The 72,089-nt window shown below is 40.0% G+C and overlaps 4 protein-coding genes and 2 non-coding genes across 6 annotated transcripts in view; 3 read left to right on the forward strand and 3 right to left on the reverse strand.

The window, feature by feature from the left end:
• The window catches only part of LOC110881709 (disease resistance protein RPV1-like), a 2,394-nt gene extending 638 nt beyond the window's left edge, over positions 1-1,756 (reverse strand). Inside the window, exons 1-5 of the mRNA XM_022129887.2 lie at positions 1,655-1,756; positions 1,196-1,558; positions 608-1,076; positions 319-530; positions 1-200 (exon numbers count right to left, since the gene is read on the reverse strand). The exon at positions 1-200 is cut by the window's left edge and continues 386 nt beyond it. Coding sequence (XP_021985579.2) covers positions 1-200; positions 319-530; positions 608-1,076; positions 1,196-1,558; positions 1,655-1,756 — 1,346 coding nt within the window. The remainder of the gene's footprint in view (positions 201-318; positions 531-607; positions 1,077-1,195; positions 1,559-1,654) is intronic.
• Positions 1,757-25,532: 23,776 nt separating this feature from the next.
• On the reverse strand, positions 25,533-25,639 carry LOC118483421. The gene has a single exon (XR_004870709.1). It is a non-coding gene; the product is annotated as a small nucleolar RNA R71 (small nucleolar RNA).
• Positions 25,640-37,935: 12,296 nt separating this feature from the next.
• Positions 37,936-38,999, reverse strand: LOC110881597. The gene is made up of 2 exons (XM_022129811.1): positions 38,066-38,999; positions 37,936-38,024 (listed from the first exon to the last, which is right to left on the reverse strand). The coding sequence occupies exons 1-2, from the start codon at positions 38,997-38,999 to the stop codon at positions 37,936-37,938; spliced, it is 1,023 nt and encodes a 340-aa protein (XP_021985503.1).
• Positions 39,000-40,081: 1,082 nt separating this feature from the next.
• Positions 40,082-40,188, forward strand: LOC118483423. Its single transcript, XR_004870711.1, has one exon. It is a non-coding gene; the product is annotated as a small nucleolar RNA R71 (small nucleolar RNA).
• A 12,103-nt stretch (positions 40,189-52,291) lies between these two features.
• On the forward strand, positions 52,292-53,350 carry LOC110881598. Its single transcript, XM_022129812.1, has 2 exons — positions 52,292-52,643; positions 53,181-53,350. The coding sequence occupies exons 1-2, from the start codon at positions 52,292-52,294 to the stop codon at positions 53,348-53,350; spliced, it is 522 nt and encodes a 173-aa protein (XP_021985504.1).
• Positions 53,351-64,423: 11,073 nt separating this feature from the next.
• Positions 64,424-66,731, forward strand: LOC110881599. Its single transcript, XM_022129813.1, has 10 exons — positions 64,424-64,439; positions 64,665-64,764; positions 64,852-64,973; positions 65,098-65,182; positions 65,342-65,408; positions 65,506-65,714; positions 65,816-65,969; positions 66,072-66,263; positions 66,371-66,439; positions 66,510-66,731. Exons 1-10 carry the CDS (start codon positions 64,424-64,426, stop codon positions 66,729-66,731), a joined length of 1,236 nt encoding a protein of 411 aa, XP_021985505.1.
• Positions 66,732-72,089: the final 5,358 nt, after the last annotated feature.

Genomic DNA, 72,089 nt, shown 5'->3' on the forward strand with positions numbered 1-72,089 from the left:
TTATTGACTTCCACGTCCCAAATTAATGATTCTCGAGAATATGCAGTCGACAAGAAACAGACGTTCAGACCACTTATTCTTGAACCTTTAGGATATGAAGGAACTCTAAATGATATAGTTGATCCAGTTTCTCTATACCTAAAACATGGAAGCGTTTTCCCTAAAACATAGGTACTGAATATACCAAACTCATATGATATCTACAGAAAAAAAACCAATAATTAATTTAGCTTTCTTAAACATTAATTAAAGGGTAGAAGAAAAATACAGAAAATAAAATTAAAGAGTAAGAAAGTGAGAAAGGGAGAGAAAGAGAACCTTGATGGAGACCTCTTTTGTATATGCATTTTGTTTATCCTCAAGTCTGAACCCCATTTCCTTTTCTAAAATTGATTCTAAACCAAGATATCTTATAATTTTCTTGTCAATATTTTTTATTGATTCAAGCTTAAAACAACCCTCCACTGCACACAGTTTTCCGCATCCATAAACGGCGAAGAAGGTTGTATTCGGTGTTGGTTGAACTTTCCCTAAGGACAAATTCATAGTGGTATTTAGATATGTTACGGTTTTTGGGACATCTAGGACTGACTGGAGATTTGAACACCTGCGACATTGAGTACTTCAAGACTAGGTAAACTTTTGACACAACCTGGTAATGAAGTAATATGATTGCTGCTTATATCTAAGAACTTCAACGAGAAAAGGTTACCCCAATCCTCTGGGAAAGAATTATTAAAGAGATTGCATCCCGAGACATCAATATTTACCAAAAGAGATGACAGTGAACATGGAGCCAAGCATTGAACTCGTCCAAGACCTCCAAGGTTGGGGCAACCTTTCATTTTTAGTGATTCGAGAGATCCTGGTAAGCATGGAATATCCCTCAAACTTCTGCAATCACTTACATCTAACAACACCAGTCTTTCAAGGTACAGAATGGATTTACATATGTGGGTCAAACTTAAGCATCCTGAAAGGAGCAAACTCTCCAAGCTAGGGAGTCCCTCAAAGTCAGGGGTTTTGATAAGCTCCAGAGAATAACTGAGATCAAGGATTTTTAGGGATCCAACCACCTGTGATGAAAAACAAGAGGTACATGTATAAATAACTTCTATATGTACCCACATATGTGACAAATATAGCATTCATAATTAGTAATTGGGAAGCTAAAACATATTGTAAAGGTATATACCTTGAACCCATCCCAAACTTCTTTTAATTTGCTATAACGCAAGTCAAGAACTACCAACTTCTGCAAAGGCACATCACGTGGTATGGATTTTAAGGAAAACCCATGCCAACGAAGCAATCGTAGTTTTTTGGGCAACTTCTTGTAGCTCCCACAAAAAGTTGCATAGTCCAATTGAAGTAGCATTAGATTTTTCATCTTTTCTATTGCTCCAACCTTGAAGTTTTCTTTATTTGCATGGGTGATGCGGCCACTAAAATCATCATAACTACGTTTTGTTCCGCTGTTCATCTTTACAATTGAAGTTGAGTTATTTCCCTTGGCCCTTCGCATGTCAAGAATTAGTCCCTCCACTTTTCTTGTACCCTAATTGAAGAGTTTTAAAAGATAAGCTATATATGGTTTAACATGCACAATAAATTAAGTGCATATATTAATTAAAATCAGATATTAAGTTCTTACTCGATTTTCTTTTAACACATTAAACGAATCCTGGTGTTGCCACAATCTACTTCGTTTCCCAGGATCTTTTGGCGATTCTTGGCGAACAACTTCTTGACCCATCTCTTTGATTAGTGGATGCATCATAACACTCCCATTTTCAATGTAGACTAGCTATCAATTAGATTCTGGATCCCAACTATAGGGTATAGATCACACTGGGCTAACAATTTCACAATGAATTCTTTAGACTACAAGGTGGTATGGTGATGGTCCATCCTTAGAGGATGATCCATCACGTAGGTGACACGTCATAGTCCTCCCAAGGATGGATCATCCTCCAAAACTAGAGGGCATGGGAGGATGGTCCTAGTCATAGTCCTCCACCACTTTTATGTTTTTTTATTTTTTTTAAACTTCAACTTTTATTTAACATTTACCAAATAAAGTAACAAAATATTTTCATTAATATTAAAAAACATTACATATACTTAAAAAAATTAAACTTAAAGAAATAAATTTAAAAAAAACATAAACTTAAAAAAAATAAAGTAAAAAAAAATAAACTTAAAAATATCCTAACATATTAAAATAAGCTACTAGTCTTCGTCTTTCATGTCGTGATCGGGTTCGTTTTGAGCGTTGTTCCAAATGTACTCTACTAAGTCCGCTTGTAGGTTATGATGTGTGTACTCGTTACGTAGAGCGAAGGTGTTCAAATCTTGTTGTTCCTCACTAACTGGAAAAGAATTTCCAGTAGACGCGTTTTCGTCGTACTCGCATATCGCTCTCCCTTCGTATTCAATGATCATGTTATGAAGGATGATACAAGCGTACATAATGTGTCGTAACCTCTTTGGTGTTTGCGAACGTGCTGGATGTGAAATGATGTGCCATTTTTTTTTGTAGAACACCAAAAGCCCGTTCAATATCTTTTCTCGCACCCTCTTGAAACTTCGCAAACTTTTTTCTTTTGTCGTCTGTCGGGTGCGGGATAGTTTTAACGATTGTCGAGTACGTTGGGTATATACCATCGGCTAGGTAGTAACCCCGCCGGTATTCCACCCCTGAAACCGTAAAGCTTGTGTCTGGACCTGTACCCGCCACTACATCCTCAAATATTTGTGACTGGTATATGATGTTAAGGTCATTGAGCGAACCAGGTAGACCAAAAAAAGCATGCCATATCCAGAGATCCTGTGACGCAACAGCCTCTAGAATAATAGTCGGATGTCCATGATCTCCCCTAGTATACTGACCTTGCCATGCAACTGGGCAGTTCTGCCACTGCCAGTGCATACAATCAATGCTCCCGAGTATTCCTGGGAAACCATGTCTCTGTTCGTGTGCTTGATATAATTTTTGAACGTCGTTTGCGTTCGGTTTCCGCAGGTATCGCTTGCTATACAATTTGACAACCCATTGGCAAAACTTGTGCAAACATCGACGTGCGGTTCTTTCAGACATCCTAATATACTCGTCTAATGCATCGGGTGCGTAACCGTACGCAAGTTGGCGAATGGCCAACGTACATTTTTGTATGCCACTGAAACCCCTTTGCCCCCTAGCGTCGTTTCGCAATGTAGAAAACGGATCAGACTGGGCCATGTCGTCTGTAATACGTAAAAACAGTGGACGACTCATGCGGAACCGACGTCGAAAAATCTCGGCTGGGTACACGGGTTCGTCGGCAAAATAATCGGCTACTAGTTTATCGTGGCCGGCTATAAATTTAAAACGAAACATAAATGAAATTAATTATAAAATACATTTTCAAATCTATATAAAACATAAGGAAAAAAAAGTAAAATACCTTCTTGGTCTCGGTTATATTTTGCTCGTCTAGGTAGCCGTTGGGACGACCCTTCATCAGACGCCATGAACACCTAAGCCGCGTTCATAATCATGTTGTGCATAATAGCATCCTCTTCCGAGATGATGAATACCACGCAGACGAAGACGATGAAGACATAGAAGAAATTGAAGAAATGGAAGAAATGGGTGAAGCCATGATAATTTTTTAGCGAGAGATGGGGTGGTAGCGGGTAAAAAAATAGATGAGTTTTTACAAAAAGGGAAGAGGGTTATAAAATGTGAGAGAGATGTGAGATTGTAGTGGGTGAAAAGTTGTGAAAAAATGAGTAAAAGAGGTGAGTATTTATAAAAATGGAAGTGAAATGGGGGAGAATTCAAAAAATAGCCGTTTGAAAATTATTAGTTTTTTTGTTTTTAACGGTCAAATTCGGATTGGGGCCCACAATTTTGGAACGTCGCAAACGGCGAGATTCAGACGGGGAAGCCGGGACGTGGGGGGGGGGGCATGGTGTTCACTCCGTCGTCGGTCCAAGACGGTGTGAGAACGGACCCCATACCGTGTAGACTTATCCTCTCCAAAAAAAAAAACAAGCAATGTGTAGGAATAAATCTTTATCGTTGGTATCTTCTAGAGTGTCATAGAAGTTTTTGAATCTCGGGATTTGGAATAGCTTCTAGTTTACGCATTGCATCTTCCCACACATTATCGTTGGTATCTTCTAGAGTGTCATAGAAGCAGGGCCGTCTCCGAGAATGTTAAAAAAATTTTTGGCCCTGTGCAAGATAAAAAAAACCGGGCCCTACCCACCAATTGCCATGTAATATAAACTCATCAATCAGTCATTCACATATATAAAAACTAAAAACGCATAATACGACATAAAAACTTTGAACCACGTATTCATGTATTGCCTCGGATTCATTACATGAGAAATCCAGTTGTTGTCGGCTCGGCTCCTTACATTATTGTTGTGATAGTGGACTCGATATAGCAACACAAAAAGGAAACAAAAACAAAAGTGAACTATTACTATCACTATTATATTTGCGATTGTTATTTATAAAATGACAATTTATTCATAATAAACAAACAAACATACTAGTGGTAAGTTAGACATTTTATTAGCCATGAATAGTTGTTTTAAGTTTGTTTAATGAAAGTTTATAAAAGAATAAGAAATTCATAATAACAAACAAACAAAATCCCACACGTATTCTATAAAATATATATCTACAATGTAAATTAAACAATATATTGAATAGAAGCTATTAAATAAAATAATAATATCATGATCTCAAGCTATGGATTTTGGCATCGCAATGTAAATCAATTTAAAAAGAACTCTTAGCAAAGAAAAAAATTAAGAAAAAGTGTATTAAAGGATCGAACCTGTGGTTATTATTATCTAATGAAACTGTGAAAAAAAGTTCCCAACCACTGTAACACCGTTGGTTTATTTATTAAAACTGAACTGTATTATATATACTTATTATAAATACATATAGATAATTTTTAAAAATTACGGGCCCTTTACGGGTTTGGGCCCTGAGCGGCGGCCCACCCCGCACACCCTCAGGGCCGGCCCTGCATAGAAGTTTTTGAATCTCGGGATTTGGAAGACCTCTACAGTGATGTGCTACAAGATGTGATTGGACAATGTAGGGTTCAATAGGGTGATCTCTGTGAAAGGCATACAAACTAAAGAGCTTATTTGAGTCATTTGGACCTAATTCTTTAATAGTATGGACTTTTGGATGTACTTTGAAAAAAGTTAACAACCATTTGTGCCTAGTTGTAATGATCACTTTACTTCCAGGATAAAACTGTTGTGGCCCTAGTAGTGCTGTTAATTGTTGGCTTCTTGTGACATCATCTAGGATAAGAAGTAATTTTCTATTGCATAATGCGTTTGTAACCTTAACGATTCCCTTATCAAGATTCCATATAGCTTCTTCCCTTTTACTCCTTAACATTGTGGAGAGAAGCTGACTTTGCAAACGCAGTAATCCATTGTGTTGGTTTGATGTTTGGTGAACATCTGCCAGAAACAGTGGGGATCCAGGATTTTTTTCACCGGGTTCCTTTTGCTAGATTTTCACTAATTCTAACTATTTTTTTTCTAAATCATATAAAATTTCCATTATTTTTTTCATTTTTTCCAAACCGAGGAGGTTCCCGGGAACCCCAAAACACCCCTGGATCCGCCACTGGCTAGAAAGCAACTGCGAACATACTCATGGTTGTTTGAGTTATAGATGCATTTGGATACGGTTGTTTTTCCAATGCCGGCCCATCCCATGAATTAAAAGGACAACTGCGCTAGGGGATGGATCTTGTAACCATGATTCAATCTCGCCAACGTTATTCTTTACTCCCACTAGGTTGTCCTCAACGTACAATAGTTTGTAGTTCAGTTTCTTTTTTACCACATTGACAATGTTACTTATGAATTTGCTCTCGTGTCTGTTTCTGGAAAGATCAACTTCTAGCAGTTAGTTGCTTATTAAATATGTCTTTGTGTATTTATATTGTTTGGGATAAAATGAACAAACAACTTTACCCAGTAAATCCCACCAATAGCGATCCTATTGGTTGCTATTGGTAGGGTGGGATGTAGGCAAACCGTACTCATATCCCTAAGAATAGAGATGTTGTTTCCAGAGAGACCCCGGCTCCATGACAAATATACCTTAAATATAAATAGACATCTATCGAATGGTAAAGAAGTAGTGAAAGATTAACAAAGAAGAACTGAGACAAATATAACAATCAAGGAACAACATATAGACATAAATGCAAAAAGACAGTCACAAACAATTACCCTCAAAAGTGTAAAAAATCTACACCTCTACTAACAAACCTAATTCCCTCAAAGTGTAAAAAAAAATCTACACCCCTACTAACAAACTTAAGACATATAATTTGGGATATATGCTTAATATTTATGATATTTATGGTTTTAGTTATATTTCTTTTTACGTTGTCCTAAGAAATAAGACCACTTTGAAATTTTGAACAAATCTAGAGACTGTTAAGTTTATACTCTTTTAATTCTTGTTAGGTCAATGATAATCAAAGAGTAAAATACACAGATAGTCCAACACCTTTAGTCCCTAACTTTTGAAAATTACACTCGTGCCCCCGTGGTTTGCTTGGTTGTTACTTGGATAGTCCCTAGAGTGGATGGAGGTTAGTTTTCTCTGTTAAGTGAAAGTAAAATGACTAAAATGCCCTTATCATTAAAATAAATAACTTAAATAGTTAAAATTTAATAAATTAAATAGGACCCACTTTTTTTAAAACATAAACACTTAACCTTTCACCGCTAAGATTATCTTCAACCTCCTGCTTCCACCCACCATTATCACCCACCTCCACCCATACCCACCAACACACAATTTTTACAAATCTGGAAAATCTAGAGAGAGGGAGAGTCGGATACGGAGAGAGAAGGTTAGTGTCACACCCCAACCGATGGCGGAATCATCGGGGCGCGGCCCTAGGCGAATCAGATTGCTTAAGAGAATCCATAACAACTAATAGCGACAATATTTATTACATTTGTTATCCCATACTAACAAACAATACAATCACATAAGTCATCACAGATTTTCTGTTCTCTCGAACAATACAAATCCGACAGCCTAGATTTTAGGTGAGTTTCTAGACTTCCTAATTTGATTTGATGTAGACTGCGATCTAAACCTGCAACATACGTTAAAACAACGTCAATACAAAAGTATTGGCGAGTATACAAGTTTTGATATTAGCGAAAATAGATAAAAAGTACTGCAAATTACCACATACATAAACGAGATACACCAAACATACATACAAGACAGATACTACCAGCTAAGTCACTCGAGCTGCGATTGCGATTGCTATTCATCCTAACTATACCCCGTCGGGTGCTATAGTACTATACTAGTTAAGGCGGGACCTCGCGAGTAAAAGTCCTAGCACATATGTAACTAGCATCACATGTAAATATGTAATTCAGTCATTCGCAAGTGATAAATGGTTTAAGCATTTGATTAGATTGATTTGATAAAACGTATGTTACACCCAAAATGTGATAAAAAGAGTTCGATTATACTCACAGTTCGTGTTCACCAAGTAAACATAATCTTGGATTGAAGGGAGCACGTCTGAGATTAGCCTGATTGCAGAGTGATTGCGTAAGTGTTGAATAGTGCGTTAAGCGGTAACGGGTGAACCAAGTGTCGGATGGTAATCCGATTGGATGGAAATCTGATCGGATGGCCACTCAATCGGATGTCAATCCGTTCGGATGGTCATCCGATCGGATGGCCGTTCGATTGGATTGACATCTTGTTTGGTAAGGATGTGTTTGTGTATGGTGGCTTTGAAGTTTTCGTTGTAGTATTTTGAAAACAGAGAAGTATCTCTACCCTTCAGGTTTATCGATCGGACAACAGTCCGATCGGATAACGATCTGATTGGCAGGACACTTAGTGAGAACAAGTTCACAGCAGGATTTGTCACTCGATCGGATTGCAATCCGATCGGGTGGCAATCCGTTAGTTACTGATGATTTTTGAAAGTTGATCGAGTACCAAAGTCCCAAACGTCACTCAATCGGATGGTCGTTCGATCGGATGGAAATCCGATCGGACGGCAATCCGTTCGACGTTCAAAACCTTGAATACTTTTTGTTTAAGTGTGGAACCAAGTGCAAGCCGATCGGATGGTTGTCCGATCGGATGACAATCCGATCGGGCGGTAATCCGTCCCAAACGGCCTGATCATCTTTGACACTTGATTGTTTTGAAAGTTTTGCGGTTATGACCGAGACATTAGGATAACGTGCTTAAACAACAGAAACCCCATCTTGACCCTAGGGATCCGATCGAACAGGAACCACCCTAGTCCGATCTGTCCATCGTTCGAGACGGTTGTTTATGTTTAAACCCGAAATCAGTTGTCTCTCGGATAGCATTCAGATCTTGAACTAACCCATCACTAAGAAAGAGTGGAAGGTCAGAGCGAGCTCCGATTCTATCGGTTTTGAGTGCATTGAGTGTAAAAGAGTTGAAAGAAAGTTGGAAAACTATCCTTTAATCCTTTTTAACCATGAATTTGTGTAGATCTATGCGAAAACATTGATTATTTGTGTGGAAATCCTTCAGATCTAAGTTGTTCTTGGTGGAATGAAGCCAAACCTTGAAGTTCATTAGAATTCCATGATGACATCACCCTAGAACACCTCAAATCCGGTGATTTCACGGTTAAAAGTTAAGATTCAAGGGTGAAAAAGATGAAGGAGTACATGTATAGATCATAGAGGTACAAGATTTGGGGTAGAAACTTACAAGAATTGCGAGAAATCGAGAGAAAATAGCCCCAAAGCGTGCTTGTCGAGTGGGAGCTGTTACATCACTGTTCAAGTGATGTGACAAGTGTTATTTATAGGTGGAGAGGAGAGGAGGTGATGGAGTGCCATGGATCGGGTGGCAATCCGATCGGATGGCAACACGGTCAGATGACAACCCGATCGGGTGGTAATCCGATCGGATGGCCACTCGATCGAATGGTCATTCGATTGGTGGTCTCCGGCGATTTGCGTTCCGATGTTTCGTTTCATTCGTTAGGCGTTGCGATAGTTTGGTCACACATCTTCATACCCACATCCATATATTCATTATAATTAGTCACATAGGGTCGTATAAATATCCATATTTCAAAGTCTGCGTTGTTATAATCGAGTTGCGTGTTTCAAATATGTGTTGCGCGGCGACACATCACGGCTATCAAGGAGGGTAAATAGGTCCTCACTCAACGTCATCATGAGTGTTAATACATGCGATGTGATGTGTTATAGCGATAAAGTATGCGTAATATGTGAAAATACTGCGAAGTAGCGATGTATTTGATATAGTTTCATTATGATCCGAATCTCTAGTGCTAGGCGTAACGAGTATAGCGAGTAGTAACAGCGCACGAACGTGCAGGTTGTTACAGTTAGAGAGAGAGAGATAGTGGTGGGAGATCGGAGATAGAGGAGCTTCAAAGACGACGTGAACAACCCCACTTCATCTGAATCAGAACGACGAAGGCTCCCTTCATCTGAATCTAAACGCGGCGGGTCCCCTGCATCTGAAATCGAACAACAACGGGTCCTCTTCATCTGAAAGCAAACGGAGACGGGTCCTTCATCCGAATCTGAACGGAGGTGGTTATGCTATTCTTTAAATGTTCAAATGCAAGAGTGCCTAGATCCTTGCTCCCCTGGATACGCAGTTCTCGTTTGAAAGATCGTCAAAAAGAAGAACGTGAGCTAATGGTTAAGAAGGAGTTTATCGATGATATTTTGAAGGAAAATAAGTTATTAAATAGTATTCTTCGGAGAAATTTTTCTTACCATGCAGTTTCGTGGGATCTTCACTCACTGTCGCCATCTGTTATTAAAGAATCCGAAGGTGTCACCAATATTGAAAACGTTCGTATTCAAAAAGTAGATTTATATTTGGATCCCGAGACACTTGCTCATATAGATGAGGATGACATGTCGAGTGATTTCCAAGTTGATTCCGGGACATTACCATGTGTGGCTTGTGGCGTTCTTGGTTACCCGTTTATGTCTGCTATACAACCATCGACAAAGGCGATTATTAATGATACAACTGTCACGAGTCATGGTGTTGAAACTGAAATGGTTAATGTTGATAAAGGATGGAATATGTCTAATGGTTGAAGGTGGAGTGGTTGAGTGGCGGTGGTGTTGTTGTGTGGTGGTGGTGGTGGTGGTGGTGGTGATGGAAGATAAAGTAGGTTGTGGGTGGGTCCCACAAATAAACTAAAAGTCTTTTCTTTTAGTTTTTAAAAGATTAAATTGTTCTTTATTGTTTTTTTAATTCGTAGGGATAATTTTGTCATTTTACTTCCACTTAACAGAGAAAACTAACCTCCATCCACTAGGGACTATCCGAGTAACAACCGAGCAAACCACATGGAGCATGAGTGTAATTTTCAAAAGTTGGGGACCAAAGGTGTTATTTTGACAAACCACGGAGACTATCTGTACATTTTACTCGAAAATGAATTAGTAAATTGTAGAAAATCTAAATGCAGGTACCACGGTCGGCCCTAGGGTGAGCGAGAAGGACCGCCGATCAGTGCACATTTTATCTCTGGGCACAGTATATTATAAAGATAAGTAATCATAGATACGCTAACCTGGTTGTACGTTTAGTAAAAAAGGGGGTGCATTTAGCAACATCCTTAAAACAAATGTTAAATTTCAATTAAATCTTTTACTTCATTAGGAATAGTGTGTACTTTTTTGTTTTCTCTTACGACTTTTAAACTACAATATTCTATACGTGAATTTTTTTTCGTAGCGTGAATACTACTTGATATATTTCATTTGCGGACACACTTAAGGCATCTGAATTCTCAGGACCGACCCTGGTAGGGACCCATAATTTTTTTTACATGATAAGGAAGCAACCATACCCGTTGGCTAATACCATTCCTGTGAAGCTTCCAGCTTTTCGAAGAGAAACCCTCCATGCCTTCAGCTTCTCCAACCATTCAATCTTCTTCTGGTGATCTGTTTCTGCCTCAATTATATTATCATACAAACCAAATGCTTCTTCAAAACTTCCTGTTTGATTCCGGACAACAGATGGATCCACCTTGTAGAACACAAGAACAACTTCATGCTTAGAGGAGAGCCTTTTTTTTGTTCTTGGATGATGGTTAAGACCTCATCAAGACACCACTTGGAAGATGCATACTTTTTTGAGAAGACATTGATCGAAATCGCTGACTCTCGGATGGCTTTTTTCAGCTCGGGCTCTATCAATTTTCATCGCTCCAACGCAGCATCGACCCTGAAAGTGCGGATTCCTACTTGCTTTAAGGCTGCATAGAGGTGATCAGTGAAAGTTTTACGGGTATCTTCACCTCGAATGCTTAAAAAACATCATAACAAAAGCAAGGATGACAACTAGTCATGGTTGAACAAGTAGAAGAAGCTTAGGTCTCTTGGCATAGCTATATATTTAGAAACTTTATTGGGGCTAAAAGGGGAAATAAAAAGTTTCTATAGAAAAACTCTACTAACAAGGGAGAATGTTGGAAGTTACGTATGTGGTATGTGTTTAAACCACAAGATATTAGGAGGCTCTACATAGACGATAGATTTGAATACTTAAGCTACAAGACAATGCATTATTGTTTGAAAACATTGGTGAAAGACAACACTTTATTATACATATGTGTGCCTACATAGGAAGCACTCAACCAATAGACGATTTACTGTCGATTACCCTCGAATGGGACACAAAAGCACTCCATACAGCCTCACAAGGACCCATGAGTGGGGCTCGCCCGTACCCGATAAATCTACCCCTTTTGTTCCTTGGTCCTCAACAGGATTAATGGTGCCTAAGTTACGCGCCTATTCGCACATGATCTGATATTTCATTACATAGCTTAACCATACCACAGTGACATGTATTTTCCACCAAGAGTTACAAAACCGAAAACGTTTAAAAGAAAAAGGGGGACATGAACTCATTGGGTTGTCCCATTGTTGGTATGCATGACAACCCAGTCCCGCTGTTGAAACTAGGACAATCCCGTCACTAGTCATGAAACTCATGCATGTTTCAAAAATATGTTTGTGTTTTGTAAAACCGGTATGTTTAGCATAAACCTTTCGTAAACCATTTGAGTTCGCTAAAATTTATTTGCAACATGGTTTAGAGATATGAATTTTCATTTATCGAAATATTGTGTACTTTTGCAAACTTGCATGTCTTTTCACCCCCGAAAACATTTGTAAAAAAGTAACACTGTAAGAAGTGGGGTCATGAACTTACCTCGATATCCTTGTGCAAAGCTAGCTTAATATGATTCCATAATGTCGTTCCAAGAACGTAACTCGCTAGCATGCAAACTATAGCATTCCTATCAAGGAATAACTTCTAAGTTTCTACTATAATGACTTAGCTAAACTACGTGTCACCCGAGCTCTACCGAATCGTTAACCATACGATCCTATGAGAGTGTTAATATCTTGATTTGAAATGCCTAATGTATGGTTGTTTGATTCCATTTATAGTCGGACTAATTACTAATTCTTCGAAACAACTTAGTTTCCGAGTGATTTAGAATATATATTTATTATTAATTTTAAACATACTTAAGAAAGCGTGTTAGTCGTCGTGAGTAGAAGTACGTAGATGGATAATGGTACGTCTCGTTGTAGCTTTCATAAGATGAAATTATATATAGGATAGAGTTCATGCGAGAACCACCTTTATTGCAAGAACCGTGAGAACCAATGTGAACACATGGCACTATTGTAAATTCATAATAAAAATTAAATCAGCTGGCTCCTCCTCCTGGACTTCAAACATCAGATTAAACCATCATTCATATTCAGTTCACATCCGGATCCAATCTCTACACAATTCGTCATCTCAGTTCACGTCACACTGCAAATCCCCCAAAATTCATCATCTCGATCTTATAATTCATCAAGTATTCGTCATCAAAATTAGTCATTAACAACATAATCACCGATTGCACATTTGTATTCCAATCTAAATTAGGGCAAAACGATCGTAATGCACAGATAGGGATAATCAGAAGAACACAAGTCGTCTAACGGACTATCGATCCTCTGTTGCACCGTTCCTTGAATTTGTAAGTCATTCACCTTGTTTTGTAGTCGTATATGATAAAAAAAACTATCAACTGCCGATTCAGACATGTTATGATGTGGTTATTACATTTAAACAGTTGTTTCATAAATGAATTATTGAAAATCGTGGTATATATATGATTTTTGAGTGAACCGAAGGGCTAATTGTCACACCCCCAAAATCCACCCGCGGAGTACCACCGCTTGGGAGCGTGACTGACCAGGATCAAGCCACCAATCATATCGAACATTTAAATAATAACAAGTAATAGTAAGTGCAAACCATTCATTCAATACAATAGGTGTTCAAAACGTAAGTATAGTCTCAAAGTGTAGCGGAAGCATAAGTATGAAAACCCAATAAGTAACATAAGTTCAAATGTTTAAATATCTTAACATGGCATCCACGATCCATGTCCCACAACGACCTGCTCCTCCCTGTGCAAGCTCCATAAGTACCTAAGGTCCTACAAGGCATGCAGCAGAGAGTCAACAACTAGTTGAGCGAGTTCACAGTTAATAGTTCAGTAATCGTAATAGTATAGTAAGCCTTGTGTTCGTTCTTTAAGTCATGTATCGTATTAGCTCGTATCGCGGCCCTCTAGGCATGTATGCGAAGATTAGGGAAATTCCCCAAGTATTCTAGACTAGGTATATTGGTATCGCGGCCACCCGGCATGTGTGCGAAGTTTAGTATATAGTTCGCGGCCTTCCTAGGCATGTGTGCGAAGATTAGTCATATTATCGCGGCCAACCCCGGCGTGTGTGCGAAGATTAGTTCTATAAGTATCACTAGTCTAGTCGTATCTTATCAATAACCCTTCCTCACCTGAGGACCATATAACTAAGTTCCATAAGCTAGGTAAGTACAAGTAAATAATCCAAACCCATTCCCACCCTGGGAACCCCATGCCTTGGCTGTGTGAACTCACCTTGGTTTGCTCGGTATGTTAGGTATGTGCTCAAAGTAAATCAATCACGTCCTAAGGTATGCACGTATACACAATCAGTTTGTATTCACGAAGTTGACACGTAAGTATAATCATAGTGGACAACGCATCAATAATCACCAAGTAGCACATTGCACGTATTCATGATCAGGCGTAGCATCTAACAGCAGTTAGTTAACTTAGTTAAGTCTTAACAGAATCAAATTACCAAACAGTTTACCCAGTCGGCGAAACACCCCTGTTTCGCCGTGAAACCCTTTGACGAAACACTTCCCTTTCGTCAATCACATTCTTGGCGAAACACACTGTTGTTTTGTCAATTACCCTTGGCGAAACACAAATTCTGTTTGGCCGCACATTCCATTTCGTGACCCAAATCAGTTACGTCAACATATCAGTTACGGAATATCACAGGTAAACCCTAGCAGCCGTCATACAGAATCATGCAATCATCAACATACATCAAGCATTCAACCAAATCATTGAGTAACATACTAGAAACCCGTACCCTCTACATAACAGTTACCGAATGGATATGAAATCCGCAACAATATTAAGCATTAACACGACTAACCCTAGTGCAGATTTATCGATTTAAGGAATCATCACAAGGCTACATTCTAGCAGTTTAATCGGGTGCGCAAACGATTGATAACACGTACGATTCATGGAGCCTTAATCATGTTTCACATAATTTCATATAACCAGTCACTCATGCTTAATAAAATCAGAGTCATCATACCATTATACTCATATTTTTAATCTAACAATCAACAAGCATACTACACAACATATATCGAATGATCAAAGCATCATGAAACGGATTTAACGAGCACACACACACACTAACCGAGAGCAAGACGGGTATGCGAGGACTTCTGAGGATGGAAGAGGTGATTGCCGTCAACAGGAGAGGGGTTCTAGGGTTTACAGATTGTTAGAGATGTGAAACTGGAACCGTTTCATGTTATATAACACGAAACAATGCATTGGGCCTTAACTGGGCTTCAGGTAATCATGGGCTCGGCGAAACGGCTTAATCTTGACGAGACAACTTGTTTCGTTGGCTGGAGCATGACGAAACGAACACCTATTTCGTCGAACTTGTTTATGCCGAATTGGTCTAATTTGTCGGGTCCTTTCTTGGGCTTAGGTCCGTAATGGGCTTAATCAGTTAAGTTCTCATGTTATACTTATACAACCAAACACATACTCATGCAAACACAATAACACATACTCATGCGAACACAATACGCTTTATCATATCACAATGTGTACATTACAAGTCAAACAAGTCAAACAACTAAACAGTCAAAGTCAACAGTCAAAGTCAACGCGCAATAAATGCGAAAGTGAAAGTCGAAAACTCGAGTTGTCACATTATCCCCAACTTGAAAAAAATTTCGTCCTGAAATTTAGCATGCGGTTACTGAGGAAGTTAGGTAAGTTGTATCGTTCACTGGTTTTCCTGGGGTGTCACATCATCCCCCCGTTGATTTGGAATTTCGTCCCGAAATTTTGCAGTAGTAGCTTCAGCCTCAGTAGTACTTGCATTGGTTTCGAATAACTGGGGATACTTGAGTTTCATTTGATCTTCACGCTCCCAGGTGAACTCTGGGCCGCGACGGGAGTTCCAACGAACTCGAACAAGAGGGATTCTCGTGTTCTTGAGGACCTTAACATCCTGGTCCGTGATTTCAACAGGTTCCTCGACGAACTGCAACCGCTCGTCGATAGTGAGCTCCTTCAAGGGAACTATGAGGGTCTCATCTGACAGGCACTTCTTCAGATTCGACACGTGAAAAACATTGTGAACTGCACTGAGTTCAGCTGGTAAGTTCAGTCTGTATGCCACTTTGCCTATTCTTTCTGCAATTTCAAACGGTCCGACATACCACGGATTGAGTTTGCCCCGTTTGCCAAAACGAACCACACCCTTCCAGGGTGAGACTTTGAGTATTACCCGGTCCCCGACCTGAAATTCCAATGGCTTCCTACGCTTATCCGCGTAGCTTTTCTGACGGTCGCGAGCTGCCGCCATGCGTTGTCGTATTTGTGCAATCTTTTCCGTTGTGTCCACTATGAGTTCTGGACCCGTGATCTGACTATCCCCCACCTCTGCCCAACAGAGAGGTGACCGGCATTTACGCCCGTACAATGCCTCAAATGGAGCGGCTTGTATACTGGTGTGATAACTGTTATTATACGAGAACTCCACCAAAGGGAGATGCTTTTCCCAGTTGTTGCCGAAGTCAATAACACATGCCCGAAGCATGTCTTCTAAGGTTTGAATCGTGCGTTCAGACTGCCCATCCGTCTGAGGGTGATAAGCCGTACTCATATCTAACCGAGAGCCAAAAGCCTTATGCATTGCTTGCCATAGTTCTGATGTGAATCGTGCATCGCGATCCGAAATGATAGATGTGGGCACCCCGTGCCTTGAGACTACTTCTTTCAAGTATATGTCTGCTAGTGTGGAAAACTTGTCTGTTTCTTTGATTGCCAAGAAGTGAGCAGACTTGGTGAGTCGATCCACGATCACCTAAATAGTATCGTTCCCACGCTGGGATCTAGGTAGGCTTGTAACAAAATCCGTGGAAATTTCCTCCCATTTCCATTGTGGTATCTTTGGTTTCTGAAGTAAGCCTGCTGGTTTCTGATACTCTGCCTTGACTCTTGCACAGGTCAAGCACTTGCTGACATAGGTAGCGATGTGGGCCTTCATGCTAGGCCACCAATACGTAGTTCTGATGTCGTGGTACATTTTATCCGACCCTGGATGTACCGAGTAACGAGACTTGTGAGCTTCATCCATTACCAGCTCGCGTAAGTCTCCAAAGAGTGGGACCCAAATACGCCCCGTTACATAGTAGGCACCGTCTTCCTCCTGTTCTAATCGTTGCCTTGAGCCGCGTAAGGCTTCAGCCCTGACGTTTTCTAGTTTCAATGCTTCTACCTGAGCATCTCGTATCTGTGCTGGAAGACTAGACTGAATGGTGAGTTGCAATGCTCGTACGCGCTTAGGTGTAGTGTCTTTCCGACTGAGGGCATCAGCCACAACATTGGCTTTGCCTGGATGGTACTTGATAGCGCATTCGTAATCGTTCAAAAGTTCGACCCATCTTCGTTGACGCATGTTCAAATCATTTTGCTTAAGGATATGCTCGAGACTCCTGTGATCGGTGTAAATTGTGCACTTGGTACCGTACAGGTAGTGTCGCCATATCTTAAGCGCGAAAACAACAGCTCCCAGCTCTAAATCGTGCGTCGTGTAGTTCCGTTCATGAACCTTGAGTTGGCGCGAAGCGTAAGCAATGACCTTGTCGCGCTGCATTAACACACATCCAAGACCCTGAATGGATGCATCACAATAAACCACGAAGTCGTCCATGCCCTCTGGCAATGAGAGAATAGGTGCGCTGCAAAGCCTATCCTTTAAGTACTGGAAAGCGATTTCCTGGGGATCTCCCCAACGGTAGGTGACACCCTTCTGTGTCAGTAGCGTAAGGGGCTGTGCGATCTTCGAGAAGTCTTTGATAAACCGTCAGTAATAACCCGCCAAACCCAAGAATTGGCGTATTTCCGTTGGAGTGCGAGGCGCAGGCCAATTTCTGATCGAATCTACTTTGGATGGATCAACATGAATCCCATCCTTGTTTACCACGTGGCCTAGGAAATGGACTTCACGGAGCCAGAAGTCGCATTTTGAGAACTTGGCGTACAGTTGCTCTGATCGTAGAAGTTCCAAAATCAATCGTAAGTGCTGCTCGTGTTCCTCCTGACTCTTGGAGTAGATCAGAATGTCGTCGATAAAAACTATCACAAATTTGTCTAAGTAGGGCTTGCATACCCTGTTCATTAGATCCATAAATACGGCAGGCGCGTTTGTTTACCCAAATGGCATGACAAGAAACTCGTAGTGACCGTAGCGGGTTCTGAATGCGGTTTTGGAGACGTCCTCATCCCGGACTCTCAGCTGATGGTATCCTGACCTCAAGTCTATCTTGGAGTAGTAACTCGAACCTTGCAACTGGTCGAATAAGTCATCTATGCGCGGAAGAGGATAACGGTTCTTCACCGTCACCTTGTTTAGTTCGCGGTAATCTATGCACATCCTGAAGGTACCGTCCTTATTTTTCACGAATAACACTGGAGCTCCCCAAGGCGAAGAGCTTGGACGAATGAAACCCTTTTCCAAGAGCTCTTGTAGCTGCTTTGACAGTTCTTCCAGTTCAGTTGGAGCTAAGCGATACGGTGCTCGGGCTATTGGTGCTGCTCCAGGAGCTAACTCAATCTGGAATTCGACCTGGCGATGAGGCGGTAGTCCAGGTAAGTCTTCAGGAAACACCTGAGGAAAGTCACGTACAACTGGAATATCCTCCAACTTCTTTTCTTTTGCTGATGCATCAGTAACAAGTGCCAAGATGGCAGTGTACCCCTTTCGTAAACATTTCTGAGCCTTCAAGAAAGAGATGATGCCAACCACAGCACCACTCTTGTCGCCTTGAATTTCGAGAGGTTCCTTGCCCGAACGAGGAATGCGAACTATCTTTTCCTTGCATAAGATCTCTGCGTGATGTTGGGATAACCAATCCATACCAATGACGATATCGAAGCTTCCCAAGACTATGGGAATAAGATCGATGGAGAACGCTTGACCGGCTAAGACAATACTACAACCCCTGACTACATGCATGGCTTCTAGACTCTTACCATTAGCTAACTCTACTACATGTTTGGTGTTTAGGGGTGTTGGTGCACGTTTTAACAATCTACTCACTTTCAAAGATATATAACTTGTATCCGCACCCGAATCGAACAAAACAGTAACATAAATATCGTCGAGAAGAAACTAACCCATAACCACATTGGGATCATTCCTTGCGTCGCCCTGACCCAGCACGAAAGCACGGCCCCGAGCTTCGTTGCCATTGTTGTTGTTTCCCCCGTTGTTGTTGTTCCCATTGCCCTGGTGATTGTTGTTGCGATTCTGGTTCAGCTGGGGGCAATCACGTTTGAAATGACCTTCAGCCCCACACTGGAAACATCCCCGGTTTCCTCGCTGTGGCTGCTGCTGGTTCTGTGGAGCTGGTGGTGGGAGTTGCTGATTCTGGTTCGCAGGTCGCGAACTCCTGCAGTCTTTAGCTTCATGCCCTAACTTGAGACATCTCTGACAACGTTCCTTGCGACACCGTCCACTGTGGTGTCTGTTGCACCTATTACATAGTGGGTGAAATCCCCGATATCCACCCTGCCCCTGACTGCCTGATGATTGCTGACTCGGATTCTGGTAGTCATTTGTCTTGCGCTGCTGTGCTTGAGACTGAACAGAAACTGATCCCTTGCTGGAATCCCCATCCCATTTTCTCTTGTTGTCGCTGGGAGTAGCAGAAGTAGTAGCAGCAGTAGTGGTAGCACTGATGCGTTTGGGCAGCTTGTTCTGTTCCACCGCCTGATCCATGAGGCGATGAGCAAGACGCTTGATGTCTTGGATATTGTCGAGGTTAGCCGATGTCACATGGCTCTGAATCTCGGATGCTAGACCATTGAGGTACAATTCGATACGCTTGATTGGAGGTCCACCATGGTTGGACACAAGATGGCCAGTTCGTTCGACCGTTTCGTGTAAGCTTCAATTTCTGACCCCGTCATTTTCAAATGGTAAAGCTCCACTTCTAACTTGTGGATGTCATCTCGTGAGCAGTATTCTCTTTTGATCAGTTCTTTGAATTCGTTCCAAGGGGTGGCATTAACAGCTGCCAACCCTAAAAGCTGAACTTGCGCATTCCACCGGGTTAGCGCAATCCCTTCCAACGTGCCAGTGGCGTACTTGACCCTGCGAGCCTCAGGGCATTCACACATCTCGAATACTGACTCGAGCTTCTCAAACCAATGGAGTAGTCCCACTGCTCCTTCCGTGCCACTGAATGTGCTTGGACGACAGTCCATGAAGTTCTTGAATGTGCAGACAGGTTGTTGAGCGTGTTGACCTATTGTGCATAGAATAGGACAGTATTAAATACAAGAGTTGATTTAGGAATGTAGGATTCAAAGATCCTAGTGTGTATCCCATCCGCAGGGTATACTACCTGCTTGTGCAGCTGCAAGTGCCACAGCTACTTGTTCAGCAATGAGAGCCGTCAATTGGGCTTGAGTCATGTTCACACGTCCAGACATGATCTTCGTAGTAAAAGTAGAATAAGTGAGAATGGTTCGCGAGTAGTGCGATGACAGAAGAGTGTAAGCACATAGGTATTCCCAAGTAATAACGAATAGTAAGTAATGTAATCTAAGCATACTACGAGCAAAGTTCTATGTATTTCTAGCAAGCAGGTAATAAACATAAACCTTATTACCTAGGATGTTGAGTCTTGCACGTGGAGCGAAGCGTCGTTGTGGATCGTTGAGAGCACTGTCCTGGTTATAGTCTGGATTTAATAAAAACGTTTTTCCCATATTAAAACCAAGTTCTCTATAACCAATGGCTCTGATACCAATCTGTCACACCCCCAAAATCCACCCGCGGAGTACCACCGCTTGGGAGCGTGACTGACCAGGATCAAGCTACCAATCATATCGAACATTTAAATAATAACAAGTAATAGTAAGTGCAAACCATTCATTCAATACAATAGGTGTTCAAAACGTAAGTATAGTCTCAAAGTGTAGCGGAAGCATAAGTATGAAAACCCAATAAGTAACATAAGTTCAAATGTTTAAATATCTTAACATGGCATCCACGATCCATGTCCCACAACGACCTGCTCCTCCCTGTGCAAGCTCCATAAGTACCTAAGGTCCTGCAAGGCATGCAGCAGAGAGTCAACAACTAGTTGAGCGAGTTCACAGTTAATAGTTCAGTAATCGTAATAGCATAGTAAGCCTTGTGTTCGTTCTTTAAGTCATGTATCGTATTAGCTCGTATCGCGGCCCTCTAGGCATGTATACGAAGATTAGGGAAATTCCCCAAGTATTCTAGACTAGGTATATTGGTATCGCGGCTACCCGGCATGTGTGCGAAGTTTAGTATATAGTTCGCGGCCTTCCTAGGCATGTGTGCGAAGATTAGTCATGTTATCGCGGCCAACCCGGCGTGTGTGCGAAGATCAGTTCTATAAGTATCACTAGTCTAGTCGTATCTTATCAATAACCCTTCCTCACCCGAGGACCATATAACTAAGTTCCATAAGCTAGGTAAGTACAAGTAAATAATCCAAACCCATTCCCACCCTGGGAACCCCATGCCTTGGCTGTGTGAACTCACCTTGGTTTGCTCGGTATGCTAGGTATGTGCTCAAAGTAAATCAATCACGTCCTAAGGTATGCACGTATACACAATCAGTTTGTATTCACGAAGTTGACACATAAGTATAATCATAGTGGACAACGCATCAATAATCACCAAGTAGCACATTGCACGTATTCATGATCAGGCGTAGCATCTAACAGCAGTTAGTTAACTCAGTTAAGTCTTAACATAATCAAATTACCAAACAGTTTACCCAGTCGGCGAAACACCCCTGTTTCGCCGTGAAACCCTTTGACGAAACACTTCCCTTTCGATCGATCACATTCTTGGCGAAACACACTGTTGTTTCGTCAATTACCCTTGGCGAAACACAAATTCTGTTTCGCCGCACATTCCATTTCGTGACCCAAATCAGTTACGTCAACATATCAGTTACGGAATATCATAGGTAAACCCTAGCAGCCGTCATACAGAATCATGCAATCATCAACATACATCAAGCATTCAACCAAATCATTAACATACTAGAAACCCGTACCCTCTACATAACAGTTACCGAATGGATATGAAATCCGTAACAATATGAAGCGTTAACACGACTAACCCTAGTGCAGATTTATCGATTTAAGGAATCATCACAAGGCTACATTCTAGCAGTTTAATCGGGTGCGCAAACGATTGATAACACGTACGATTCATGGAGCCTTAATCATGTTTCACATAATTTCATATAACCAGTCACTCATGCTTAATAAAATCAGAGTCATCATACCATTATACTCATATTTTTAATCTAACAATCAACAAGCATACTACACAACATATATCGAATGATCAAAGCATCATGAAACGGATTTAAAGAGCACACACACACACTAACCGAGAGCAAGACGGGTATGCGAGGACTTCTGAGGATGGAAGAGGTGATTGCCATCAACAGGATTGGGGTTCTAGGGTTTACAGATTGTTAGAGATGTGAAACTGGAACCGTTTCACGTTATATAACACGAAACAATGCATTGGGCCCTAACTGGGCTTCGGGTAATCATGGGCTTGACGAAACGGCTTAATCTTGATGAGACAACTTGTGTCGTCGGCTGGAGCATGACGAAACGAACACCTGTTTCGTCGAACTTGTTTATGGCGAATTGGTCTGATTCGTCGGGTCCTTTCTTGGGCTTAGGTCCGTAATGGGCTTAATCAGTTAAGTTCTCATGTTATACTTATACAACCAAACACATACTCATGCAAACACAATAACACATACTCATGCGAACACAATACGCTTTATCATATCACAATGTGTACGTTACAAGTCAAACAACTAAACAGTCAAAGTCAACAGTTAAAGTCAACGCGCAATAAATGCGAAAGTGAAAGTCGGAAACTCGAGTTGTCACACTAATGTTGTGATGAACTATGTATAATGTGGTACTGATATGTTGTTTTATGTATTTTTCTATTAAGGAATGATGTTATCTACATAATGTTGGATATGACTGGCAACACAGAAGTTGATTTGGTAAATGATAGGGTTTTGATGTGCACAAAATGCAGCATATAAATTACATCAATGGTGACATAAAACTAACCCTTTTTTAGTACTAATGTTGGAAAAAGTATGCTTTTGTCTTCCTTTTGTATTTTCAGGATTAAATGAGCTCAAATGAACAAAAGAAGCAAAAAGGCAGCTAAATCTAACATAAAAAGGGACAAACGTGACATGCCCGACCCCCCCGACAACATCTTCCCAAGCAAAAACAAGAAGGCAGAAGACTGAACACGCCCCATGCTCAGTGAGCACGGGGGCGTGCCCAAGTGTCAGTAGAAAAGACAAAGTTGTAGAAGCTTCTATTGCCCACCACGGGGCCGTGCTCAGCGGACACGGGGCCGTGGTCAACTAAAAGATTCGCAAAATCTAGGCGAATCTTGATAGTACAGATATGCTTCTGCACACGGGGTCGTGCTCAGCGGACACGAGGGCGTGGTCAGATAACTGCAGGCGCATTTATTGCAATTACAATTAATGAAGAGAGAGACAGTTGGACACAGGGCCGTGCTCAGTGGACACGGGGCCGTGCCCGAGCTTCTATTCAGCCTATAAATAGGAGTGCTAGGAGCTCTTGCAACTCATCCCTTGGCACACCACCTCTCTCACACTTCATCCACCACCCACCACCATCACAACACCATCATCCACCACCATCATCCATTGTCAATCATAGAGTGTGTGAGTCGTCTCGGGATCCAAGATTGATCGTAAGAGTTCTTGACAATCAAAGGCCATGTTTGCGCCTAAGTCTCTTACATCACTTGGTGAAGACAAGTGTTTAGTGTAATACTTTTTATTTTTAATCTTTTGCACTTTTTAATTGGTTTTGTATTAATGACTTTAAGTACTAGTTTCTTATGTTGAAGGTGATTCTTCCTTATCGTTTGTCCGTGGTGTCTTGGCATTATTTTACTGTCTATATAAAATAAAAGATTTTCACCATTCATATCTCTATGGTCTATATGGAGGTATGTTGGCTACCTGGTCGGGGGTTAAGGGAACGGTTTGGTAAGAGTCTTGCCATTGTTCAGTGTATAGATCCTGCAAAGGACCTGGGTCAAATTTAGTAGGACCTCCTTCAATACCTACCGGTATTGGATGGCGGGGGTCCAAACTCTTTGATCCCCTCATAAGTTAAACTACTATTAAAACTTTAACCCAACTACTTAGGACTGTATACCTGCTGACTCAGACTACTTAGCTGAGGGTAACGTCGCCTTCAAAAGAGGGGCCTACTACATTATGCATTAATAACTTAATTAATTATCTTTCAATAATCCGACCCTTTAGGATTGTATCCTTGCTGACTCAAACTACTTGGTTGAGGGTAACGTCGCCTTCAAAAGAGGGGCCTACTACAAACTAAGATAATCTCTTAAACAAGTGAAAAAATGCGAAAATAATCAAAGGTTACACTACACACGAGTCAGATCCAAGTGATTCATCTTGTCTATCTGTTTTTATTTTTATTTTATTTTCAGCATTTTAGTTAGTTTTATTTTTCTAGTTTAAAAACCTTTTTCTAAAATTTTGATTTGATTAGACGTTGAGGATAAATAGGTACTAAAAGCTCTTGTGTCCTTGGACGACCTTGGTATCTTGCCAACACTATACTACGTCCACGATGGGTGCACTTGCCCATATGTGTGTTTAGTGTTAGTGAATAGCGTGTTTATAAATTTAAAACTTGGCTAAAAAGTGAAAAAAAGGGCTTAAAATATACACCTAAAATATATTACACCTAACGCATATCAAGTTTTTGGCGCCGTTGCCGGGGCCTTAATGATTTTAAGAAAGTTAGGAATCAACGGCCTTATCATTTTTTCTATTTTTCTTTTAACTTTTTAGGATTTTTCTTAGTTTTTCAACTTCTGCAGAGCTCAGCACGGGCCGTGCCTGGTCGAACACGGGTCGTGCCCAGCATTGTCACTGACAGTTTTTATTTTCCAAGTTACAGAGAGCTGAGCACGGGGCCGTGTCGGTGCAACACGGGGCCGTGTCCAACTTTCCAGTAACAGGGATCTGGGAAACAATCACTGTATCCCCAACCACGGGCCGTGTTCGCTGAGCACGGGGCCGTGGTGAACTTCCTGACCAACATTCTTTTCTGTTTTTATTGCAGGAATTGGAACCGGACACCACATCTGAACTTTCTACGTAGTGTATGAGCTCCAGTTCTATTAGAGACATAAAAGAACCTCTAGAAGAACCCGAACGCTTTCTTAGAGAAAGACTTAAAGCTAAAAACCAAGAGAAGGTTTCGGGGGACCCACTTCCAATGGCGGACCAACGTACCCTCATGGATTACCTACGTCCCACCGTGGGTAATCTCGGCGCCGCTATCAATGCACCGAATGTCGAAGCTAACAACTTCGAACTTCGGCCACATTTGATACAAATGCTTCAAAACTCCACAACCTTCTATGGGCTTACGAACGAGGATCCCCATCTACATATTACTAATTTCTCGGAAATATGTGATACCTTTCGGATCAATGGAGCATCAAATGACGCCATCCGCCTTCGAATGTTTCCTTTCTCACTAAAAGTCCGAGCAAAAGCTTGGCTCAACGCCCTCCCAGTTGGTTCGGTAAACACCTGGGATGAACTAGCCCAAAAATTTCTATATAAGTATTTCCCTCCCGTTAAAACGGCTAAATTAATGACTGAAATTAATACATATTCACAAGAGGATGGGGAATCCTTATATGAAACTTGGGAAAGGTTCAAGGAGCTATTGCGAAAGTGTCCTCATCACGGTCTTGCAGTATGGCAACAAGTATCCACTTTCTACAATGGGTTGTTGCCACACACAAGACAAACATTTGACTCTAGCTCCGGGGGACTCTTAGGTAATCGCCACCCACATGAAATATACAATCAAATTGAGGAAATTGCTCAAACAAATTTTCAGTGGCACACTCCCCGAGGTAATAAATCTATTGCCCCGGGTGCCCATAAGGTTGATGAAAACACTTCTTTACAAGCCCAAATCGAGGCCCTCTCTTCAAAGATCAAAAAGTTAGAAATGACAAAATCAGTCTCGGTTATGGCTTGTGAAGGGTGTGGTGGGACACATGAAAATTGGAGTTGTATGAAAGAAACAGACGATCAGCAAGAGTCGGTAAACTACATTGATAATAGACCTAGGTCGTCGGGTCCTCCAATGGGTACCTACAACCAAGGATGGCGTAACCACCCTAACCTTGGTTGGAGAGAAGCCGGCAATAGTAGTAACCAACAAAACCTAAACCAACGAACAAACTTTCAACAACCAAGAAATGAGTCACAAAATTTTCCTCAACAACAAGGTGGACGAGAAAGGCTTGAAGATACTGTATCTCGCCTTTTCTCCGACACTGAAAAGAAAAACTCGGATCGATTTCAACAATTGGAATCAAATTTTAGATATCAACAAGCTAGTATACAAAACATTGAAAAACAAATAAATCAATTAGCTCAAAATTTCTCCGAGAGACAACAAGGCGCGTTACCAAGCAATACCGAAACAAACCTGTGACAACTCGTATTTCAGAACCGTCTCTTGTATTACGTGTTAACCTGTATAAACTCTATGTGATTACGTGAATTTTGTTGATAAAGTGAATGCTATGTTTTTGTGAATGTTTGAACCTTAATTCGATTACACAAACCCATTCGGCCCACACATCCTTGAACTCGAGACCAAGGGCAGCTCGATGATAGGGTTCGGCCCACTCACTCCTTGCACGCATACAGGAACCTTTAGGGGGACTAGTTTCTCATAACTTGCAAACACTTAACAGACACAAACCCTAGGAGCTCTCTCTCTCTCTCTCTCTCTCTCTCTCTCTCTCTCTAGGACCCGACGTCAACACCTTCACCATCGAAGTTCTTTCGGATCACGGCTTCCATCTTGATCTAGTTAAACACTTCACACATCCGGTTAGCACTTTGTTCTTATTTGGTTGTTGATGGATTGATGTATATTATTATGTTTTTATCATGAATTCGGAATATGAGTTTTACATGATGTTGTCACATGCAAGGAAACTACTTTGTTATTGATTTATAATCTCATGATTCAATAGTTCATATGTTATACATGATGATGATGTTACCGGAATTGTGACTCTCGAAGTTTAAGGTTTTGATTAGTTTGATTCGTGATTATAAGAATAGGTTGCATGTTAGTCCTTGAATTAGTTAATCAGATGATCCGGTTGATTGCTTGATGATTGTTCTTGATCTCGTGATGATCATAGTAGTATGAATATGCATGATTGATGAATTGAATGTTGTTTGATCTGATTTGTGAAACTGCTAAAGTTGTTTGCTGATATTACGGAAGTGATTGAGCTGCAAATTAAGGAAATCAGGAAATCGGTTACACTTCATAGTCTCGACAAGGGATTGCGAGTCGAGACCCCACTGTCTCGACTCGAGACCAAAACACCGACACAAACAGCACAGCTCGAGACCATGGTTGCGGGTCCGGTTGCGACTCGAGACCGCCTAGTCTCGAGTGATGAAAGTATGACCCGAGACCTCCTTTGTTGCGACTCGAGAACTCCAGGACTACAACTCGAGACCGCACTGTCTCGACTCGAGATCTCTAGTCTCGACTCGAGACCACGAGCACATGCACACTGTTGGACTTGCACACTGTTACGAGCCCAACCATTTGGGCCGCATACTTGGACTTTGTTTACGTGACTGTACTGTTGAACTCGTACTGTGGTTGAACTACCATGATTATACGTGTATGCCATGATCGTTACTTGTGTATAATACGTGTAGAATATACGTGCACTACTTGAATATGAACCTGACTTGTATGATAACCATGGTAGGACGTGGTTGACCACCATATAGCTTGATTGACTTACTGTGTATCTGCCGAGCAAACCAAGGTGAGTTCACACTCTTACCAAGGCATGGGATTCCCAGGGTCGGGAATCGGTTGGAAGATTTCTTGTACTTAAGTTATTATCGGGATTACGTACTATGGGCCTCGGGAGAGGAGGGGATATTGATAGATACAGCTAGACTAGTGATACAAATACTTCTCTTCGCACACTCGCCGGGAATGGCTGCGATAATAGAACTAATTTTCGCACACATGCCTAGAATGGCTGCGAACTATACACTAAACTTTGCACACATGCCGGGTGGGCTGCGATACAAATATACCTAGTCTAGAATACTTGGGAAACTTTCACTAATCTTCGCACACATGCCTAGAGGGCTGCGATACAAATGCATACGATATATGGTTTACTAAACGAACATACGCTTTACTATTCTATCACAAACACTGAATAACCAACTGTGAACTCGCTCAACTAGTTGTTGACTCTCTGTTACATGCCTTGCAGGACCTTAGGCATACATGGAGCTTGCACGGGAGGCGCAGTCGTTGTGGACATGGATCGTGGTTGTTTTGATAAACACTTATGACAGTTGAAAACTTATTAATTACGTTGGATTTTATACTATGTTTCCGCTACTTAAACTATGTTATTTGAACACCTTTCATATTGTGGGTTGATATACATTTATGTTTACTATTCACTTATATGTTCGATATGATTGGTGGCTTGATCCTGGTCATGTCACGCCTACAAGCGGTGGTACTCTGCGGGTGGATTTTTGGGGGTGTGACAGATTGATATCAGAGCCATTGGTTATAGAGAACTTGGTTTTAATATGGGGAAAACATTTTTATTAAAACCAGAGTATAACCAGAACAGTGCTCTCAACGATCCACAATGACGCTTCGCTCCACGTGCAAGACTCAACATCCTAGGTAATATGGTTTATGTTTATATTGCCTACTTGCTAGATTACATAGAACTTTGCTCAGGGTATGCTTAGATACACATAACTACTATTGCTTGAGAACACTTGTGTGCTTACTCTCTTCTGTCATCGCACTTTTCGCGAACCTCTCTCATACCTATGTTATCTTTGCTATGAAGATCATGTCTGGACGTATTAACATGACTCAAGCCCAGTTGACGGCTCTCATTAACGAACAAGTTGCTGCGGCACTTGCAGCCGCACAGGCAGGAGGTATATCCTGCAGTTGTAACTCACACTAGGATCTTTAGATCCTACACTTTTAGACCAACTCTTGTGTTTAACTTTGTCCTATTCGTACACAATAGGTCAACACGCACCGCCACCTGTTTGCACTTTCAAGAACTTCATGGACTGTCGTCCAAGCACGTTTAGTGGCACTGAAGGAGCAGTGGGACTCCTCCATTGGTTTGAGAAGCTCGAGTCGGTGTTTGAAATGTGTGAATGCCCTGAGGCTCGCATGGTGAAATACGCCACTGGTACTTTGGAAGGAATTGCGCTGACTTGGTGGAACGCTCAAGTTCAGATTCTTGGGCTGGCAGCTGCTAACGCCACCCCTTGGAACGATTTTAAGGAACTGATCAAGCGGGAATACTGCACACGTGATGACATCTACAAGTTGGAGGTGGAACTCTATCATCTGAAAATGACGGGTTCGGAAATTGAAGCTTATACGAAATGGTCAAACGAACTGGCCATCTTGTGTCCAACCATGGTGGACTCTCCAATCAAGCGCATTGAGTTGTACCTCAAGGGTCTAGCATCAGAAATTCAGAGCCATGTGACATCGGCAAACCTCGACAATATCCAAGACATTCAGCGTCTTGCTCATCGCCTCACGGATCAGGCGGTGGAACAGAACAAGCTGCCAAAACGTATCAGCGCAACTACTACCGCTACCACTTCTACTACTCCTGCTACTCCTAATGACAACAAGCGGAAATGGGATGGGGATTCCAGCAAGGGTTCAGCTACCGTTCAGTCTCAGGCACAGCAGCAACGCAAGAAGAATGATTACCAGAGCCCGGGTCAGCAATCTTCTGGTGGTCAGTGGCAGGGTGGATATCGAGGAATTCACCCACTATGTAACAGGTGCAACAGACACCACAGTGGTCAGTGCCGCAAGGGCCGCTGTCAGAGATGTCTCAAGATAGGGCACGAAGCTAAAGATTGCAGGAGCTCGCGACCTGCGAATCAGAACCAACAACAACCACCAGCGCCTCAAAACCAGCAGCAGCAGCAACAGCGAGGCAACAGGGGATGCTTTCAGTGTGGTGCTGAAGGCCATTTCAAGCGAGATTGCCCCCCGTTAAACCAGAATCGGAACAACAACAACAATCAGGGGAATGGTAACAACAACGGTGGAACAATAATGGCAACGAAGCTAGGGGACGTGCTTTTGTGCTGGGGCAGGGTGATGCCAGGAATGATCCCAACGTAGTTATGGGTAAGTTTCTTCTCGACGACTTTTATGTTACTGTTTTGCTTGATTCGGGTGCGGATACAAGTTATATGTCTTTGAAAGTTAGTCAAATGCTCAAACGTACACCCACACTTCTGAACACTAAGCATGTCGTAGAGTTAGCTAACGGTAAAAGTCTAGAGGCCACACACATAGTTCAGGGTTGTAATCTTATCCTCGCTGGTCAGACTTTCTCGATCGGTCTCATTCCCATAGTTTTGGGTAGTTTCGACATCGTCATTGGAATGGACTGGTTATCCCAACATCACGCAGAGATCTTATGCAAGGAAAAGATAGTTCGTATTCCCCGTTCTAGTAAAGAACCTCTCGAAGTTCAAGGCGACAAGAGTGGTGCCGTGGTTGGCATCATCTCCTTCCTAAAGGCTCAGAAGTGTTTGCGTAAGGGCCACACTGCCATTCTGGCACTTGTTACCGATGCATCAGCAAAAGAAAAGAAATTAGAAGATATTCCAGTTGTACGCGACTTTCCTCAGGTGTTCCCTGAAGATTTACCTGGTCTACCGCCTCATCGCCAGGTCGAATTCCAGATCGAGCTAGCTCGAGGAGCAGCACCCATAGCTCGAACACCATATTGCTTAGCTCCATCAGAGTTGGAAGAACTCTCTGCACAGCTACAAGAACTCTTAGATAAGGGATTTATCCGACCTAGCTCTTTGCCTTGGGAGCTCCAGTGTTATTCGTGAAAAAGAAGGACGGTACCTTCCGCATGTGCATTGATTACCGTGAACTGAACAAGGTGACAGTGAAGAACCGCTACCCTCTTACACGTATTGATGATTTATTCGACCAGTTGCAAGGGTCGTGCTACTACTCCAAGATAGACCTGAGGTCAGGTTACCATCAGCTGAGAGTCCGGGATGAGGACGTCTCCAAAACAACATTCAGAACTCGCTACGATCACTACGAGTTTCTTGTCATGCCTTTCGGGTTGACAAACGCACTGGCAGTCTTTATGGACCTTATGAACAGGGTGTGCAAGCCCTACCTGGATAAGTTTGTGATTGTTTTCATTGACGACATCCTGATCTACTCCAAGAGTCAGGAGGAACACGAGCAGCACCTACGACTTATTTTGAAGCTTCTTCGATCAAAACAGCTGTACGCCAAGTTTTCAAAATGCGCCTTCTGGCTTCGTGAAGTCCATTTTCTAGGCCATGTGGTAAACAAGGATCGGATCCATGTCGATCCATCCAAGGTAGATTCGATCAGGAACTGGCCTGCACCGCGTACGCCAACGGAAATACGCCAATTCTTGGGTTTGGCGGGTTATTACAGACGATTCATTAAAGATTTCTCAAAGATTGCACATCCGCTCACACTACTGACACAGAAGGGTGCCACCTACCGTTGGGGTAATACTCAGGAAACCACTTTTCAACACTTAAAGGATAGACTTTGCAGTGCACCTATCCTCTCGTTGCCAGAGGGCACGGACGATTTTGTAATCTATTGTGACACATCGATACAGGGGCTTGGTTGTGTATTGATGCAATGGGAAAAAGTTATAGCTTACGCTTCGCGCCAACTCAAGGTTCACGAACGGAACTACACGACGCACGATTTAGAGCTGGGAGCTGTTGTTTTCGCACTCAAGATATAGCGACACTACCTGTACGGTACCAAGTGCACTGTCTACACCGATCACAGGAGTCTCGAGCATATCTTCAAGCAGAAGGAATTGAACATGTGTCAACGTCGATGGGTCGAACTACTGAACGATTACGAATGTGCCATCAAGTACCATCCAGGCAAAGCCAACGTTGTGGCTGACGCTCTCAGTCGAAAAGACACTCTACCTAGACGCGTGCGAGCACTACAGCTTACTATTCAGTCTAGTCTTCCTGCACAGATACGAGATGCTCAGGTAGAAGCATTGAAACCAGAAAACGTTAGGGCTGAAGCCTTACGTGGCTCAAGGCAACGATTAGAACAGAAGGAAGACGGCGCCTATTATGTAATGGGGCGTATTTGGGTCCCACTGTATGGCAACTTACGGGAGCTTGTAATGGACGAAGCTCATAAGTCTCGCTACTCGGTACATCCAGGTTCGGATAAAATGTACCACGACATCAGGACTACGTATTGGTGGCCTAGCATGAAGGCCCACATAGCAACTTACGTTGGCAAGTGTTTGACTTGTGCGAGAGTCAAGACGGAATACCAGAAACCATCAGGCCTACTTCAGCAACCCAAGATACCACAGTGGAAATGGGAGGAAATTTCCATGGATTTTGTTACTGACCTGCCTAGAATGATCAACTATTTCTCATTATTATTCATCACCCCTTTTCTTATCCAATAGGCTCAAATCATATATGTTTCTAAAAATCAAACACAAGTTTTATTTGATATTATACCAAGTGCTAAAGAACTAAGAATATCGTTCACTTTTTCCAATCAGAGAATCCATGTTCATGAAAACCTCTACAAAAACTGTGATAAAGAAAGAGATATATATTGTGTTGTGTTCTTAACGATATTCAACAAAATAAAAATTTAAGGGTATTTGATTTTGTCACCGTTGGGTTAAACCCGTTGTATATTATAGTCTAAGTGTTACTGGCGTACCACGTCTGTTTGATATTTTGGGTATCGGCATCAGACAACAAATTGATAGGAGTATTTGTTTGTGAAGATTGATCTGATGACTGACCGGAATTTGTTTTCAAAACCATGATCCCATTTCCGATTCTTAATCTTCAATTTCTATACGATACTGACTTCATTTTGTTATAGAAAAAAAGTAAGACGAACAGGTCTATGTCAACTTTGGGAACCTGTGGCCGAATACAACATCTACGACTCTCCGAAAAGGAGTTTCGGACCATTGTTCATTAACCCTCATAAGTGACCCTAAGAACTTTGGCCTGATACCCTTTATATGTTTTAATTCATGGACTTCGGATCCTGAATGGGAACAGGTGGCGGCTAAGTTTGTTGATGAGTTTTTGTTTCAGGGACCCACCCCGGACAAGGTTCTAGCATTTAAACTAAAAGGCTTCAAATATGCAATTAAGAAGTAGGCCATGAAGACAAAGGAGGATGCCGAAAAAGGTTTCAGAGCCCAAGTTGATTTTTTAAGACTTGGTGGAGACTACAATGTTAACAGAGGAGACTAAAATGAATTTAGAATGCAAAACAAAATAAATTGAAACTTTTAGTTCCAATGCGAATGTTTACACATACAATTTCGAGTCGCATGTGTTTGGGTGTGTGTTTGAGAGATGAAGAAGAAGGGATTTCTAATGGTGTGAGTTTATGTACCAAATAAGGATATTCTATTAATTCATTTTATTATGACGAATTGGTTTTTACAACTCATCCAAGTATAGTCTTCTTATATTTCATCTTTGACAAATGTCACAAAAATTTTTATATTCACGAACTTCTAATCATGTATTATATACTTTTGTATGACAATCTTTCCATATTTGGGTCAGAAAAAAATTCTTTTGAACTTATTATATATTTACAATTGAAAACCCAGTTAGTCTACGTTAGATGATATATAAAGTATATTAGTGGCTAACGTTTACATAATTAGAATTGAAATCATGAATTGCGTAGGCTATGGATAAAGCAAAATGAAAAAAAAAGGTTTTGCATAGACTAAGAATTTCGCATCTCATATTGACACTAAGGACTTCTATAATCAACATCCCGCTACAACGCGCGGGTGGCGTCAACTCGTTAATATACAAAATACACAAGAAAAATAGGATGCGTTTGCAACACATCAAACATCCCCACACTTTAACCTTTTTCGTCCCTGAAAAAGACTTATGCAAACGGAATCAAAATCAAATTAATGTTCGGGCACGAAAGCTAGTTTACTTTATTAAAATTTAAACCCGTGTTAACCGCGATTGCAAGTATTTCGATCCTCTTAAACCCAAACCCGGTTCCAAGCCCTTATCATGTAGATTTAATTCAAGTTCGGTCAACTTACCTAGGGTCTCACACTAGAAGCTACGGTCCACCTAATCCCGCCTCAAGCTTATAGAACAAAAGGAACGATCACTGGACCAATTTCCAACCGTCTTATATCGAAACCAAGAGAATTTAAAATCAATGTTTTTTCATCATTTTTTTCTTTCTTTTCAATCTTCTCTTTTTTCCTTTTTTTTTTTTGATGAGCGTAGACGTTGCTTTCCCTAACCCAGAGGCATTCCGGCTGTACAGTCGCTATCCCCAACTCGGATTACTTAGGCTTCGGTACTTTTTATTTGCATGCTCGATTTCACACATCCTAGAGGTATTCCGGTTGTAGAGTCGCTATCCCCAACCAAGATTACATAGGCCTGCGCTACTTTCATTCAGTTTCTAGCTCATTTTTTCTATTTTTTCTTTTTTTTTCATGATTAAAAATTCTAACGGTTTTAACTTATAACGACATTCCTTATACTCTTATTGGCGGTTTCAATTTCTCATATTCTCTAGATGAGAACCTACTAGTAAATCAACAATTAGGTATATTTAGCTCAAAGGAACCTAAAACCGGGCCGAGCCTACTCACACATCCCAAATTAGACACCGGCTTAATTTATTAATTCTCATATTATTATTATTATTTGAAAGCCGAATAAAAATTGATTTTTCTATCATTTTCCGTTTTTATTTTGCAAACATCTAAAACAGAAACATTTTCTAATTTTTTTTTATTTAACAATTTTTTTTGTAGTTTTTTTTCTGACTCAAATCTATCTAAAAAGACGTAGTCTCCCATCCCCACACTTAAAATTTACATTGTCCTTAATGTAGGATGAAAGTCAATTAAAAATAAATAAGAAAGAAAAATAAACTAAAAACATATAATGGAACAAACTCGCCTGGTAGCAAAAGTCTTCGAATTCCAAACCAAAGCGAGCACGACTGTATAGCATTTCATTCGCAGCCGTCTGACAAACTTGTATACTTGAGTTGTCTTTTACATAATGATATATGCTCGAAATCCCCGCCCGAATGGAGATTGAGTACGGACGGGTCAAACAAACCTGCACAAATAAACACAAACAAACCCAAGCGTAAAACTGACTCAAAAATAAAACCGACTCAAAACTAACTAACTCGAACTGACTAATTTAGACTCAAACTACATAAATATACAAAAATATACACTAGGGTTTTCACCCGAGAATCACTCAAAACTATCAAGCACTATGTATAACTTTAATCTATGACCGTTCACTTTGAAACTTTCACCATCTTCTCCCTCTATCGTCACACTACCATAGGGAAACACCTCTTTCACCACAAACGGTCCTGACCAACGGGACTTCAACTTCCCAGGGAACAACCTCAAGCGTGAATTATATAATAACACCTCATCCCCACAATTGAAGTCTTTATTACCCTTCAACTTCCTATCATGCGACTCTTTCGTACGAAGTTTATAATCATGAGTATGCTCGTACGCATGATCCCTCAGCTCTTCTAACTCGTGCAACTCAAGAAACCGTTTACTCTTAGCTAAAGACATATCTAAATTAACAGATCTCAATGCCCAATATGCACGATGCTCTAACTCAACAGGAAGATGACAAGCCTTTCCATAAATCATCCGAAACGGTGTAGAACCGGTCGGTGTCTTATATGCCGTACGAAAGGCCCACAATGCGTCATCTAACTTCTCGGCCCAATCTAACCTATTCGCTCCAACCGTCTTCTCTAGGATCCTCTTAATCCCTTTATTGCTCACCTCTACTTGCCCACTCGTCTGCGGGTGATAGGCCGTTGCAAGCCGATGGGTGACCCCATAGCGTTGCAAAGCCTTTTCCATCAAGGTATTGCAAAAGTGAGTGCCCCTATCACTAACTAGGGCCTTAGGAGTACCAAAACGAGCGAATAACTTTCGTAGGAAGTTAACTACAACTCTCGCACTATTAGTAGGCGTAGGAAGAGCCTCCACCCACTTAGATACGTAATCAACGGCGACGAGTATGTACCTATTCCCACGAGACATAGGAAACGGTCCCATGAAATCGATACCCCATAGATCAAAAACTTCACACGGGTGCATGATGTTTTGCGGCATCTCATCCCTAGACGAAACATTGCCAACTCTTTGGCACCTATCACAACTCCTAACATATGTAGCCGTGTCCTTAAAGATTGACGGCCAATAAAACCCAGAGTCAAAAACCTTCCTAGCAGTTAAGAGAACTCCATGATGTCCACCCGTAGGACCCTCGTGACAATGCCTAAGTATCTATTTCGCTTCCACACTACCAACACATCTCCTAATCAACTGGTCCGCACCAATCCTAAACAAGTGAGGATCATCCCATATATAATACTTCACGTCCGCAAAGAATTTCTTCTTTTGTTGGTACGTGATATCACTCGGAACAAACCCTTTAGCAAGATAGTTCGCGAAATTGGCGAACCAAGGCGACTCCTCTTCCTTCGGCTTCTCTTTCTCCTTCTCCACAGTCACACTACTCAAAGATTCATGGGGAAAGGAATCCCCAATCTCTTGACTATCCTCCTTCTCGTCCTTCAACCTTTCTACCCTAGACATGTGGTCAGCGGCCATATTCTCCGCACCACTCTTTTGCCTCAACTCAATATCAAACTCCGAGAGAAGCAAGACCCACCAAATCAGTCGAGGCTTAGCATCCTTTTTATTGAACAAGTGTTTCAATGCCTCATGATCGGAATAAACTATGTTCTTGGACAAAACAAGATAGGACCGAAACTTATCAAAAGCAAAAACCACCGCCAGGAGCTCCTTTTCAGTGGTAGTGTAGTTCTCCTGGGCATCATTAAGTGTTTTACTAGCGTAGTAAATCGGGTGGAAATGCTTATTGTGTCTCTGTCCTAGAACGGCCCCAACCGCAAAGTTTCTTGCATCACATATGAGCTCAAATGGCAAGCTCCAATCGGGGGCTACAAGAATGGGAGCACTCACTAACTTCTCCTTTAGCGTCTCAAACGCTTTCACACACTCCCCATTGAAATCAAACACTCTATCCTTCTCAAGGAGTTGCGTCATAGGCCGCGCAATTTTAGAGAAGTCCTTAATGAACCTATGATAGAAACCTGCGTGACCTAGGAAACTCCTAACCGATTTCACAGAAGTAGGTGGTGGTAATCGAGTAATTGTATCTATCTTAGCCCTATCAACCTCTATACCAGCACGTGAAATCTTATGACCTAAAACTATGCCTTCCTTCACCATGAAGTGGCATTTTTCTCAGTTCAGCTTCAACCTAGTCTCTTCACACCTAGCTAGCATCCTCTCCAAGTTGGCCAAACAATGATCAAAAGAGCTCCCAAAGACCGAAAAGTCATCCATAAACACCTCCATGGAACTCTCTATCATATCATGAAAGATGGCCACCATGCATCTCTGAAAAGTTGCAGGAGCATTACATAATCCAAAGGGCATGCGGCGATACGCAAAAGTACCATATGGACATGTGAAAGTGTTTTCTCCTGATCCTCAGGTGCAATGGGGACCTGGAAATAACCAGAGAAACCGTCAAGGAAACAGTAAAACTGATGACCCGACAACCGCTCAAGCATCTGATCAATGAAGGGAAGGGGAAAGTGATCCTTCCTAGTGGCATCATTCAGCTTCCTATAATCAATACATACTCTCCAACCCGTGACCGTACGCATAGGAATAAGCTCACACCTCTCATTGGTCACAACCGTCATCCCTCCTTTCTTCGGGACAACCTGAACCGGTGAAACCCATGGTGAGTCAGAAATGGGGTAAATCAGGCCAGCATCAAGAAGCTTCAACACCTCCTTTTTCACCACCTCCTACATGTTCGGGTTCAACCTCCTCTGAGGTTGCACCACGGGTTTGAACCCGTCCTATAAAAGAATCCTATGAGTGCAAAATGATGGATGAATACCCTCTATATCTACAAGCTTCCATGCAATGGCACGCTTGTGATCCCTAAGCACATCTACCAACCTCTTCTTCTCCTCGGATGTCAAGTCGGATGAGATAATGACGGGCAAGCGCGCCTCGTCATCCAAGAATGCATACTCGATATGATCGGGTAATTTCTTAAGTTCTAACAATGGTGGACTCTCAACCGAAGGCTTTTCTACAGTTACTACTATCTCATTCTCTACACTCTCTTCACTCTCCTTAGGGGTTTCACTCGCCAGGGCTACTACTACGGCTTCCTGCTCTACTAAACTCTCCTCTAAGGAATCTAACTCGTGCTCTCCTCCACAGAACCTACGCAGACTATCACCAACATGAGACATAAAAAAGTCGATGAAATAAAGCGTATCATCCCTAGCACCGATGTGCTGCATGGACTCTTTAATTTCAAAAGTAACCGTGTCACTACCAACACGAAGAGTGAGTTTACCGTCAAAGACATCGATCAATGCCTTCGCGGTAGCAAGAAACGGTCGCCCTAAAATTAGAGGAACTTTCTCATCCTCCTTCATGTCTAAGATCACGAAATCGACCGGAAAAACAAACTTCTCCACCTTCACCAGAACATTTTCCACTATCCCCCTAGGATACTTCACCGACCTATCTGCTAACTGAATACTCATCCGCGTCGGAACAGGCTCTCCAAGGTCTAGCTTAGAATAAATTGAATAAGGCATTAGATTGATGCTAGCACCTAAGTCGGCCAACGCGTGACTCACAGAAGAACTACCAAATAAACACGGGATAGTGAAACTACCCGGATCTGTCATTTTCTGAGGTAGTTTATTCTGAACCACCGCAGAACACTCTTCTCCTAAAGTCACAATCGAAATCTCTTCTAATTTCTTCTTGTTGGATAAGAGGTCCTTCAAGAACTTAGCATATTTAGGCATATGCTATAATGCTTTCACGAACGGGAGATTTACCTTGAGTTGCTTGAACAAATCAAGGAAGTGACCATACTCCTTCTCCATCTTTTGCGACTTAAGCCTAGCAGGGTATGGTAATCTATCAAACTCTCTCTGAACTACCTTCTCCTTAGGAGGGCTCTCTGGCTGTGCTATACTTGCTGGGCTGAGCCGAGTTTGCACCTTGCCAGGTGGAGCCTCCATCTCAATTTCCTCATCTACTGGCTCTTCATCTACTACCGGTTCCTCTACTCTAGCACCTCTACCACTCCTAGTCGTGACTGCCTTGGCAGTAGCATTCGGGTTCAACTGAGTAGTACTAGGGAAAGTGCCTAAGGGTCTCTCAGAGGATCTAGTGGCCATCTCTCCAACAGTCCTCTCTAAGTTCTGAATAGTGGCATTTTGATTCCTGAACATCATCTCGAACTCCTGATTTTTACGTTGCTGCTCCTGGTACCTATTCTCCCCCTAAAGAACTAAGGATTCTAGCAATTTGTTTGTCCTATTCTGGTTCTCCTCATTCTTTTTTAAGAACTCAGCAAGATCAGGCTTCATCTCACTACCACTCGCTCCACTGCTCGGTCCGTCACCAGAGTTCTGGAACAAACTCTGGCGGGGCTGAAATCCAGGAGGATTCCCACCCTTCCAGTTCGAGTTCTGGCGTGGCTGCCATCCAGAGTTGTAACCCTGGCCCCGACCTGCATTCTGGACATAACTCACATCCTCTTCAGCACCTACAGGGCAATTTATCGTGTCGTGCCCCCCCTCTACAAATCTCACACTTGGAGCTTAACTTAACTTGGATATCCTTCATCATCTTTGCTAAGGAATCTATTTGGGCAGCTAGGGCAGTGTTAGAATCAACAGAATGCATACCTCTAGAGGCTACAGGAGTACCCCCAGAGTGCGGCTCAGTATAGGTGCTCATGGCTAAATCCTCAATCATCTCAAGACACTCTTCAGCGGTTTTGGTTTTCATCATGTTACCTCCAGCAGTGGTATCGAGGAGGCGTTTAGTTGCCTCAGAAACTCCATTGTAGAATTTCTCTACAATCCTCCAATCCTCCATGCCATGGTGAGGACACTTATTGAGAAGTGCCTTGAAGCTGTCCCATGTCTCATAGAAAGATTCCCCAGGCTGCTCGGTGAAAGCATAGATCATGTTCCTAAGGCGAGCTATCTTAGCTGGAGGGAAGTACTTCTGAAGGAACTTAGTGTGAAGCTCAGTCCAGGTAGTGATGGATCCCTGTGGGAGGGATTCCAACCAAACAGCGGCCTGACCGGTCAAAGAGAATGGGAAGAGGCGACACTTGATGGCGCTTTCAGTAACACCATTAAGCTCGAAAGTGTCGCAGACCCTAGAGAATCTAGTGAGGTGAGTGTGTGGGTCCTCGTCGCGAAGTCCTTGAAACTGGACATTTTGAGCGATGGTGTTAATCAGAGCAGGAGGAATGGTCCAGTTATTAGCCTCAACAGTGGGTTGAGTGATACTGAAGCGGATGTGGGCGGGGGTAACATTAATTTGGTCAACGACAGTCCTACGGGGTGCAGCCATTTCTAAATAAGATTCTAATTTAAATTCGACTTTGGGTACTTTAAATTTTAGCTGACGCAAGCGACGTTGGAATACAGACTCAGGCTCAGAGAACGGAGAATCTTCAGGAGTGCCCGAAGAACGAGTGCGCATAAGCTGAAAAGCAAATGGCACAAATCACTAGAAGACTAGAAAGGGAAACTAAACTAATTAATTAATTTTTTTTTGAATTTTCGGGTTTTATATTTTTTTGGGTTTTTAATTATTTTTTTTAACTGAAAAAAAAACTAATAAAAAAAACTAATCTAAGAAAGCAGTAAAGTGACTAAATCCCCGACTCGGGTCGTCCTCGAAAGCGCTGTGTGTCCCCGGCAACGGCGCCAAAAACTTGATGTGTGAAATGTTTAATATATTTTGAAACACCAAATTAAATGGTCAAACTAGCTTAATTACACACAATCGGCAAGTGCACCGGTCGTTATGTAGTCAAGTCGGTAAGACCGAGTATCAATCCGTGGACACAATGGCGCGACTCTCGATACTAAACCTTTGTCGAGTCCTAGTCTAGCAATTTTTAATGAGTGTTTGGATTTATATTAACTACTAAAATTAAATAAGAGAGCAAATACGAAAGCATAGCAAACAAAGAACACGAATAGCAGATTTGGGTGCAGTCAGATGATGGAAAAATGGCTACCTAGGCAAGATGCATGTCAATTCACTTACGGTTCTTGGAATGGAAAAACTAAGTTTTGGCTACCGGGATCTTAAAGTTCACTAAACAAGACCTAAACTGGCTGGCAGATCATTCTTCAAACAGGTCGCAATCTAGGGTCAAGAAAAGCGTATAAACTTACCGGTTAATGTCAGATCACCTCTCGGTCTCTCTAACTTGGTTATGGTACCCAAAGTCTAGATTACATCTCGGTTTCACTAGAAACGGTACATCCGGGAAGTGTAAGGGATGTTCGGGGTGGTGACTCTAATTAGGTTCTAACACAGTTTGCTAAAAATCACAAGAAAACCTAGGGCAATTCACTCTCGTGCAATTAACACCTAACTCGTCTAATGATTAAGACAACCCGGCATCTAATCTCCTCTCGGTCTCAAAGATGGTAGAATATTTAATTACCAAATAGTTTATTAATTTGTTCCTAGGGTTTACTACGTCTAGCAACCACAAGATTTAGTCGAAAACACAAAGTTAACGAAATCACCTAACCCTAGCTTTAATTAATACGCAATCAATTTTAACCAAGAAAAGGTGGAACAAAAATAAACCATTAATTAATAAATACGCATAAACATTAGAACCTAGATTAGAACACTTTTACCATAACACTGAGCCAAAACATAAATTAACCAACCAAGAAACCGTAAATAAAACTAACAATTATCCCAGCTCAGTTGGTGGGGAAGCCGGCTGTCTTCTTAGGAGGCACCGGTTCGATCCCTGGCTGAGGCTGGGTATTTGGACATCTCGGTGAAGGCTTGGCCCGGGGTTTTACTCGGGTTCGAGTCCAGGGGGGCGCGGTTTTACCTATTCCACGGGGTTTCCGCGCATCAGGGGTGTGCTACGCTTTCTTGCGGTGGTCGAGTAGTCGGCCTTTGGACATAGCTCTGAAAGGGTGGGTTTACACGTGGAAAGCAGTTAGCCGTTCAGAAAAAAAAAAAAAAACTAACAATTATCCATAGCCTAGGTAGCACAAAGAAAATTTAGCCAAGCATGGTCAAGAACAAAGCATAAATAAAATCAAAGCAAACGGGTTCAGAAAACATTGTCATGAGATTCAAGTTCAATAGAGAAAGCCAAAGTAATAAACAAAAGTTCTCTAACCGAAAGCAATAAACTTTATGATGCTAGTCTTCAACTCAAAGCTTCCTTCACAATAATCTTGCTCCAAATCGTCCCTGACTTTCGCTCCTAATGTTCGTCTCTTTTGTTTCGTCCACTGCCTACGAAAATTGTCTCCCTATAATAATCTTTTTTTTGCTTTTATATGCAGCCAACAGCCCTCAACCGACCTTTTTCTTTTCACCCTAACTTGCGCCCCACTTAATCTTCAATTAAATTCCTACAGCAGTCCAACTCTTCAAAAATCCGCGCAGATTCCTTTGGCCCAACTTTGTTTCTTTTCCTTGAATTGCCGTCCACATGGACTTATGTCCAATACATTCTTTTCTTTTTTCTTAAATTGTCGTTCAAAGAATAAATCATATGTTTGGTGCATATGAATTAATTAACTTTGAACAAATGTGCACTTAAGCCCCTCATCTTTTAGTATACATCACAATTAATCTTCTACTCTTAGCTTATTGCAAATCAGGTCCTCCAACTTCATTAATTAATTCTATCTTCCATAAATTGCAGTTTCAGCCCTTGAACTCTATTCCAAACTCCCGGATGCCCGTTTATTAACCGTGTTAGCTCGTTTTTATTCCTTTTCGCACTGAGACCTGTAATAATAATAAATAATAAAATATATATCTAAATATTATAAAAATGACTCTAAATTATTAAATTAGTATACAAAATACACAAGAAAAATAGGATGCGTTTGCAACACATCACTCCTCAAGTTCCATACCCCGGTAGGTTGATTCGTCAAAAGACCGATGAGCAATTCGCAAAGTTCGAAAATCTACTAAAACAATTGCATGTTAATATTCTTTTTATCGAAGTCCTAACTCAAATGCCCAAATGCTCAAAATTCATGAGGGACTTCCTCACTCATAAAAGGAAAATTGAATCATTGCAATTAGTTAACTTAGGCGAAGAATGCTCCGCCCTCGTACTCAACAAACTCCCACAAAAGAAAATTGATCCTGGAAGCTTCACGATTCCTTGCTCAATCGGGGAAACCCCCGTTCGCAATGCACTAGCCGACCTTGGGGCTAACATTAACCTCATGGCCGCATCAATGTTCAAACGACTCGGCCTAGGAAAAACAAGTCCTACCAAGATGAGTATACAACTTGCCAACAGATCCGTCAAATACCCACAAGGTGTCGCTGAAAATCTATTGGTCAAAGTCGAAGATTTCGTCTACCCGGCAGACTTTGTCATACTAGACATGGAAGAAGACACCAAAGTCCCTCTCATATTAGGGAGGCCATTTCTAGCCACCACACAAGCAGTGATAGACATGAATGACGGAACACTTACTTTGAAGTTTGGAGATAAGGAAGTGAAGCTTGGGGTCGGGAAGAGAGTAGAGGACGATGACCCGGTCAACTACATGAAGGTCATTGATTCGAGCTTGGATGAAGCTCTCTGACGGTGCAACATGGGATGCAAAACATCCAACTCAGAAAATATATGACCTCACTTTGGGTCTAGCCAAAGACCCTTATAAACGTGGCGCACCACGGAGGCACTTCGCGAAACTATCCTTAAATTAGCTTATATTAATTTTAGTTTAATTTTAAAGTTGCAGGAATAAAACACACTCGGGATGGTGAAGGATAACAAGGGAAACGAGAAACATCACCCCATGCACGAAAACAGGGCCATCCGACAAAAATTTCTTCATTACAGTAAGTTCAGCACGGACCGTGTCCAGCCAACACGACCCCGTGCTGCACAATCTGCAGAAAACGCCCAGTTCAGGTAACTGGACACGGGCCGTGTTCACCGAACACGCCCCCGTGTCCAGGTATCTGTTTCTTTTTGTTAAATCTTGTTGCTGGCACCTGAACACGGGGCCGTGCCCGGTCACCACGGGGTCGTGTCCAAAGTGCCAGTAACATAAAATTTTGTTTTTTAACACCTTATTACGCATTCAATCAACCTAAAAATTTATTTTTGGGACACACTGAGGACAATGTGTAATTTAAGTGTGGGGGGATGCTAAAACCTTGAATCTCGCAAGTCCTAATTAACAAGCCTTACACAAAACTCTATTGGAACCGCTAATCACCCCAAACTTTTTTCAAAAATTTTTATTTTCTTTTTACTTGTCTAGGTTTAAGTTGGGAATTTCAAAACCTAAAAAGGTTATATTTTTACAAATTTACAACCGATAACGTCGTGATAAAAAGAACCAACATAAGAAAATTATGAAACGGCATGACAAGCTTAGTTAAAATATGATTATATATACTTGATCACATAAAAACCCATTCCCACAAAAGTGAGTTTTGAGCCTTTATTGAGCATACAAATATATATCTTTACACTAAATGCTCATTTTTCGTTTCTTGTGTGAATAGCCGCTTGGTTCTTACAATTCTGGAACTTGCCACGACAATGCATTCCCGGTCCTTACCAACTTAAACCCAAGTAAGTAAATGATGGAGGCATTAGGACTAACCCCTTTTTTCTTCAACACCATTATTTTTATTTTTTTTATCACCTACCCAAAATCCCCCTAGTTAACCCCTTTTAGCCTAAACCTTTTCATTTCTTAACCCAAAAACAAAAACCCTTTTACCCACCAAAACCCTTTTTAATTTTAAACCCTTTTATTTTAGTAACAAAGCTCGGTTTTTTTGTGACATCTTAAAAAAATGATGAAGTTAGAAATAAACAAACAAAGCTCATCAAAAGAAAGGCTTGTTTGAAAAAAAAATGCTTCATTAAAATAAAAAGTCATAAAAACAAAATGTTTTACGAAAACCGACGTTTTTTACGCCTTTTGCCTTTTCTACTAGCCACTAACCCAACCACCCACCTTTAGCCCAAGCCTAACCCTTCACCCAAAAAGTCCTCTTGATATTTACAAAGGTATATAGTTAAAAAGGAGGAGGATTGATTGCTTGGCAAGCTTATGGTAGGAGTAAGTTCTATGCCGCTCTCGAGTGATTCACTAAAAATACACCTTCGGCTGAGTGTTGAGTGATCCCCGTGAGGTATGTGAACTTGTATATAAATGAAATTTTAAAAAAGTATGTTATGCCCTAATAAGTAATTTATCTTATGAAATGTTTTTAATAAATCATGACGAATAGGATTGTAAATAGATGATTATAAAACTTAGTAAAAATCTTGGAAATCCCGACACTCTATGACAAGCCCAAAAAAGAAAAAAAAAACCTTCTCTTCTACCCATTTCATTTGGGAGTGAAAAAGCCGCCTTATACAGAGTTTTGCTTGAGGACAAGCAAAGATTCAAGTGTGGGGATATTTGATGTGCACAAAATGCAACATATAAATTACATCAATTGTGGCATAAAACTAACCCTTTTTTAGTACTATTGTTAGAAAAAATATGCTTTTGTCTTCCTTTTGTATTTTCAGTATTAAATGAGCTCAAATGAACAAAAGAAGCAAAAAGGTAGCTAAATCTAACATAAAAAGGGACAAACGTGACATGCCTCCCCCCCCCCCCCCCGACAGCATCTTCCCAAGCAAAAACAAGAAGGCAGAAGACTGAACACGCCCCGTGCTCAGTGAGCACGGGGGCGTACCCAAGTGTCAGCAGAAAAGACAAAGTTGTAGAAGCTTCTATTGCCCACCACGGGGCCGTGCTCAGCGGACACGGGGCCGTGGTCAACTAAAAGATTCGCAAAATCCAGGCAAATCTTGATAGTACAGATATGCTTCTGCACACGGGGTCGTGCTCAGCGGACACGGGGGCGTGGTCAGATAACTGCAGGCGCATTTATTGCAATTACAATTAATGAAGAGAGAGACAGTTGGACACGGGGCCGTGCCCAGTTGACACGGGGCCGTGCCCAGTTGACACGGGGCCGTGCCCGAGCTTCTGTTCAGCCTATAAATAAGAGTGTTTGGAGCTCTTGCAACTCATCCCTTGGCACACCACCTCTCTCACACTTCATCCACCACCCACCACCATCACAACACCATCATCCACCACCATCATCCATTGTCCATCATAGAGTGTGTGAGTCGTCTCGGGATCCAAGATTGATCGTAAGAGTTCTTGACAATCAAAGGCCATGTTTGCCTAAATCTCTTACATCACTTGGTGAAGACAAGTGTTTAGTGTAATACTTTTATTTTTAATCTTTTGCACTTTTTAATTGGTTTTATATTAATGACTTTAATTACTAGTTTCTTATGTTGAAGGTGATTCTTCCTTATCCTTTGTCTGTGGTGTCTTGGCATTATTTTAATGTCTATATAAAATAAAAGATTTTCACCATTCATATCTCCACGGTCTATATGGAGGTATGTTGGCTACCTGGTCGGGGGTTAAGGGAACGGTTTGGTAAGAGTCTTGCCATTGTTCAGTGTATATATCCTGCAAAGGACCTGGGTCAAGTTTAGTAGGACCTCCTTCAATACCTACCGGTATTGGATGGCGGGGGTCCAAACTCTTTGATCCCCTCATAAGTTAAACTACTATTAAAACTTTAACCCAGCTACTTAAGACTGTATCCCTACTGACTCAGACTACTTAGCTGAGGGTAACGTCGCCTTCAAAAGAGGGGCCTAACACATTATGCATTAATAACTTAATTAATTTTCTTTCAATAATCCGACCTTTAGGATTGTATCCTTGCTGACTCAAACTACTGGGTTGAGGGTAACGTCGCCTTCCAAAGAGGGGCCTACTACAAACTAAGATAATCTCTTAAACAAGTGCAAAAGTGCGAAAATAATCAAAGGTTACACTACACACGAGTCGGATCCAAGTGATTCATCTTATCTATCTGTTTTTATTTTTATTTTATTTTCAACATTTTAGTTAGTTTTATTTTTCTAGTTTAAAAACCTTTTTTTCTAAAATTTTGATTTGATTAGACGTTGAGGATAAACCGGTACTAAAAGCTCTTGTGTCCTTGGACGACCTCGGTATCTTGCCAACACTATACTACGTCCACGATGGGTGCACTTGCCCATATGTGTGTTTAGTGTTAGTGAATATCGTGTTTATAAATTTAAAACTTGGCTAAAAAGTGTAAAAAGGGCTTAAAATATACACCTAAAATATATTACACCTAACGCACATCAGGTTTTTACTACTAAATTATGATTGTCGACAAGTTATGTTGTGTTAATTCACATGTGCATTAACATGACAGAATAGGCTTATACAGAATAGGAGGAATAGGCTTATACGAAACAAGATAATAAGATAATTTTATGATCTATACAGTAGGGATGAGCAAATCGTTCCCGGTACCGGTATCGAACCGGTACCGAATTTACCGAACCGGGTACTTTTTTGGTACCGACTTTTAGCATTTTCGGTACCGGTTCGGTACCTGTATTTACTGGTTTTTACCCTCAAATACCGATACCGAACTGGTACCGGTACCAAACCGTACTCAACCCAGTATATTTGGTACCGGTACCCACTTTTAGGGATTTTCGGTACCGGTTCTTTCGATAGCGGACAGTACCAAGCTCATCCCTACTATACAGTTAATGCACATGTGCACTAAAACGAAATAATAGGCTTATACATAATAGGTTTATACGGAACAGGATAATAAACTAATTTTATGTTCCATACAGTTATGCACATGTGCAAAGTTTGATAAATTACGATTACACTGAATAAGACAATGTGGTGTGTGATACATAGTTATGCACATTTGCTTAAAACGTAATAGTATTTTAGCATGTGCATAAATTTGAATAGGATTCACTTAATAAATCAGTATATTAAGGTGATTTTGTTTTTTATATAGTTATGCACGTGTGCATAAATTGTCATAGTTGGTTAATATGCACATTAGTTTGAATACTAATCTCAATTATTTATTCATAAATGATATATAATTTGTATGTGTTGTTACTTTGGTGTTGTTTTTTGTTATGACATACAGTTATGCAATTATATTAATATGTAATCCGTTATGTTATGCAGTTATATGAACCTGTAACTCATGGTTGAATATAATAATAAGGTAGCATTGTGTGATATACAGTTATGCACATGTGCATAATTTGATAGAATAGGTTAATAAGGTCATTCATGTTGATTTACATGTGCATAGTTTGCCATAATATGCTAACAAGGCCAGTCATGTTAATGCACATGTGCATAATTATGCACAAAACCCGTTTCCCAAAATATATTTAGAATGGAACAAGAGAAACGATGATTGGTGGCGGACCGGTACAATCAGGATAATAAAAACTTTATAGGATAATATAAACTTTATGGGGGTTTGGAATTTGTCGAGAAGCCCAAGTCTACCGAAGAATTACTGGAATGGCACGAGTTGGTCGGGCTCCTCGATAATGTCACTTTGTCCGATGGCAAAGATGGTTGGGAATGGTTGGGAGGTAATGACTCTGATTTTTCAGTCAATGCTGTCAAGAACTTCATGTATTGCGGCTCTGATTTTAGCAGCATGCATGTTGTGAAATGGTCAAAACGGGTCCCAAAATATGCAATATTTTTGTTTGGATGGCGGTTTTAGATCGTATTCCCACGCTGATTGCACTCCGGGATCGGAACTATGGGGGCGGAGACGTGAAATGTTGTCTGTGTGAAGATGGCGATGAAACAGTTAAACACCTTCTTTGTTCGTGCAGGGTAGCGTCGACTGTCTGGTATCACACCAGTCAATGGTTCAAGGTGAGTCCTTTTATTCTGTTTTCAGCTAAAGATATCGTAATTGCCTCTGAGTTTTGCAATCTGGATAAAGAAGTGAAAGAAGCTTTATATGGCATTATGTTAGTGACAAGTTGGTGTATATGGTTAGCCGGGAACAATAAAAGGTTTTTGGAGACTCAAGTTAACCCCGGAGAGATTATCCGTAATATTAAGTCCGTTGGTTTTCTATGGTATAAGAATCGGTCCAAAAATAGGTCTGTGAGTTTGGAAAATGGTGTAGTTTCAATATAAGGTAGCTGCTAGTTTTTAGTCTTTAGGTTCTTATGTTGAGTTGTTGTTTTTCATTTTGCTGTAGTGGTTGGTTCGGCCCCCTCTGCTTTGGAGGTTAGCTTCTGTGAATAACATTTGCATTTAAAAAAAAAAGTTAGGCACATGTGCATAGTTTGTCATAATAGTTTTGTTACTAGTTGATGTTAAATATGATTGGTGGTAATACGAAATTTGATTTGGTAAGGGTTAATTTTTTTATTGAAACAAACCTATTGATAAGGTCAGTCATGTTAATGCACATGTGCATAGTTATGAAGAGAGAGACAGTTGGACACGGGGCCGTGCCCAGTTGACACGGGGCCGTGCCCGAGCTTCTGTTCAGCCTATAAATAGGAGTGCTTGGAGCTCTTGCAACTCATCCCTTGGCACACCACCTCTCTCACACTTCATCCACCACCCACCACCATCACAACACCATCATCCACCACCATCATCCATTGTCCATCATAGAGTGTGTGAGTCGTCTCGGGATCCAAGATTGATCGTAAGAGTTCTTGACAATCAAAGGCCATGTTTGCCTAAATCTCTTACATCACTTGGTGAAGACAAGTGTTTAGTGTAATACTTTTATTTTTAATCTTTTGCACTTTTTAATTGGTTTTATATTAATGACTTTAATTACTAGTTTCTTATGTTGAAGGTGATTCTTCCTTATCCTTTGTCTGTGGTGTCTTGGCATTATTTTACTGTCTATATAAAATAAAAGATTTTCACCATTCATATCTCCACGGTCTATATGGAGGTATGTTGGCTACCTGGTCGGGGGTTAAGGGAACGGTTTGGTAAGAGTCTTGCCATTGTTCAGTGTATATATCCTGCAAAGGACCTGGGTCAAATTTAGTAGGACCTCCTTCAATACCTACCGGTATTGGATGGCGGGGGTCCAAACTCTTTGATCCCCTCATAAGTTAAACTACTATTAAAACTTTAACCCAGCTACTTAAGACTGTATCCCTACTGACTCAGACTACTTAGCTGAGGGTAACGTCGCCTTCAAAAGAGGGGCCTAACACATTATGCATTAATAACTTAATTAATTTTCTTTCAATAATCCGACCTTTAGGATTGTATCCTTGCTGACTCAAACTACTGGGTTGAGGGTAACGTCGCCTTCCAAAGAGGGGCCTACTACAAACTAGGATAATCTCTTAAACAAGTGCAAAAGTGCGAAAATAATCAAAGGTTACACTACACACGAGTCGGATCCAAGTGATTCATCTTATCTATCTGTTTTTATTTTTATTTTATTTTCAACATTTTAGTTAGTTTTATTTTTCTAGTTTAAAAACCTTTTTTTCTAAAATTTTGATTTGATTAGACGTTGAGGATAAACCGGTACTAAAAGCTCTTGTGTCCTTGGACGACCTCGGTATCTTGCCAACACTATACTACGTCCACGATGGGTGCACTTGCCCATATGTGTGTTTAGTGTTAGTGAATATCGTGTTTATAAATTTAAAACTTGGCTAAAAAGTGTAAAAAGGGCTTAAAATATACACCTAAAATATATTACACCTAACGCACATCAGGTTTTTACTACTAAATTATGATTGTCGACAAGTTATGTTGTGTTAATTCACATGTGCATTAACATGACAGAATAGGCTTATACAGAATAGGAGGAATAGGCTTATACGAAACAAGATAATAAGATAATTTTATGATCTATACAGTAGGGATGAGCAAATCGTTCCCGGTACCGGTATCGAACCGGTACCGAATTTACCGAACCGGGTACTTTTTTGGTACCGACTTTTAGCATTTTCGGTACCGGTTCGGTACCTGTATTTACTGGTTTTTACCCTCAAATACCGATACCGAACCGGTACCGGTACCGAACCGTACTCAACCCAGTATATTTGGTACCGGTACCCACTTTTAGGGATTTTCGGTACCGGTTCTTTCGATAGCGGACAGTACCAAGCTCATCCCTACTATACAGTTAATGCACATGTGCACTAAAACGAAATAATAGGCTTATACAGAATAGGTTTATACGGAACAGGATAATAAACTAATTTTATGTTCCATACAGTTATGCACATGTGCAAAGTTTGATAAATTACGATTACACTGAATAAGACAATGTGGTGTGTGATACATAGTTATGCACATTTGCTTAAAACGTAATAGTATTTTAGCATGTGCATAAATTTGAATAGGATTCACTTAATAAATCAGTATATTAAGGTGATTTTGTTTTTTATATAGTTATGCACGTGTGCATAAATTGTCATAGTTGGTTAATATGCACATTAGTTTGAATACTAATCTCAATTATTTATTCATAAATGATATATAATTTGTATGTGTTGTTACTTTGGTGTTGTTTTTTGTTATGACATACAGTTATGCAATTATATTAATATGTAATCCGTTATGTTATGCAGTTATATGAACCTGTAACTCATGGTTGAATATGATAATAAGGTAGCATTGTGTGATATACAGTTATGCACATGTGCATAATTTGATAGAATAGGTTAATAAGGTCATTCATGTTGATTTACATGTGCATAGTTTGCCATAATATGCTAACAAGGCCAGTCATGTTAATGCACATGTGCATAATTATGCACAAAACCCGTTTCCCAAAATATATTTAGAATGGAACAAGAGAAACGATGATTGGTGGCGGACCGGTACAATCAGGATAATAAAAACTTTATAGGATAATATAAACTTTATGGGGGTTTGGAATTTGTCGAGAAGCCCAAGTCTACCGAAGAATTACTGGAATGGCACGAGTTGGTCGGGCTCCTCGATAATGTCACTTTGTCCGATGGCAAAGATGGTTGGGAATGGTTGGGAGGTAATGACTCTGATTTTTCAGTCAATGCTGTCAAGAACTTCATGTATTGCGGCTCTGATTTTAGCAGCATGCATGTTGTGAAATGGTCAAAACGGGTCCCAAAATATGCAATATTTTTGTTTGGATGGCGGTTTTAGATCGTATTCCCACGCTGATTGCACTCCGGGATCGGAACTATGGGGGCGGAGACGTGAAATGTTGTCTGTGTGAAGATGGCGATGAAACAGTTAAACACCTTCTTTGTTCGTGCAGGGTAGCGTCGACTGTCTGGTATCACACCAGTCAATGGTTCAAGGTGAGTCCTTTTATTCTGTTTTCAGCTAAAGATATCGTAATTGCCTCTGAGTTTTGCAATCTGGATAAAGAAGTGAAAGAAGCTTTATATGGCATTATGTTAGTGACAAGTTGGTGTATATGGTTAGCCGGGAACAATAAAAGGTTCTTGGAGACTCAAGTTAACCCCGGAGAGATTATCCGTAATATTAAGTCCGTCGGTTTTCTATGGTATAAGAATCGGTCCAAAAATAGGTCTGTGAGTTTGGAAAATGGTGTAGTTTCAATATAAGGTAGCTGCTAGTTTTTAGTCTTTAGGTTCTTATGTTGAGTTGTTGTTTTTCATTTTGCTGTAGTGGTTGGTTCGGCCCCCTCTACTTTGGAGGTTAGCTTCTGTGAATAACATTTGCATTTAAAAAAAAAAGTTAGGCACATGTGCATAGTTTGTCATAATAGTTTTGTTACTAGTTGATGTTAAATATGATTGGTGGTAATACGAAATTTGATTTGGTAAGGGTTAATTTTTTTATTGAAACAAACCTATTGATAAGGTCAGTCATGTTAATGCACATGTGCATAGTTATGCACATATGCATATTTTGTCAGATATGAATGTATTACGGCATATGCACACGTAAATCTTTACTTTAAAACATAAACATTGTACATATTGTATGTAATATGTTTACTGCACATGTGCATACATGAAATAACTGATGTAATATATGTAATGTACGCAGGAAAAATACATAGGAAACTGCCTCATGGATTCACAACAAAGGCATATTTGATTAATAGGTTGACAGATGAAAAATTATCGGAAAATGATAGACGAAGAGGCGTTGAAATAGGAGGAGTGTTGGAAGATGCTTCGAAAATGGAAAGAAGAGCAGAAGGTGTGAGGTTGTGAACTAAAGCGATTGTTATGTGTAGGTAATTTGTGGACATGCAATACGGATGATCATGTTTGTTAATATATGATGTATTATGTGGTTTGGTAGAGGTAATGTTGGTATTGCACATGTTCAAAGTTTGATATAATGTATTACGAATGGTTATATTTATTAATTTAGGATGTCATATTTTGTTTAGTATAGTATATGTCATGATGCATATGTGTAATAACGAGTGTTGTTCGGATTATGTGATTCCTTATGATAAGGGTGTTATATTTTCTTGTTGTTATACAAAAGTTGTGTGTTAATGTTGGTAATGCATATGTGTAGTAATAAAAAACAATAAACATGGTAGTAATGAATATGTGTATGTTTTAAAGTATTGTATATTTGTTCATATCATATTAACGTATGTGGTACCCTATTATGTATGGGGTACCACATTACATATGTTGATGTATATGTAAAGGAAAACATATGTTGATGTATATGTAAAGGAAAACGGATTATATGTAGTTAGAATATTCATGTATACACATGTGCGTTGGTAGAAACAATAACAATGTGTAGTGAAACGGTAAAAATGTATGCACAAGTGCATTGTTCGAAACAATAACCATGTAGAGTGTATGTGGTACCCTATTACGTATGGGGTACCACATTACATATGTTGATGTATATGTAAAGGAAAACAGATCAAATGTAGTTAAAATATTCATGTATGCACATGTGCATTGGTCGAAACCAGTGTTGCAGAAGTTGCTAGGCGCTCCCTAGTCGACCGAGTGGGGAGTTGGGAGTACTCGGAGAGTACTCGGACATGTTAAATATAAAGAAATTAATTATTGGATGTTTTATATGTGTCAAAATATGTGTAATTCATGTCATAACTATCATTATCCCGAATAGTCGCCGAGTAGTTGACTGAGTAATCCGAGTAGTCGTTGAGTATTCCAAGGTTCCCACCAAGTATTTGACCGAGTATTTTGAGTAGTTGGCTGAGTATTCCGAGTAGTCGCCGAGGAGGCCGAGTTTGACCGCCTCCGACTTATAAAGGCCGACTTGTAGTAGCTCTTCAAGGTAAGGTTCCGAGTACCAAGTAGTCGCCGAGTACTCGGCCTTGGAATGCGACTTTTACAACACTGGTCGAAACAATAACAATGTGAGTGATAAAAAAAAGTATCATCTGTGCAAGTGCAATCATAAACAGTGCCAATCATAAGCAGTGCAAGTGCAATCATAAACATCGGAATTTGTAATCATAATATCAAAATACATAGTTTAAATGATGTTTAATCGAGTAGTTCAATGTAAATGTGTAGGTCAAATTGAATGTAAACAGACTAAATTAAATGTGAACACTAATTCAACATAATCAAATTAAACGCAGAAGTTACAAATTAAATGTAAACAATACTCCAACGTAGATGAGAAACTTGAATGTAAACAGTTTAGATTAAATGTAAAACGAATAATAAAACAAAATGATCAATATTTTGATCAATTTTTGATGGTTGGGTGCATTATGACGTATGGGTAAACGTCTAAGGGGTTGTTCATGTACATTTATGTATGTAGGGTCTCCAGAATCGCCATACATATCTTCAACAATATCATTATCTCATTATATCATCGGAATAAGAATCGGTTTCATCGTTAGGGGGGTCCGGAATTCCAGCAGCAATGGTAGCAGCTTCATTGTGTATGAATGCTCCTGAATATAAAAAGAATGTTAAAAAGTGAATAAAGAAATGGTAAAAAAGTGATATTTAATAAGGTAAATGTTATGTGTAAGAATGTTGTATAAATGATAAACGGATTAGTGGTGATGATTATAGGGTAATGGTAACGTGCTGCACATGTGCAAGATGTAGATTATTGGTGATGGTTATAGGGTAATGGTAAAGTGTTGCACGTGTGCAGGATGTTGTATTTATACAAAAATCATGTCAGACAATCGAATTGCATCAGCAGTTCTCAGTTCTCAAGCATCACCAATTCTCTATAGTTCGTCTTCGTCTCAATTACATCAGTAGTTCGTCTTCGTCATAGCGATAACAATACACCATAAACCATTCGTCATATGGATTTTACCATCACACATTTCAAAATTCGTCGTATAATTGAGGTTAGTGCTACAAAATTCGTATTATAATCAATATTGTTGCGATAAGAACATAATTATAGATCATATATTATTCATCGATTCGTAATCGAGTATTCCATTCGTAATTAGGGCAACACGATCAGAATCATAAAGGAGTGTGGCACGATTAGGGTTACAGGAGGAACAATGGTAGGAGGAATGGCACGATTAGGCTTACAGGAGGAACAATGTATGAGGAGGATCAGCAGATGTATGAGGATAGACACGTGATGAATCAGAAGATGCCATATACTACCGTAAACACTGTGCTGACTACCACCGCCGTGAAATATGTGAACGGTGACTACCTCTCTGCCGTGAAAACCACCGTGAACGCCTTTTCGCCGCTGTGAAACCACCATGAATGCGTCTCTACCACTTGTGAAAACTGTGAACTGATGAAACTCTTGAAACCCTAAAACAGAGAACAGTAACAAAAAAAGGAATGCGCGTGTTTTATCATAAACATATTATAATTACAAAAATGCCATGTGTTCACACTGGTTCTCACGGTTCTTGCAATAAAGGGTGGTTCCTAACGGATCCTTATCCTATATATATACACGTATACATATATATAAATATATATGTAAAACGTTGCGTATTCGAAATATAATATATATGTGTCACACCCCAACCGATGGCGGAATCATCATGGCGCGACACTAGGCGAACCAGATTGCTCAAGAGAATCCATAACAACTATCCATTACCAATATTTTTAAAGATTCATTTTCCCATACCAACAAACAAATATTCTACACATAGTTATTATAGACAGCGAGTTCTCAAAAACAAAAACAAGTCCGACAACCTAGATTTTATTAGATGAGTTTCTAGACTTCCTATCTTGATTTCAGCAGAACATTTCATCAACCTGTCACATACGTTAAAATAAAAGTCAACACACTTATTAAAGGTGAGTACACAAGTTTGCATATATAATAGTAGTAAAAGCGTTTATGCATAACCAGCATGTAACACGTAATGGGCGAAGCATGTAACACGTAACGGGCAAAGCATGTAACTACCAACAATGATAACACCTAACCACGAGACTGCGATGTAGAATATGCACAACACAGGTTCGGCGAAGCGAACACGTGAAGTAAAGTAATGTGATCCCTAGCAACCCCTATCACACAGGTGCTGAGTCCAAACTATAGTACTATCGTTGCTAGAGGCGGTCTGGTGTAACACTGTATAAGCATAGTAACAAGCATTCAACAAATCACGTATAGCATGCGGGAGCGGTTAGCGTTTATAAAGTGTTTGCGTTGTGTGTTGTGTTTTGATATAGAACTAGGGGTGTGCACGGTTCGGTTCGGTTTGGTTTTTGGGCAAAATCAAAACCGAAACCGAAGTGTCGGTTTTCGATTTTTCAAAACCGATCGGTTTCGGTTTTTTCGGTTTCGAGTTTTTCGGTTTTTACACCGGATCGGTTCGGTTTTTCGGTTATTTCGGTTTTTGAAACAAAAGTAAGTAAGATTCAAAAATAAAAAAGTTTAATTCAAAATTTAAGAATCTTTCTTATATGGTTACATTTAAGTTATTATACTTAATCTTTTTAACTAAAAATGTTTACATAAACCTAACCTTCTAATTCATTTTTATGTTTCTTCAAATTTTTATTAGGACATTTTCTTTTATAATACTTTGAAGGTTATTTAATTTTTATGTTAAATTTTATTATTTGTTATAGGCAATAAATAAATCATCTCAATTGTAAATAAATATCTTAATGTTTTTATTATAAGTACTTAATATTCAAGAATAAAATTAATAATTTCTAATAGAATGGGTTAAACACTTAACTTAAACATAAAAGAATATGTTTTTTTTCGTTTCGGTTCGGTTCTGTTTTTTTAGTTATTGAAAATGGTTATAAGTAAACCGAACCGAAATTTTCGGTTATTAAAAATCCGAAAACCAAACCGTTGGTTTTTGTTTCGGTTCGGTTTTGTCGGTTATTTTGGTTACGGTTCAGTTATTTTGATTTTCTGCTCACCCATATATAAAACGTTTGTGACACCCAAAAGTGCATTAAACGAAAATGGATTCAAGTATACTCATATAACGTGTACTAATCAAGAAACATGATCCTCAATGGATTGAAGGGAGCGTCGGGTCAGCCTGCGTACGGGAACAGAAGCATAAGTCCTCCAAAGTGCTGAAACGGTCGGAAATCGAAGTGTTGGTGGGGAAACAGAAGCTTCATACGAAGCTGGTGCCTTTGTACTAAGGGGACCTTCGTACGAAGGTGGGTCTTCGTACACGTGTTACTTTCGTTGTCCAAAATCAAGTGTCCTTGCGTCGTATTTGGAAAATCGAGTGTTCATCCCTCCCACTCTAATTTATTGATTAAGCTTAAAGTCGAAGAGTCCTTTGATTGTGTCACGAATGGAAATTGGGTTGTGTTGTGTTGTGTTGTGTTGTGTAAAACCAGTGCCTTCGTACGAAGGCAGTGCCTTCGCACGAAGGCAGTGCCTTCGTATGAAGCTGGCTCCGCACAGAACAGTCCAGTTCACAAACATGGCTGTTTTTGGCATTCGGTGCTGTGTTTTCGCCTGAATCATATGTTTTTCCGAGTCCAATTCGAGACGGTTTCGACGTTACCTCATTCCACTGTTCAGTGAACGAGATACATGCTGTTCTAGGTCCGTTTAGGGTGCAAAAATAAAGTTTATAAGGTTTTAGAGAGTTTTCACCCAGATCCAACACTTGGTGAGTGCAAAATCAACTGATTTCTAACTTGGGAAGCCGAAGCTAGTCCCAATACACCCGGTTAAGTGAAGATCAGAGGTGGAAGAAGAAGTTTGAATGAAAAAGATGAACGGTTCTTGCGTAAAGCGGGAATTTATGAAGAAAAGAAATAGCTAAGTGAAAAGTTGGTTGTCAGAAGATTTTAGATGAAAACATAGTGATTCTTGTGAATGTCGAAGTGGAAAACGTTGTATAATTGAAGAAAACTGTTAAATCTTACTTGAACAACAATTTGGCAGAGTTTCGGCTTAGAATCAGCAAGTGAGGAATGAATGAGGAGGGCTTGGGTATTTATAGGGAAATTAAGTTCGCACAGAAGAGCTTGGTTCAAACAGGCTGCCTTCGTACAAAGGCAGTGCCTTCGTACGAAGGCAGTGCCTTCGTACGAAGCTGCCTCGCTTCGAACCAAGATGTTGTTTCGTGCAACCTTTTCCTCGTTTTGCATGTAATATGCTCGTTTAATGTGTTTTGTTGTGTTAGTTAGTATTGGTACATTAAGTATCTTAGTATAATACCGAGTTTCGGTTTGTGTTGCGTTTCAGAGTGATAAATCGAGTTGTGCGAGTAGCGTTGAGTTTGCGTTGCGATAGCTTTTGCGAGTAACAATACACATAATAAGCACACACAAGTAAGGCACATAAGAACACACATAACATTACTACTACTGATAACAGCGTTTGCGATTGTAAAGCATAATAGTCGTGATAAGCGAAGGTGGAGGCGTATGATAACCAACAAACACACTCGGCAATTTAAATAGCATAATTCTCTGTAAATCGTGTTGCGTAAGTTTTGCGAAATATAAAGCGTTTAAGCGTATAGCGATGCGGTGTGATGAAAAAGTATTTAGTTTAATATAATCCCATTGTTTATATCGAATTCCGGGATTCAAGATGGTTACAATATCGAAACAAAACAACGGGTAACGATCCGAAAAGTCAGGTTGTTACAGCCTCCCCTACTTGAGGAAATTTCATCCCGAAATTAAGGAGCAGGCGTAACAAAGAGCCGCGGATATTTAGCTGTCATATCACTTTCGAGTTCCCAAGTGAACTCGGCACCGCGTTTACCTTCCCAGCGAACCTTCACTATGGGAATGCGTGAGCGTCGTTTTCTTCAGCTAAGCACTTTTTGAGATTTGAGAGGTGGAAAGTCGGATGTACGTTGCTGAGCTCCACCGGTAATTCAAGTCGAGAGGCCACTTTGCCAATTTTTTCCAGAATTTTAAAGGGACCCACGTATCATGGCGCTAGCTTTCCTTTCTTGTCGAATCGGATCACCCCCTTCCAAGGTGAAACCTTTAGGAGTACGTGATCACCAACTTCAAACTCAAGAGGCTTGCGACGTTTATCAGCGTAGCTCTTTTGACGACTTCGAGCCTTCAAGAGATTGTCCCTTATTTGGTGGATCTTGTCTGTCGTTTCTTGTATCAACTCAGGACTGGTGATCTGTGCGTCTCCGATCTCGTGCCTTACGATAGGCGATCGACATTTTCTACCATATAATGCCTCAAAGGGTGCCATTTTAATACTAGTGTGATAACTGTTATTGTACGAGAATTCTACTAAAGGTAAATGAGAATCTCAATTACCACCTAAATCTATGACGCACGAACGAAGCATGTCTTCAAGGGTGCGGATCGTGCGCTCAGTCTGACCGTCGGTCTGGGGATGAAATGCGGTACTGAGATTAAGAATAGTGTCGAGAGCAGACTGAAAAGTCTCCCAGAGACGTGAGGTAAAATGACCATCGCGGTCAGAGATGATGTCATAAGGCATCCCGTGTCGACAAATGATTTCGTCGGTATAGATTCATGCAAATCGTTCTACCTTGAAGTCTTCTCCTATCGGTAAGAAATAGGCGGATTTCATAAGATGATCTAACCCATATGCTATCGTGGCCTGAAGGAGTGCGAGGGAGTTTCGTAATGAAATCCATAGCTATACTCTCCCATTTCCACATCGAGATTTCGGGTTGTTCGAGTAAGCCAGAGGGTTATTGATGTTCAGCCTTGACTTTCAAGCAAGTTAGGCATTTTGAAACGTAGAGGGCGATATCCTTTTTCACTCCCGGCCACCAATACCTGGAGCGAAAGTCTTGGTACATGTTGTCGGCATCGGGGTGAATGGAATATCGAGATTTGTGGGCTTCAATCATCAATATCTCCCGAAGGTTATTGCGACTGGGGATCAAAGCGAGATCAAGATAGTGAAAGATACCATTCTGTTTATTCACCGTCTGGTTTTCGGTTCCACATACTTTTTCTTCCTTCAGAGTGTTCTCAAGAAAACAAGCGTGCTGAGCGTCGCGAATGAGGGTTTCGAGGTTGTGTTGGGTTTGACATCGCGAATGCTATACACATAGCTTCGTCGACTGTGGGCATCGGCCACGACATTTGCTTTGCCTGGATGGTAGTGTATCTCACAATCGTAGTCGTTGAGAAGTTCGACCCATCTGCGTTGGCGCATGTTTAGTTCTTTCTGGTTCAAGATGTGATGTAGGCTATTATGGTCGGTGAAGACCGTACACTTGGTACCATAAAGGTAGTGTCGCCAAATCTTCAACACAAAAACAACTCCACCGAGTTCGGATCGTGGGCACTAGGCGAACCAGATTGCTCAAGAGAATCCATAACAACTATCCATTACCAATATTTTTAAAGATTCATTGTCCCATACCAACGAACAAATATTCAACACATAGTTATTACAGACAGCGAGTTCTCAAAAACAAAAACAAGTCCGATAACCTAGATTTTTAGATAAGTTTCTAGACTTCGTATCTTGATTTTAGCAGAACATTCCATCAACCTGTCACATACGTTAAAATAAAAGTCAATACATAAAGTAAAGGTGAGTACACAAGTTTGCATAGATAATAGTAGTAAAAGCGCTTACGCATAACCAGCATGTAACACGTAACGGGCGAAGCATGTAACTACCAACAATGATAACACCTAACCACGAGACTGCGATGTAGAGTATGCTCGACACAGGTTCGCCGAAGCGAACACGTGAAGTAAAGTAATGTGATCCCTAGCAACCCCTGTCACACAGGTGCTGAGTCCAAACTATAGTACTAGTTGCTAGAGGCGGTCTAGTGTAACACTGTATAAGCATAGTAACAAGCATTCAACAAATCACGTATAGCATGTGGGAGCGGTTAGCGTTTATAAAGTGTTTGCGTTGTGTGTTGTGTTTTGATATAGAATGTATGTGACACCCAAAAGTGCGTTAAACGAAAATGGGTTCATGTATACTCACAGAACGTGCACTAGTCGAGAACACGATCCTCAATGGATTGAAGGGAGCGACGGGTCAGCTTGCGTACGGGAATAGAAGCATAAGTCCTCCAAAGTGCTGAAACGGTCAGAAATCGAAGTGTTGGTGGGGAAAAAGAAGCTTCGTATGAAGATGGTGCCTTTGTACGAAGGGGCCCTTCGTACGAAGGTGGGTCTTCGTACACGTGCTGCTTCCGTTGTCCAAAATTGAGTGTCTTTGCGTCGTCTTCGGAAAATCGAGTGTTCATCCCTCCCACTCTAAGCAACTGATTGAGCTTAGAGTCGGAGAGGCCTTTAATTGTGTCACGAATGGAAATTGGGCTGTGTTGTGTAAAACCAGTGCCTTCGTACGATGGCAGTGCCTTCATACGAGGCCATGTCCCTTCGTACGAAGGCAGTGCCTTCGTACGAAGCTGGCTTCGCATAGAACAGTCCAATTCACAAACGTGGCTGTTTTTGGCATTTAATGCTGTGTTTTCGCCTGAATCGGATGTGTTTCTGAGTCCAATTCGAGATGGTTTCGACGTTACCTCGTTCCATTGTTCAATGAACGAGATACATGTCGTTCTAGGTCCATTTAGGGTGTAAAAATCAAGTTTAAAAGGTTTAGAGAGTTTTCATCCAGATCCAACACTTGGTGAGTGCGAAATCAACTGATTTCTAACGTGTTGGACCAGGTGATCAGACCCTGAAGAACAGATGATATGGAAAGCCAAAACTGGATCCCAGCAATTGATCCACAATAAGCACTGCCCATCTAAGTTTACTCCAATGATAGTGGTTATGACAATTTCATAAGGCAAAGCACTGATCTGCCTAACAACTGTTGGATATAAAGACTGTTGTACACAAAGACATATGAAGATCATCCAATGTTGAAGACCAAAGCCCTGTTGAAGACAAGCACTGATGAACCAAAGGCCTGATCAACCAAAGGTGAACCACTGCCCAACAACAACAATGGTTCAGCATCAACAGCAGATATTGCATTAGTGTTTATGTTAACAGTGTTTATATGTAACAGTATTTATCACATCAGTGTTTTATAGTCTGGACAATGAATTTGAATCTATTCTATTATCTATTATATATCATAAATGAAAGTTATTTGAGCCACGTGTCATTAAATTAGGGTATCGTTTTTTTCCCTTTTCCCGCCCAATGTTCCGTCTTTTTCTAAAAACCCTAGTTCTTCATCATAAACATTCAGGCTCACATCTTTCCTCTTCTCAAATCGATTGTTCATCTAATCAGGTTCCCCCTTTTACAATTCTTCCGATTTGAAAGCGATCTGCTTTATAACGTGTTGGACCAGGTGATCAGACCCTGAAGAACAGATGATATGGAAAGCCAAAACTATATCCCAACAATTGATCCACAATAAGAACTGTCCATCTAAGTTTACTCCAATGACAGTGGTTATAACAAGTAAATAAGGCAAAGCACTGATCTGCCTAACAACTGTTGGATATAAAGACTGTTGTACACAAAAACTGATGAAGATCATCCACTGTTGAAGACCAAAGCATTGATGAAGACCAAAGCCATGTTGAAGACAAGCACTGATGAACTAAAGGCCTGGTCAACCAAATGTGAACCACTGCCCAACAACATTAGTGGTTCAGCATCAACAGTAGATATTGCATTAGTGTTTATATGTAACAGTATTTATCACATCAGTGTTTTATAGTCTGGACAATGAATATGAATGTCAATATATATCAAATCCCTGACAATCTAAATGAACCGATAATTACTTACTAACTAATATAATAAAACGTTACTAAAACTACCCGTGTTTTACACAGGTCCGACTACTAATTTGAACTTGAAATTCAAAAATGACAGTTTCCTTTTTGTTGATGTGGTTAATTAGTGATCACATTAGTATTCAAATGGCACCCTTTGAGGCATTATATGGTTACATTCCAATGAGATAAGAGTTCCTCCAATATTGTTTTCATGATAAAAATTAAAGTTAAAATAAAAAATAAAAAAAAACTCATGATGACAATTTGTTGCAAATCAAATCAGTAATTAATGCTAATTTCTTGAGCTTTGGACATTGAAAATATGCAAAATGTGAATTTCACATTGATGGTTATTATCTCTTAATTAAAGTTAAAATAAAAATTAGAAAACTCATGATGACAATTGCTTGCAAATTGAGTCAGTAATTAATGATAATATCAATAACTTTTAAAATTCAAAATATGCAAAATGGTAATTTAAAATTGACGTTCTCTCTCTTTTTTTTTCCTACTTTGCATATCTTGTGAATAAAATACTAGTGAATAAGTATTAGTGAATAAAATATTATACCATCCTTTATTATCATGTCATTTCTAATATTAAATTACTTTAATATAGCAGCATATAAAGATATGCACTACTTACCTTTCAAATCATATTTGCACTGCATTCAATCTAAATTGTGAATGGAGAATCGGTAAGCTTGAATTCCAACCTTGATATTTTTTTATGACTTATTCTTTTTTTATGTATGGTCTTCAAATGGAGGTTGCAATGGTTAGCATGCTTAATGATCTTAATATATTCTCAAATAACTATTCAATCAGAGTGAAGATTGTTAGCATGTCGAGGAAGATGATGAATCAAAACAAAAATGAAACATATCGCCTTGATATGATCTTCATTGATGGATGGTACCGTGTATATTTGTCTTATAATTTTTTTGGACATTTGAATTCATAAATGTTATATAAGAGGTTTTTTATTTAATCGGATGTTTCATATTGTTAGGGAACTATGATACAAGCGAGCTGTCTGCAAAGATGCTAGAAACATTCAAAGACTTCCTTCAGCTGGATCAATGTCCTCTTATCACCAAACCGTCTCTTGTTGCTAATAAGTCCTCTACTAAGTATACCAATAGAAATGACAAAATATCTCTGTATTCCTAAACTTCTGTTGAGAAATGCCTTGACTGGTCTGGGCCGAAATACAGTTTTAATTTCTTTAACCTCAAGGATGTTATTCAAAATAAAATTTAAGTTAATATAGTTATTGGTATGTAAATCACTACATGATATATATGTATTGTTTTGTCTTATTGTTTTTTTTTCATGTTATCGCTTCTTAATGTTGTTTTCTTTTAACAATGTATTTTTGTTTATAGATTGGACTGGTTATGTGGAAGTATGTTTTAATCTACAGGATACAACAAAGAAGGATGGGAGCAAGGGCAAGAGACTTAATCTTAGAGTTGAAGACCTTGAGTGAGTTGTTTTTATTAAGTTGTTGCATTTTGACGTTTAGCATTACAAAGTTGCTTGATGTTATTATGTTTTATGTTAATATTTTAGAGGTCAAAAGTGTCCGGTTACTTTGTGGGATGCTTTTGCTATTGACATGTTTTCTTACATGAATGATAAGAAACGAGTGAAACATGTTATCCTTTGTCATTTTATAGTCAATCTTTACAAAGGTACAATTTAAACTTAATTAGTTTAATTTTTATTTATTTAGTACTTTATATTTATATTTATTTATATGTTTTAATTTTGACGCTATATATATTGAGCTACATATGGTTTTATTTTTCAATTCAGGCAAGCGTGGATTTGCAAACGGGTTTGAGCTTAGCAGACTTTTTATCGACACTTACATTGAAGAGATATCCTCTTTTAGGAAGAGGTATAGTTAGTAATATGCATATAATATAAACATTAAACAGTATTATTTTGATTTTACATTTACGTTTTAATTTGATCACATGAATCTGTTTAGGTATGTAGAGAAAATTTCTGCTTCATCTTCATCAAATTAGCATGTTGGTTCTTACGTTATCTCAAGTGTTGAAGATGAGTTCCTTAATAACCCTGATTTCATGCTTATTGGTTTCCTTGGAACCATATTAAAGGTGTGCGTTTATTTTTTGCATTTTCTTATAAGTATTTTACATGCTGATTTTTTTATAGTCTTTTCTAAGGATTATTGTTTTTGTATGATATCAATAGACAAAGAAGGTTTTGGTTCTCGGCACAATCACAGCCATATGCACTGATAAGCTTTGGTATTACAATGGTTGTAACTACTATAAGTCTAGTGTGGAGGAAATATTTGTAACGAAAGAGAATGTGGATGGTTCATGTGATGTTGATCATACAAAAGCTTTGGTGTGTACAAATAATAAATGTGAAGGAGTCGACATTTATTCTATTCCGCGGTTTGAGATTACAGTTTTATTTCCTTATACTAAATACTAATATGAACCACACTTCTGTTATTAGTAATACTAACGTTTTCATTTGTTTTAAACTTTGATAGCTTCAAGATACCTATCAGGGTGCAAGACTCTTCTGGTACTGTGTCTTTGACACTCTTTGATTACGAAGCTTACAAGATTTTTAAGAAATCTGCCAAAGAGTTACTTGCAATCGAAGATCCGATAATAAATACATGCATTCAGTTATTTGTTAATGTAGTAAATATAATTTAATATTAATTTTTATAAAATTGTAGGTTCTCAATTATGGAATCATTGTGCTCATAGTAATTTATAGTAATTTCTATAAAATCAAAGGTTGTTAATTCTGGAGAGATACCGAACCAATATCCTGAGATTTTTGACACATTGGTTGGAAAGAAGTATGCGTTCATCATAAATATTAAAGACTATAACATTGAGCATCAGGTTGAAAACTATGGTATTGCAATGGCCACTAACAATGATGAGATCCTTGTCGTGCTGTACGCCAAATTCAATCTTAACCAGGTTTAAATCTTCATTATGTCATTCTTTTCATTTCATAGTCATATCGTTTTGAAATAGATTTATACCATTGTGTGTATTTGATGTTATTGTGTATTATGTACTTAAAGCATGAGCAGTCTAAATCGTTTGGTGTTCTGGATTCCTATAGTTTGTCTACTCCTTTTGACCTTATTAAGGTAATATAAGAATTAGGTTATTTGTACTAAATTTTTCGAAACATTAATACTTATCGTCTTTTTATATCAGGATGAGATGTCATGCAGCGGTGACAATGTTACACCTATATCCAAAGCACTCGTAGGCAATAAGAATCCCTCTTCTGACGAAACAAAACGTAATCTTCGTGAAGTGTGCGAAGTAGATGATGCATTAGGTTGTTCCTCGACAAAGCGCCGCATGAGTGATGAACTGGTACAGGATGAAGATGTTGGTGTTTCGAAGCTGTTGATTCCCAAGATTGAGAAATAGTTTTCTCTGTATTTTCGAAAACATTTACGTGTTGATTTCATACGCTTTTGCCACGTTGAACTTATGGTTTTTGTTTTGTTGGTTTTGGCTGTTTGGTGCTCTTATGTTTTGGACTGATTGTGGGGTTTTGAATTCACTAAAACTTATCTGCTTATTATACTGTTTTGTTCTAATATTATAATGAGTATGACCTTTCTTTGCTTATTATAATGTATTATGTTAAATAAATATTGAGATGTTCAATATTCAATATTTATGTTTAAAAGTTATGTGTATGAAGAGAAGCAACAATTTATAATATATAATATATATTGTATAAAGCCAAATAACAACTTTTTTATCTACAAACATTTGTAATCTTTAAGCATTTGTAATTTTATCATCTTATCTCATAATTTATATAGGATTATCAGTGGATGTGGTTGTTCTTTATTGGTTTTTACCGTTATCCCTGGCCACTAAGGTTGGAATTTTCGTCTCCATTGTTAATCTTTGGACATATATTATTTGTTAAAATATCATATATTTCAATTAAACGTTGATTGGATGAGTAAATGAAAGTCTTTTAATAAGTATCCGTCATATATTACAGTTTTTAAAAAATATTTAATTTGTGTTTGTTTCTCCCATTAATTTATTTAAGTCATCTCATTCAATAGCTTATTTATATACTTCAAATTTTGTCTAAGTGATTCAAAGTAGGGTGTTCAGAAAAACCGTAACCAAGTAAGAAGCGTAAACCGAACCACATTTTATTCGGTTTTTGTTCGGTTTATGGATACACGTTTTATTTTATTTGTTTTGTTTGGTTTATTTGGATAACTGAAAAATAAACCGTTTAACTTAATTATTTATTAAATAAAGATAATAATATTTTATAAATCATATACAAATTAACAATAAACCTAACCGATGAAAACCCGATTTATATTCTACAAAGATTACAAAATTTGTTGTTAATGTTTTCTCAATGTAATATATTCCTTGAAATAATTAATTCAATAATTTGAAATGATTCTATTTTGCTTTTCATGAAATGATTTTTAATTACAAAATGATAAAATGGAATATTATAATTTATTAAGGATATGTAAATCCCTAGGTATAACATATTATATTTCAAAATTCAAAAAGCACATCTTTATAATTGGTTTGGTTCTATTTTTTTTAATGTTCCTGATCTTTTACTCTTTCTTCTTTTGAATCCTTCTCCTTCTCTCACGTATACAATGTCAAGGAATTCACGTTCATCTTCTACGGCCGCTAATTCATCCCAACGAAATTTACACAGTAAGTGAAATGCTAACTTCTTAATTCATCAATTTTTAAAACACAAATTAGATTTCAGATTGAAATCATAATTCTATTTGGTTTTTTTGTAGGTCCTCTTATAAGAACTCCTTTTTCAGATATCTCAAATATATCTCCTCTTTCAGATATCTCAAATGGTAACAGCTCTTGAATTTGATTATAAGTATACTTTTTTCCGTTTTATGTTTGCAAGGGGACTGATTCTTGTGTTTCATACATATTATACTTTCTCTGTTATTCAGTTACTTCACCGGATGAAAGGCGTAAGCTTCGAAAATTAATAATTGATAATAAGAAATCAAAGAATGCATCGTCATCATCAACGAATGTTCGTAACATCTTTTCTGACAATGCAAATTTGCTGGAATGTTCTGATACTACAGACCAACAATGTTAAAATGCTACTGGTTCTTTAATTTCAACTACACCAGGTATGTATTTTGTTTTTTTTTTATTGTTTTTTTTTATAAATACATTAGTAAACAACAGACCTACTAAATAAACCAATAAATACCATTAAATGTATTTTGTCATTGAAGAAAGACAAGCCATTGAATACCATTAAATGAACCAACGGAGACTTGAAAATATTAAATTTCCTATCTATCACAATAAATCCCATATATTGCATGATGGAAGTAATAAAATGCAATCGTCACCTTCACCTTTCTATTTTGGGAACACCTACGAGTCCCATCGGTTATCGTGACCGAATTGGCTAATTGACCCCCCACCCCCTTTTTGATAAATGGTCCGATATATTGCATGAGGGGAATAATGAAATGCAATTATTACCTTTCTATTTTGAGAACACCTCATAGTTCGTCCAAAATAAAAGAGGTGAATTCCCATCACATTAAAGTCCCATATGTTTTTCTATTATTGCAGTCCTACGAGTCCCATAGATTATCGTGACCGAATTGACTAATTAATACATGTAATAACAAATATACCCATTCTAGCAGGGGATAGTGGTCAACGACGGTGTTATGGCCAATATGTCAAAATTCCCAAAATTAGCATCGTTATTGTGTTAGCGGGCTTCGTGTTGACTGAGTTGACTGCATTGACCAGCAATTGACCAGTTGACTTATGTTGACTGAGTTGACCCGGTGTTGACTGAGTTTGACTTGTTGACCCAAACCCGAGACGAGACCCGAACCCAAAACCGAGCCAAGCATAACATTAGCCACCACCTCCACTCTCGCCGCCGACCGAACCCGGCGCCGCTGGCTGCGACTTGTTTGCAGCTGTTACCACCCCACACCCCCGTCATGTCATCACCACCTTCTTTGTTACCGTCGGCCGTCACGCACCCCCACCACCATCATTGCAGCCGTCACGCACCTCCATTTGAAACAAGACGTCTCTGACCGGTGACACTTGGGTCTAGAAAAATCTCAAAAGAAAGAGGGTGTTCTGAGGGCTTACCAGAAAGTCGCCGGAGTTCCGATTTTGATGAAACTACACCAGGAGGTCCCCAAGGCTTCGATCTAAACATACCCGGAGTGAAAAGTCCCAAACGAGTTCGCCAGTTGGCCCCAGCGCCGCCGACTACGGCTTGTTTGCAGTTGTTACTGGTTCTTTAATTTCAACTACAATAGGTATGTATTTTGTTTCTTTATTGTTTCTTTTGATAAATACGTTACTAAACAACAGACCTATTAAATAAACCATTGACTACCATTAAATATATTTTGATATTGAAGAAAGACAAGCCATTGAATACCATTAAATAAACCAACGGAGACTTGAAAATATTAAATTTCCTATCTATCAAAATAAATCCCATATGATGGAAGTAATAAAATGCAATCGTCACCTTCACCTTTCTATTTTGGGAACACCTACGAGTCCCATCGGTTATCGTGACCGAATTGACTATCGACCCCCTCCCCCTTTTTGATGAATGGTCCGATATATTGCATGAGGGGAATAATGAAATGCAATTATGACCTTTCTATTTTGGGAACACCTCATAGTTCGTCCAAAATAAAAGAGGTGAATTCCCATCACATTAAAGTCCCATCTGTTTTTCTATTATTGCAGTCCTACGAGTCTCATCGATTATCGTGACCGAATTGACTAATTGATACATGTATTAACAAATATACCCCTTCTACCATGGGATAGTGGTCAACGACGGTGTTATGGCCAATATGTCAAAATTCCCAAAATTCGCATCGTTATTGTGTTACCAGGCTTCGCGTTGACTGAGTTGACTGCGTTGACCAGCAATTGACCAGTTGACTTATGTTGACTGAGTTGACCCGGTATTGACAGAGTTTGACTTGTTGACCCAAACCCGAGACGAGACCCGAACCCAAAACCGAGCCAAGCATTACATCAACCACCACCTCCACTGTCGCCCCCGACCGGCCCTGGCGCCGCTGTCACGCACCACCACCACCATCATTGCAACCCCACACCCTGTCACGTTATCACCACCTTCTTTGTTACTGTCGGCCGTCACGCACCACCACCACCATCATTGCAACCGTCACGCACCTCCATTTGAAACACGACGTCTCTGACCGGTGACACTTGGATCTAGAAAAATCTCAAAAGAAAGAGGGTGTTCTAGGACCTTATCGGAAAGTCGCCGGAGCTCCGATTTTGATGAAACTACACCAGGAGGTTCCCAAGGCTTTGATCTAAACATACCGGGACTGAAAAGTCCCAAACGAGTTTGCCGGCGGCGCTGGAACGGCTTGTTTGCAATCGTTATTGGTTCTTTAATTTCAATTACACCAGGTATGTATTTTGTTTCCTTATTGTTTCTTTTAATAAATATGTTACTAAACAACAGACCTATTAAATAAACCATTAAATACCATTAAATATATTTTGTCATTGAAGAAAGACAAGGCATTGAATAACATTAAATAAACCAACGGAGACTTGAAAATATTAAATTTCCTATCTATCACAATAAATCCCATATATTGCATGATGGAAGTAATAAAATGCAATTGTCACCTTCACCATTCTATTTTGGGAACACCTACGAGACCCATCAGTTATCGTGACCGAATTAACTGATTGACCCCTCCCTCTTTTTGATGAATGGTCCGGTATATTGCATGAGGAGAATAATGAAATGCAATTGTTACCTTTCTATTTTGGGACCACCTCATAATTCGTCCAAAATAAAAGACGTGAATTCCCATCACATTAAAGTCCCATCTGTTTTTCTATTATTGCAGTCCTATGAGTCCCATCGATTATCATGACCGAATTGACTAATTGATACATGTATTAACAAATATACCCATTCTACCATGGGATAGTGGTCAACGACGGTGTTATGTCCAATGTGTCAAAATTCCCAAAATTCGCATCGTTATTGTGTTACCGGGCTTCATGTTGACTGAGTTGACTTCGTTGACCAGCAATTGACCAGTTGGCTTATGTTGACTGAGTTTGACTTGTTGCCCAAACCCAAGACGAGACCCGAACCCAAAACCGAGCCAAGCATAACATCAGCCACCACCTCCGCTGCCGCCGCCGACCGGCCCCGGCGCCGCTGGCTGCGACTTGTTTGCAGGCGTTACCACCCCACATCCTTGTTACGTTATCACCACCTCCTTCGTTACCGTCGGCCATCACACACCACCACCACCATCATTGCAGCCGTCACGCACCTCCATTTGAAACACGACGTCTCTGACCGGTGACACTTGGATCTAGAAAAATATCAAAAGAAAGAGGGTGTTCTTGGGGCTTACAGGAAAGTCGCCGGAGCTCCGATTTTGATGAAACTACACCAAGAGGTCCCCAAGGCTTCAATCTAAACATACCCGAAGTTAAAAGTCCAGAACGAGTTCGCCGGTCGGCCCCAGCGCCGCCGGATACGGCTTGTTTGCAGTCGTTACCACCCCACACCCACGTCACGTCATCACCACCGCCTTCTCCGTTACCGTCGGCCGTCACGCACCACCACGACCATCATTTTAGTCGTCACACACCTCCACCTGAAACACGACGTCTCCGACCGGTGACACTTGGATCTAGAAAATCTCAATAGAAAGAGGGTGTTCTAGGGGC

Source organism: Helianthus annuus, chromosome 10, assembly GCF_002127325.2.
Source record: "Helianthus annuus cultivar XRQ/B chromosome 10, HanXRQr2.0-SUNRISE, whole genome shotgun sequence".
Taxonomy (NCBI): domain Eukaryota; kingdom Viridiplantae; phylum Streptophyta; class Magnoliopsida; order Asterales; family Asteraceae; genus Helianthus; species Helianthus annuus.

Bases quoted from the DNA above. Each gene is read 5' to 3' on its own strand.
- LOC110881599 (XM_022129813.1), top strand. The intron at 65,183-65,341 runs GTATAGTTAGTA...CGTTATCTCAAG, and splicing joins ATATCCTCTTTTAGGAAGAG to TGTTGAAGATGAGTTCCTTA. The intron at 65,715-65,815 runs GTTTGAGATTAC...AAACTTTGATAG, and splicing joins GACATTTATTCTATTCCGCG to CTTCAAGATACCTATCAGGG.
- LOC110881597 (XM_022129811.1), bottom strand. From the start codon at position 38,999: ATGCCTAAATATGCTAAGTTCTTGAAGGACCTCTTATCCAACAAGAAG. The intron at 38,025-38,065 runs GTATTCATCCAT...ATTCTTTTATAG, and splicing joins GAAGCTTGTAGATATAGAGG to GACGGGTTCAAACCCGTGGT.
- LOC110881598 (XM_022129812.1), top strand. From the start codon at position 52,292: ATGGCGGTTTTAGATCGTATTCCCACGCTGATTGCACTCCGGGATCGG. The intron at 52,644-53,180 runs GTAATATTAAGT...TAATGTACGCAG, and splicing joins TAACCCCGGAGAGATTATCC to GAAAAATACATAGGAAACTG.